The 65,490-nt window shown below is 37.9% G+C and overlaps 4 protein-coding genes across 6 annotated transcripts; all 4 read right to left on the reverse strand.

Annotated features, from left to right (window-relative positions):
- Positions 1-8,101: 8,101 nt before the first annotated feature.
- Positions 8,102-27,005, reverse strand: LOC126824043 (probable cytochrome P450 12a5, mitochondrial). The gene is made up of 10 exons (XM_050553198.2): positions 26,764-27,005; positions 24,367-24,567; positions 19,530-19,746; positions 18,800-18,975; positions 16,853-17,048; positions 14,694-14,868; positions 13,571-13,737; positions 11,961-12,042; positions 10,736-10,948; positions 8,102-9,525 (listed from the first exon to the last, which is right to left on the reverse strand). Exons 2-10 carry the CDS (start codon positions 24,560-24,562, stop codon positions 9,403-9,405), a joined length of 1,545 nt encoding a protein of 514 aa, XP_050409155.1. The 5' UTR covers positions 24,563-24,567; positions 26,764-27,005; the 3' UTR covers positions 8,102-9,402.
- Positions 27,006-34,228: 7,223 nt separating this feature from the next.
- On the reverse strand, positions 34,229-41,632 carry LOC126824092 (zinc finger protein 235). Of its 3 annotated transcripts, XR_007681450.2 has the most exons (4): positions 41,149-41,622; positions 37,680-37,781; positions 36,308-36,382; positions 34,229-34,762 (listed from the first exon to the last, which is right to left on the reverse strand). XR_007681450.2 is itself a non-coding variant. In XM_056102062.1 (3 exons), the coding sequence occupies exon 3, from the start codon at positions 36,354-36,356 to the stop codon at positions 35,406-35,408; it is 951 nt and encodes a 316-aa protein (XP_055958037.1). In that variant the 5' UTR covers positions 36,357-36,382; positions 37,680-37,781; positions 41,149-41,632; the 3' UTR covers positions 34,229-35,405. The 3 variants fall into 3 exon arrangements, 2 of the variants coding, with proteins under 2 accessions (XP_055958037.1, XP_055958038.1); XM_056102062.1 differs by having other exon boundaries at positions 34,229-36,382; positions 41,149-41,632; XM_056102063.1 differs by lacking the exon at positions 41,149-41,622 and adding an exon at positions 38,391-38,779 and having other exon boundaries at positions 34,229-36,382.
- Positions 41,633-48,652: 7,020 nt separating this feature from the next.
- Positions 48,653-54,354, reverse strand: LOC126824053 (oocyte zinc finger protein XlCOF6). Its single transcript, XM_050553214.2, has 2 exons — positions 53,739-54,354; positions 48,653-50,495 (listed from the first exon to the last, which is right to left on the reverse strand). The coding sequence occupies exons 1-2, from the start codon at positions 54,262-54,264 to the stop codon at positions 48,928-48,930; spliced, it is 2,094 nt and encodes a 697-aa protein (XP_050409171.2). The 5' UTR covers positions 54,265-54,354; the 3' UTR covers positions 48,653-48,927.
- Positions 54,355-57,423: 3,069 nt separating this feature from the next.
- LOC126824059 (zinc finger protein OZF) lies at positions 57,424-59,967 on the reverse strand. The gene is made up of 2 exons (XM_050553222.2): positions 59,162-59,967; positions 57,424-58,567 (listed from the first exon to the last, which is right to left on the reverse strand). The coding sequence occupies exons 1-2, from the start codon at positions 59,685-59,687 to the stop codon at positions 57,837-57,839; spliced, it is 1,257 nt and encodes a 418-aa protein (XP_050409179.1). The 5' UTR covers positions 59,688-59,967; the 3' UTR covers positions 57,424-57,836.
- Between the last annotated feature and the right edge of the window lie 5,523 nt (positions 59,968-65,490).

Raw genomic sequence — 65,490 nt, forward strand, 5'->3', positions numbered from 1 at the left:
ATGCGGATGAAACCTATATCTCAAATACGAAAATATTTGAGTGACAACATTTGCGCAGACGTAGTGTCAACCTTAGAGTAATCTAAACTGGATTATGCAAATGGGCTGCTAGCGGGAGCTCCAAAATCTCGTTTAAAACGTCTCCAAGTTTCTCAAAATACCGCAGCTCGTTTAATTTCCTTTACATAATAAGTTAATTTTTAGAAGCCCCCCGAAAAATATTTTAAAATCGAAAGTTGATATAAATTTGTTTTAATTTTAGAGTAAAGTAAACTGAAGAATTCTATAATATAGTTTTCTAGATGCTTCCAAAAATGTTTTCCCCGGTTGTACGTGACAAGGAGTAGGGTCGCCTGTCCAACCACGTGGGTTTTCTCCGGGTCCTCCGGTTTCCTCCCACTGCTAAAGACCCTACGCGCAAGCGAATTATTGAAATAAAATTGAACTAAGTGTTAGTCCCGAAATGACATAGTTTGTGTCGAGTGGACGTTAAACCATCTCTCTCTCTCTCTCTCTCTCTCCCTCCCTCCAAAAATGTTCAGTGTATTTTATAGTAGTTTTAATATACCTCGTCATTCAATCTTTCAGCGACAACAACAACCTCCATTCAAAATACGACGATTGCATGAAGAGAAATGGAATCCTACAAGGTAGAGTAGAGAAAACTGATAAAGAAACTGAATTCTTCAGGAAACTCTTAGAATGTTCCAAATATAAAGGAGAAAATGGATTCATAACAGTTCAAGACCGAGAAAAGAGTTAAATTTTGTTATGGGAAGAAGGTACATGATGGTAGTCCATTATTAGATCCTGCTGTAAAGGCGCAGGTAGACAAGCGACTTGAGGCCATAATAGGACCCCGCTCTGATGATCAAAATGATAAAAGCGGAACCTAGACAGGAAGGCCCTGGATTAACGCTGATCGCAAAACCAAAGAACTGGAGAAGCGTGAAAGTTGTAAAGATCTGGATAGAAATATAAAACGGAACACCAATGATGCGAACAAGGAAGAGGGCTGTAACATCAACAAGAATAAGGGGCCAATATTCTACACTATGGACGTTCATAAAAGATATTTGACAGAGTGTTCGGTCGTTAAAACGGACAAACCAAGTATCAAATTAAATGAAGGCAAAGGTATATTAGATAACACCAATGGGAAAAATAACGAGTGTAAAACACAGGACGTGGTAGATAACGGCAAAGATAACGGGCCTGAAGAATTGAACATTGTCAAAAAGAATAAAACCAAAACTAAATGGCGAGCCAGTAACAAGGAAACAAATTCTTTATCTAATGTGACAGACAGCAACTGGCATTCATACAACATCACAGATAGATATTTGACTTGTCAAATCTTAAAACCAGGTTATATAAAACAAAAAAGGAATTCAGATGTCTCCAAAGACAATACTGTTGAAAAAGCGAAGGAAAGTATGCTAGAGTTACTAACTGGCAACACATCGCCATCTTCACATGAAGCTCGTCCACCTAGAGAACTTCGAGCTGTTCCATCAGCGGGATCTCCTGCCATGACCAAACACAAGATTGGAAAAGAAACTCAGAGCACCTATGAAGTAATGACGTCTGACAGCGATGTTACGTCTGACAGCGATGTTTCGTCTGGCAGCGATGAGAACACCTTCCTTGACGTCGATGCACTAGGTATAGATGATGTTAAAAGAATTTTATATGAGATTGAAAAACTAGAGAACCTTATGGAAGATTCAGCAGAAGATGCCTCCGTCTTTGAACTAAAAAATACCATTAATAATATTCCATATATAAAGGAAAATACAAAATACAATCTAGGAAAATACAAAACACATCCACCAATAGGCAGAATTGGACCCACTCACCAGAACCCAGACAGTAAAAACCCAAAACAAAGATCTTCTTCAAATCATGGCACGTCTAAAATAAACAGTCATGCTTCCACTAAACTACCGATCAAATCCATCGGATCTTACGCTGCCGATACACAAAAATTGTCTTCCAAAGAAAACAAGAATAAATCTAGATTAGTTAAATTGCTTCCTCAGCCAGAACTACAAACAGCTACTGGAAACAACTGTTCTAACTGTCCAAACATCAAGTCATCATCTAAAAACAATAACCAGACCCTGCCAAAGATCAAATCCATTAAAACTAACGACACTGCTAAAGGGAGTACTAAGTTAACTAAGAACATAAAACTACCCGTTTTACCAAGTATTATGAAAGCAACACAAGTTTTACCAAGAATGTATGAACCACGTCCTCCAATAACTAAACAATCAAAACGACCTTATACTGGTAAATACAACCACAAGTTACCTTCTACATCACATTTAAATAGTAGGTTACAAAACAAAGATGGTTTTAACGGGTTTTAAACTTTATATACGTCTATGTATGTTTGTTCGAATATATTAAATTAGAAACGGGATAATGTGATCTTTTTACAAGAGATATTGGATAAGGAAAACTGGGCTCTGTTTATCGAATCCAATTTAAGTAGATACTTCAATTTTGATTGGCTAAGCACTAAAATCAGTCTAATATTATCCAATCAAATTAGAAAAATTTGGATTTTATCTTAGTTAACATTTCGTGAAACAGGCCCCTGGGCACAATAATCACACAGGGACTTGAAGGATTCCAATTTCTTCCATTATTTTGATTATAGAGGGAAACTATTGTAGCATTCTAGACAAGATAATGTAAGAAATTTTAATCCCTTCAAGAGCCTGTGAATTATGTATAAAATATAGCGAAGATATTAAAAAAGGAAAACCAGGCACAATTATCATGATACAAATCTATACTACGGTCAAACCAATTCCAACTTGTGTTCTTCGGTAACACCTGTTAAAACTGTGCTTCTTATTTCTTCGGGTAAAAAACTAATTCAAAATGAAAAAGTATTTCATTGCACAGCTTTTATTTCTAAATTTTTAAATATACATTATGCAAGAGCTAAATCTGTCAATTGCAGGTCTTTCTTCAGGCCTGAAATGTTATCTAAATTATTAATTAGACATTAATTAACTTGTCCAGGCCCTAATCAACTATCGATGGCATCAGCCATATTTTGATTTAAGCTAAAAATGGAGGAACGAGACTTAGCTTCGAACAACCAGTACGGTGGTTGAAATTATTCCACGCGTCTTATCAAACCTTCAAAGGCTAATATCTTCGCTCGCAATAGAATAATGTGAATGAAATTTTCACATTATTCACGTTACATTATCTATGTTCGAACTATTAAGGCAACAATGGCTAGATCTTTATTTAAATCTTACATAATGTATCTTTAAGTTTTGAAATTTATTTATCAAGTCTACAGAAAATTAAATTATTTTGATATGATTAAAATCTATAGTAATTGATTTGGGACCTTATTCAAGGAAACTTAAACAAAAATATTCTAAGAATGCAGCATTTTCATTTGCCAAGAGCTAACATTTGAGCTATGATTTAGTGCTAAGCCAATGAACTACCGGTATTCTTAGTGCTAAGCCAATGAACCGCTGGTATTCTTAGTGCTAAGCCAATGAACCATCGGTATTTTCAAAATATTTTAGTTTAAAGGAGCTAAACCGCTAACATTTGGGATCTATAAATTAACACAAGTGGGTCGCAACTCATATAATATTGTAATATGAATGTATATAAACTGATATACATTCAATGGTTTCCGTTTTTACTCTTATTTCAAATCAGTTATGTTCCGCGAAATAAGTCAGCAGTCTCAATCGAATGCAAATGACCTAGTTTGTGTCGAGTGAACGTTAAACCCCATTTCTCTCTCTCTCTTGATAGGAAATTTATGACTTATTCTGGAAATATATCGGGTTTTATTTTAAAGATACATTATGGGAGATTCGGTAACGAGTTAACAGTTCTCACTATAATAGTTACAAACTAGATAATGTAAAGGAAATTTGCTGAAAATATCAGTCAAATTGTTCCACTCTGAACCGAGAATTTAGCGACTGAGTTTTCGGCCTAGCCTCGATCATCATTACTAAAGTCGGTACGATAAAAAAAACATCGTCTCGATTATTCATTTCATGATTAAATCATGAATGAAAGTTGAGCAGCAAATTGGATCCTAATCCAGTAAATATCAGAGGCTAACGATGACATCTAGAGTTGATATTGGTCTGAATAAGTTAATTAATGCCTAAAGAACAACCTGCAATAGGCAAATTTAGCTCTTGCATAATGTATGTTTAACTATTCTGTTTACGTGTACACTTTTTGAAACCTGATTTTGTATATTATCAATATAACCATTATATTATTTGTCACTTTATACGCATATTAGTTTAGTGATATTGAAATAAATTTATTTCTTAAGACTTCTGACAAGGACAGCTGTCTAGTCGTTCGGATGGGACGAAAAACCGATTCCCGTGTACACATTGGCGTGCACGTAAAAGATCTCTTGGCAGTTGGAATTCTATATAAGAGTAGGCCGTAGCGCCGCTGCCCGGGCAAAACTTCCCTCATAGCACACTGTATGGCGTATGCCCATCTTCATTAGCCCAGGTTAGGAGCAGATCAGTAGGACTTTAAACCCCATTTCATTCCATTTTTATTTTTCTGATATTTCCGTTTTGATTATCGTAAGAGATACACCCGACCCCGACCCTGATACGTTTACGTGGGATTAAGTCATCAAAAGAGTCTAACCTCGTTCTGGACGTTACATAAGGGTCAAGAAGCTTTGTTTCTGGAAAGAAATAAGCATACAGCACAAGGGGGCCTAAAATTACCGATCATGCTGACTCTGGCAAAATATTCCACTAGTAATTCATCTTAAGCTGACTCCGGTGTCCAAATTGAGGTGACTTTGCTGGTGGCCATTGATCCAATTTTTCGAGAGCGTCATCCTATAACATCGAATTCCTATCATGCAGATGACACTGGAAACAATCTATACCATCTATACATCAGTATAGTTGACACTGACAACAAGAATATTTTAAAACAGGGTTAAAGTTGTCTGACCACAGGATACACGACTCGTGTACTGATCATACAATGTTAATTGTGTCTTGAATATTGGATATTAGGACCCAGTGATAGTTTCACGGCAAGATAACAACATCAATATTGATTGAAATTGATCAATATTAAATTCTTATTCGTGTTTTTAATTTCTAATACTATGGCAACTATTGAGTTAAGAGATTTAGTTTCTTTAAAACCTCTTTTTCGAAGAAACGTTATTATTAATATTCATATTTACAAGCAGTTTCTTGTGGATATCTGAGCAGACACCAACGTCAATTAACAAATGAATTTCGTTTTCGACAAATAACGAACATAAAGGACACATTTATGCGATTATTTAGGGGAATATAGTTAGAATTCGATCTGTTTCAACTGATTAAGGACTTATTTATGCGATTATTTAAGGGAATAGAGTTTAGAATACGACTTGTTTCAACTGATAAAGGGAGAATATCAGTCCCGCATCAATCTGGTCATAACAAAATAACATAAAGTTCGACTTTTAAATCTTTATCAAAATAATCTATATGTTCTTAATCTATTTCCATGTGTACATGTGTACTATGATCTCACAGCATAGCGCTATGGTTGAATTAATTGTGGTGTTGATTAGCAGCTTGGGGTAGAGGTTAAATGATGAAAAGACCTGATTGAGATTTCATTATAAGAAGATCGTGGTCACTAGGGGCGCCAGAACGGCGCGAGGGCCAGGGTACCAAATGATAGGGCGGGGGGGGGGGCTCTCCCCCCGGCCTCTAGAAAATTTTGAAATTTGTCCATTCCGAGAACGCTGTTTAGAGCGCCTCTATCATTCTAAATTCCAACATAAAACCCTTTAAAATACATGATAATTAAAGAGACACAATTTTCGTATCATGAGCAATTCTATCATTTAAAAATGAATAGACTAGTAAAAAGGTTGAAAACTTCCATCATTAGGGCATCAGTACACATGTATATCCCAGAAAAGGGCAGGGTACCATTTGTATACCCTGGTACCCGGGTTCCGGCGCCACTGATGGTCACAAATATTGAGGGGAACGGTTGTTGGTAAGTATCGTGGTTTTCTTGGTTAGTTACAGGTGGTTCAGTTTGTAATGAAGATACTGATTGGTGTGGGCAGGTTTCCTATAAACTGAAGATTGTGGCGATTTGTTGTTTATTCGGACAATGACATCTAGAAAGGGGCGTCAGTTGTCTCTTTCTGTTTTCACGGTGAACTTAATTTCATTATGCAGTGTGTCAATGTGGTCTAGTAAGGAGTGGGGACCGTGACCAAGTCGCAAACATCGTAGGAGACGAGCTTACATTACAAACGTCTTTGTGGTCAAGAATGAATGGGTCAGTGGATTTAGTTAGCGGTGATAATAAGTTCGAAAGGTATTGGGCTCTTTTGTAACCTGACTTTGGATGGATTTTGACGATGGCTCTTGCATACGGAATAAAATTTGGGTTGTTTTAAGCGTTCGGTTTGATGAACAAAAATGGCGCCTATCCTTAATAAAATATTCGTTCCGAGATGTTTTTAGCGGGTGCTTGGCTGTTGAATTTTTGTAGGTTGATCTTCATGGACAGCTCCCAGGTCTGTTTTCCTGACGAAACGTCGTGAACACATCGGAAACAATTACAATGCAAGCATTGAAATATTTCGCAGTTGTCCTGAGGTCTCCCAATGCTTCCACATGGCTCACGACGCTCCCGAGGCTTCCCCGAGAAACTGTTCACGACGCCCATCAATTTCCATCGGTAGTACATCGCCGAGGCAAAAACTGCAATTCTCACGAAGTCTCCCAGTAGTTCCACATGACTCTTGACGCTCCCGGAGCTTCCTCGGAACCTATTAATTTCCATCGACAGTACATCGCCGAGGCAAAATCCCAGTGGGACCTAGGCAATTGTGATGCACAAATATATTCTCAGCTTCTCGAAAAATGTGAAGAAAAATGAGCAATCTTTTGAGAAGCCGGATGGGTACCAAAATCAGAACACCTGTAACTTTTGTACCCCAATAGACCTTTCATAAAAGATAATGGGATCTCTATAGTAATCTGTGATCATTTAGACGAGGATTAGTAGTTGTCTCCCTTCATTTCATGTAGTTCTTTCTTTCCGAAGTCAGTGGGGATACTTGATTGAACGTTCCGGAATTAAATTCTTTCAATTCCGAAAATAGTGTGAATCGACTGAAAAGGAGAATTTCGGAGTACAACGCATGTGCCGACTGCATAAAAAATATCTCAACCAATTATGGCAGCTGAAACATATTTGTTACTTAAAATACTTCACGATTCTACTCACACCACCTCAGCTGTCGGGGGACTGGCAGAACTGTGACAGGGCTGAATTCCGTATCACTTGATTGCAATTCTATCACAACCTCGTGGGTTTTCTCCGGGTCCTCCGGTTTCCTCCCACTGCTAAAGACCCCTACGCGCAAGCGAATTAATTAAATAAAATTAAACCATATGTTAGTCCCGAAATGACCTAGTTTGTGTCGAGTGGACGTTAAACCCCATTTCTCTCTCTCTCTCTCGCAATTCTATCAATTCCGGGCTGACAATCGAGCACCCCCATAGAGTAACACGGTTGTCCCACTCGGCAAGCCTCGGCAGATTCCGGTACCCTACATCTAGTCTCGGCTGTATGACGTTAAGTGATATGCACCTATGCCTATACAATTGCGATGCGGCACCGGTTTACTTATTAGGAAAATTTGCCGCTTTTAGAAAGAAGATCTCACAATTGCTTCAGACTTTGAAATCTTTGTATGATAAACATTTTTCAAAGGCGTCGTCATGGGCATCGCCGTTGGTAATCCGGGAAGTTGAAAGTAGTTTCAATGGCGGACTTTGTCATACAGCCGAGGCTTGATGTAGGGTACTGGAATCTGCTGAGGTTTGCCGAGTGACGCTGGTCCCTAGTCTGGGTGTCTTGGGTTCGCTGCCGGTGTTGGTCTTACGCCCCCACCTCCCCCTGCCCCTTTTTACATGTCGTTTTTGAGTGAATTTTGGGACTAGAATCGATGCAAGGTTTCTCAATTTATATTTATGGCATGTTCTTGTGAATAAAAGATGAATGTATTAAAGTTATAGATCTGTTTTATTTATTTTCATTTGTTCGCTTGGCTTACAACCTGCATATGATAATCAAATTTTATAAGCATGGTTAATTAAGTTACCAGGAAACAGAATGGAACAATAAAATATATTTAAGTTATGTACATGTTTAAATTCATTGATTTATTCACATAGCTGCCATCTTGCATTATGGTGATCAAATTTTATACATATGTGACAATAAAGTTGATCAAAGTTATGTATAAGTTTAAATTTATTGATTTATTCGCATGGCTGCCATCTTGCACGTGATAATTAATTTAATAAATATCGTGGATTACGTTACCAGGAAACAAAATGGAACAATAAAATTTCAAGGCAAAAAAGAAAAATTAGTCCATCCCTTATATTACCTTCATAATGCACAATAAAAGTACAAACTTAGAATGGTTGTTTTGTAGACAATTGCGCATCGGTTGATGGAGTTTGTATTTTACATGACGTCACAATTCGTACAATCTTCCTGTCACATATAGTGCGTTCATCTTTAAGTCACCTTCTAAGATCAGCAGCTCTTGTTCCATTATACCCACGTCTCACATACGCCTCGACCTCGTCACGAATTCAAAACTAAGCCAGATCGCGCGGTTAGCCACAACCTCATCAGGGTAGCAAGTCGTGGTTGTATAAAGCGTGGCGACTGTGTACTGACCACTCTCCTATTTTTTTTACCATCAATTCTACAGATATACAGATATAATACCATCAACACTACAGGACTATTATATATAATACCATCAACCCCACAGGAACGGCGCGTTAAGGTAGATCGTTGTTCGTTATTCGGTAATTTGTTGTTTGTTATTCACCAGATATGGCATTAATAATATAATAAAAGCACTTGTATAGGGAATACGCTGGGGTGGGTTTTTATGAGACTAATAGTTTTTTAACACTTCGAAGGCTTGGTAAATAGATTCTAGCAAGATGTCCTTCTACATGAATAACGAGCTGTTTCATTTTGGCCAATAACGAACAACGAGCCCGTTTTTTGTTCTGTTTTCGTGAATAACGAACAACGAGCTAGTTCGTTGTTCGTTATGCGCCAGATATGGAAGTAATAAAATAATAAAGGCAGTTTTATTATACGGAATACGCCTGGAGTGAGGTTTTGTGAGCTTAGTTGTTTTTTTAACACTTCAAAGTCCTGGGAAATTGATTCTAACAAGCAGTACCCGAACAAGCTGTTTCATATTGGTGAATAACGAACAACGAGTCAGTTTGCTGTTATGTATTCACGAATAACAAACAACGAGCTATTTTTTTTCTTTCTTTTCGTTAGCTAAGTTCTCTCTTGAAAATTGATCATTGGCTGGTCAATTAGGGTACAAAAGGGCGTGTAAGTCACCTTACGTTCAGCTGCAGCCGTGGTGTCTTTATTACTAAGCTTGAAATTCTGGATAATCTGAAACACATTAACAGTTGTCCTAAATCAATTTAATTAATTAACACACTACACTTAATTTATTAATTTTGGGGTAATGTCCACTCGACACAAACTAGGTCATTTCGGGACCAACATATGGTTCAATTTTATTTCAATAAATCGGTTGTACGTAAGGTTCAGTAGCCGTGGGAGAAACCAAAGGACCAGAAGAAAATCCACAAGGTTGGACAGGCGACCTTACTCCATGTCACGTACAACCGGGAAATCGAACCACGCCAGTTGGTTCGATGACAGACCTATGATACAGCGCGCACCTGCTAATCATTCGCCCCCTACCCCACCCCTGAATTTTGAACGAAGTCTGTATCTCTACACATCTGGGACAGTACTGTGCAGTATACGCTTACCCCTGATCAACGGATCCATTCATTTGGGAATCCCCGGTTGTATGTGACAAGGAGTAGGGGCGCATGTCCAACCTCATGGGTTTTCTCCGGGTGCTCCGGTTTCCTCCAAATGCTAAAGACCCCTATGCGCAAGCGAATATTTGAAATAAAATTAAACCATATGTTAGTCCCGAAATGACCTAGTCTGTGTCGAGTGGACGTTAAATCCCATTTCTCTCTCTCTCATTCATTTGGGCATGTTGTCGATTCCACGATTTTTAGCGACCAGAAGTAGTGTCGCATGTCCACCTTGTGGTTTTTTCCCAGGTCCTTCGCTCTTCTCCCACTTCTAAAGACCCCTACGCGCAAGTTAAGACCCTTTTCTCTCTCTCTCTCCTCAAGATTGTCCGGCGGGGTTTACCCTTGTCAGTGGTGCAGGGTGGGGGCTTGACAAGGAACAGTGTCTTGCTGTGCGTGTTGGACGCAAAAACCGAGGTCTCATGTATACACTGGCGTTCACCTAAAAGAACCCATGACAGTTTGAAATCGAAATAAAAGTAGCCCGTTGAACCGCTACCCGGGCAGATTTACCTTCATAGCACACTGTATAACGTATGCCCGTTTTCATATCCCCAGTCGGGAGCAGAACAGTAGGATGTTTAATCCCACTGCAATTCTAACCTTGTTCAGCGAATGGTCTATCAATATTGTTTATAGCCCCTATTGGTTTCAGCGTCTATAAATGTTAAACCGAATTCCCCCCTTACAACAACTTTACCGGTTGGCGTAGCTTTCCATGTCTATAGGCCTAGAAATTTATGAGAATTCTAACTTGTCCTTACTTTAGCAACTGCTAGGTAAATTTCTTGTTCAGCGAATCGTCTACCAACACAGTTTCTAACTCCTATACCAAATGGTATTAAACCAATACCAGGTATCTGTTCTCTTCTAACTCCGTTCTCATCTCGTAACCATCTTTCTGGTCTGTAAACTGTTGGATCTTTTATATATGCCGGGTCCTTCACCAATCGTCGGTTATGTAAACCTATCATGGTCTGAAAGTAGATTTAATAATAAATGCAGGATGGGGGGGGGGGGGGGCTACACACAAGGCAACACTGCGAACAAGACAAACTACACAGACATTGATAGAAATAAACAACAAATATCCAATCGTGTGAATGGATCTGAAGGCCAGCGGTAAGCGACAAAACCAGGTCATTTCGGGACTAACACATGGTTTAATTTTATTTCAATAATTCGCCGGCGCGTAGGGGTCTTTAGCAGTGGGAGGATATCGGAGGACCCGGAGAAAACCGACGAAATTGGACGGGCGACCCTACTCCTTGTCACGTACAACCGAGGCATCGAAACCACGCCAGACCTTATGATATAGCGCGCACGTGCTTACCATTCGGCCATCCAACCTCTTTAGATACAGTATAGCATCAGTAACTTACCCCTTTAGATACAGTATAGCATCAGTAACTTACCACTTTGGTACAGTCGCCTGTCCAACCTCGTGGGTTTTCTCATGGTCCTCCGGTTTTACCCCCACTGGTAAAGACCCCTACGCGCAAGCGAATTATGGAAATAAAATTGAACCATATGTTAGTCCCGAAATTACCTAGTTTGTGTCGAGTGGACGTTGAACCACATTTCTCTCTTTCTCTCCCTTTAGATACAGTATAGCATCAGTAACTTACCCCTTTAGATACAGTATATCATCAGTAACTAACCCCTTTATGTACAGTGTAACACTATAACGTCAGTAACTTGCCCCTTTAGGTACAGTATAACACTATAACGTCAGTAACTTACCCCTTTAGGTACAGTATAACACTATAACGTCAGTAACTTACCCCTTTAGGTACAGTATAACACTATAACGCCAGTAACTTACCCCTTTAGGTACAGTATAACACTATAACGTCAGTAACTTACCCCTTTAGGTACAGTATAACACTATAACGTCAGTAACTTACCCCTTTAGGTACAGTATAACACTATAACGTCAGTAACTTACCCCTTTAGGTACAGTATAACACTATAAAGCCAGTAACTTACCCCTTTAGGTACAGTATAACCACTTAACACTATATCATTAGGAAGGATTCTTGAATTCCCTACCGCAACTGGATAATTTATCCTGAAAGCAAAGATGATTTTGATCCCTTCGGCTCGTTTAAAAAGTCATAAAGCAGGCGCGCGTCGAGGGGGCTGGGGACAGAATCCGAAATAGTCGGAAATGGCATCTGCAGATTTGCATTTTTCCAAACTATTTCCGGAACCCAGCCAACCCCCACACCGTTGTGTTATTATCGCGCTATTATCGATCGCGAGTTGTCACTACAACGCCTTAAAGGACAATATTGGTGCCAGTCATTATCACATATGTGATAGAGCTGGTTAAACACATTCCAAATATAATTTTACCACAGAGATCATTGCTACGATAGCTGAGTAATACAGGTTTCCTGAATCGGAAGTGACGAACGCCAAAGGAAAACACAAGTCATACCTCTATATAACTGACTGATGTGACTAGTGATAACAGATACACGGCCGAATTTCTGCTCACTAATAATTCATTCTATTTGTGTTTTTATTGATATTATTCATAAATGTCCGGCACTAAGTTGAAAATGTCAGGTACTCTTTTATTAATGCCTGACATTTTGCCAGGTACATCTAAAACAGTTATTTCCAGGCCTGACTATAGGATCAATTGAATTTAAAGAAAAACAAAAATCGATAGTAATACGTTATCAGACGAATAATCAATCCTTTTTAGCCAACAGATTAAACGTTAAATAGTTGTGAATGCATATTCCGACGGGTATCTACTAGCTGCCTATCAAAAGACAAATTTGCATCTAATGGCAATCTATTCAGATAATTCTGACAGTGAACGTTGAACGTTGACCGACTGTGTTAAGTGGACCGTCCCCAAAATACTTTACAAAGGAACTCTTGGGCTATAAGTCTTGGAGTGTATGGAAACATAATCGAAATGTTAACGAAAAGAAAATTTTAAAAGATATCTTAGACATTGATAACAGATCTAAATATGCCGATAAGTACGCCGTCTGTTTCGGTGCTGAATGCTACAATCTGTACTTTTAATTGTCAAAAGAATAAAAATTGATTTCTGTGTTCTTTGTATTATTTCGATCATCAACTTTATCAGCGGTTGATATCAACCGGATACAGCAACCTGGGATGACGTCATGACAGGTTGCTATGAAGAGGTTGATATAAACCGAATATTAACCCATGATTACGTCATGACAGTTTGATATGAGATATAACTTCTATGCATATCAAAGAAAACACTACCGCCAGTTGTATATTGTAATGATAGTAACAGGTATTGTAATAATAGTAACAGGTATTGTAATGATAATAATAGTAAGAGGTATGGTAATTATAATAACAGGTATTGTAATGTTAATAACAGGTATTGTAATGATAATAACAGGTATTGTAATGATAATAACAGGTATTGTAATGACAATAACATGTATTGTAATGCTAACAGGTATTGTAATGATAATAACAGGTATTGTAATGATAATAACAGGTATTGTAATGATAATAACAGGTATGGTAATGATAATAACAGGTATTGTAATGATATTAACAGGTATTGTAATTATAATAACAGGTATTTTTACCTAAACGATTCCTTTAAACAAGCTGCAAGATATTTCATTTTGGGTAAATTATCTGCTGTCAAATCACCATGACGACCCATATGTTCTAATATCTCCTGGAACAGAGTTTCCTGAACGTCTGGATGACGTGACAAACAATCCAAAAATAGTTCAAGGGTCTTGGCCGTCTGAAATAAAGGTAATTACTTTTGTTAGGGTGACCCACCATAAATAAATATCTCCAAATATCTCGACAATTACACCACAATATTTATATATACACCAAGCCTTAAATCAGTTTCACACAATTATAGTCACTAAATAAACGATCATGTTGTACCTAATAAGTTATGACCATTTAATCATCTATAAATAATAGACTGAAACTGGTTCCAAGTTTCGTCCATAACATCCAGACACTTTTGAGTAAAATACAGGTTACGCACCCTTGTTTTGAAATTAGTCTCGCTTAACCAGTGTGCCGACCATTCTACTTTTGTCTGAACGTTCTTTATGGAAGCCATACAATGTGTTATGGGACAATTTTTTACCCGGACAGCAGCGCTAAGGCCTATTCGTAATTAGAATTCCAACTGCCAAGGATTCCTTTATCTACACGCCAATTATATGTACACGGGACCATCTGGGCTACTACACATTGTGCCTTGCCACGCACTCCGCCCTGCATCACATACAAGAGGGGACCACAGTGGAAACCCCCTAGTTGGTATCGAGCACGGTAGGGCCTCCAGGTTAGCAAGTCAGCGCTTCGTTCATACTGAGCGACGGCGACTCCCCAACTATTCAGTGATCTTTGTAAAATCACTCAACTAACTGAAAAAGTCATATTCCGACACTCCGACAGTCATATTCCGACACTCTGTGTAATCCGACATATTGTAACGATCCCGTACGATGTCGGATGTGACAGAGTGCACTGTATTTGGAATTCTTAGCAGATAGGTTTTCATATAATAGTTATAAATTATAATTTTATATAAATGTTGTATAATTTATAATAGTTATTCATGTTGTATAATAGTTATTAATGTTGCATAATAGTTATTAATGTTGTATAATAGTTATTAATGTTGTGTAATAGTTATTTATAACAGTTATTAATGTTGTATAATTCTAAGCTTACCGAATCTGTGCCAGCAACCAGCAAATCAAGAACCATACTACTAATTTGGTTAACAGAAAGTCTGTCGTCTGCTAACATCGTCATCAATAAATTTGAGTCGTCTGGATTCCAAGTACCATCTTTCTTCATTTGAAGTGCTTTTTCAAGTGATTCTTCGATCTGAACTTTACCGAATCTAAAATGCACTACAAACTATTTATGGAATGTTTTATTAAAGATACATTATGAGAGATTAGATAAAGAGCTGGTAGTTCCCACTGTAATAGTTAACCAGCGGCTGCCAGGCAGGATACGCCCACATTTTCAAGAGATGGATAGAAAACAAGCTAAAACGAAAGTGATTTTTCCTACAATCAAGGGCCATAATTCAGGAAATTACAATTCGATATGCGCAAATATCGAAAGAAACCAAGATCTTTGAGTTATAAACTTACATTTCAAGCTTCAACAAAATCGGATAAAAATTGTGACCTCTATAGGGTCCATAACCTTGATATACCATATTTTTACGCTGTTTGAGAACGAACGGCGGCCATTTTGTCTGTCAGTTTTGGACCGATTTTCACGAAATTCGAACTCAACCGTCCTTAGGGTTTAACGGTAATATAATAATACGGTTTTTTAAATCGGATAAAAATTATGACCTCTATAGGGTCCACAAGCCAAAAAACGCGTTTTTACGTACAATCAGGGGCCATAATTCAGAAAGTTACGGTTCGATATGCGCGAATATCGAAAGGAACCGAGATCCTTGGGTTATAAACTTACATTTCAAGTTTCAACAACATTGGATAAAAATTGTGACCTCTACAGTGTTCACAAGCCAAAAACGTGATTTTTCGTACAATCAGGGGACATAATCCATGAAGTTACGGTCCGATAGATGCCAATATCGAAAAGAACCGTGATCTTAGGGTGATAAACCTATATTTCAAGTTTCATTGAAATCGGATAAAAATTGTGGCCTGTAGACTGTTCACAAACAATTGTGGACGGGCGGACGTCCGGACGGACGGACGGACAGGGGCGACGACAATATACGTCCACATGAAAATGTGGGCGTATAAAAACTACATACTGTAAAGGGAATTTGCTGAAAATTTCAGTCAAATTGATCCACTATGAACCGAGATTTTAGCGATTGAATTTTAGGTCTAGCCGCGATCATCATTACTAAAGTCTGTAGGATAAAAAACATAGTCTTAATTATTTATTTCATGATTTAATTAAGAATGGTAGTCGAACAGCAAATCGGAATCTAATCCAATAAACATCGCAGACTAGGGATGTCAATGAGAGTTGATTATGGTCTGGATAAGTTAATTAATGTCTAATAAATAATTATGTTAACATTGCAGGCCTAAAGAAAGAGCTGCAACAGGCAGATTTAGCTCTTGCATAATGTATGTTTAATATGATTAATACAATGACGTCATTATTAATATGACGTCATAATGTATGTTTAATAATATGCAACAGGACTGTCTCGTCTTTAAAGAATCTAAAATGGACAACTGATGTCAAAATATCCCATTTACTAACCTTAAATATTATGCCTATAGTCTCTCGCGTTTATATTTATGCAAACGCATTTTGCCTGGTCGTCTCGCGGAAACACACAGTATTACAATACTTAATATCAGCTCTTAATATTTTTGTGAATGTAGTTTTCCATTTGAAAAGCGCCCGTGAATAATCTAGAGTCTCCTAGTATAATGCCAACTCATATAACAGGGTATTATTCTTCTTCCCTAGGGGCCATCGGCACCGTGGGTGGAGAGGGGTGGCTGGGTGGTTCAATACGAATTTAATACTTGTTGTTCACTATATATTTATAGGGGGTTGAATGGCCGAATGGTTAGCACGTGCGCGCTAGCTGTATCGTAAGGTCTGTCATTCAGTCAACTGACGTGGTTTCGACTCCTCGGTCGCCTGTCCAACCTCGTGGGTTTCCTCTGGGTCCTCAAGTTTTCTCCCACTGCAAAAGACCCCTACACCCAAGAAAATTATTGAAATAAAATAGAACCATGTTTTAGTCCCGAAATGGCCTAGATTGTGTCGAGTAGACGTTAACCCCCCCTCTCTCTTTCGCTCTCTCTCTCTCTCTCGCTCTCTCTCTCTCTCTCTCCCCATCTTTTTATAATTATGAATTATTTTACCCATAAGCTTTATCTGTTGCATCCCTGAATTTCTTGTATGTTGGTGTCTCAAAATACTTGTAAAATGGAAATCCAATAAGTCCATGATTAGAAAGTTTTAAGAATAATTTGCTATTCTCAAGGTATTCTTTAACTTCCTCGGTCACGTGTTCTCCTAAAATACCAAGTCTCTTGTTAAAACACACCACAGCTATACCTACAAATAAAATAGGGTGTTTACGTCTTACTTGTGTGCACCGACTCGGGTGAGGAAGACAAGCATACACTGTGCACCGCCACGGCTAATGACGACGGGCATACGTAATACAGTGTGCACCACCTGGGCTAATGACGACGGGCATACGTCATACAGTGTGCACCACCGGGGCTAATGAAGACGGGCAAACGCCATACAGTGTGCACCACCTGGGCTAATGACGACGGACATACGTCATGCAGTGTGCACCACCTGGGCTAATGGCGACGGACATACGTCATACAGTGTGAACCACCTGGGCTAATGGCGACGGACATACGCCATACAGTGTGCACCACCTGGACTAATGAAGACGGGCATACGCCATACAGTGTGCAATGAGAAAACGTTTGCACCAACATTGGCCCTATGGGCGAATGCTTACTAGTCCGCGGGTTCATTAGTTCACCGATATTTATTATTAGGGGTTAAGGTTCATTAGTCCACCGATATCTATTATTAGGGGTTAAGGTTCATTAGTCCACCGATATCTATTATTAGGGGTTAAGGTTCATTAGTCCACCGATATCTATTATTAGGATTAGGGTTAGGGTTCGGATTAGGTTTTTTGATACCCATATTTATAGTATTTCTTATAGCGGCGGACTAGTGAACCCCTCTCGTCCTATGAATTCCAACTGTCAGGTATTTTTACGTGCATGCCCATGTCTACACGGGAACTGGGGGTTTCTTTTGGACACTTCCTGAGAAGGGGAAGCCACGCCTGAAAATCCCGAGGAACATGTTGGTTAGCGAGCCAGCGTATTAACCGAGCCATGCGTCTCCACAACAGCAAAGACATTACGAATTAAAATATGTTGGAGAGCGTATTAATATTCATTTAGCTGACACGGGGCCCGCGACATGATAACACCACGTGACCAAATTCAACATAGTAATGTTTTATGCTAGTTCGAGGCTGACACCAGGAACAGGAGATCATGACACCACGTGAACCTAGTGACAGTTAATTTGTCTCTAGGTCGAGGCTAACGCCAGGCCCATGAGATGATAATGCCATGTGACGAACGTCAGTACAGTCAACGGTGCATGATGTCTCTAGGTCGAGGCTGACACAAAGCCCAGGGGATGGTAACACCACGTGACGAACGTATGCACAGACAACGGTGCATGATGTCTCTGGGTCGAGGCTAACGCCAGGCCCATGAGATGATAATACCATGTGACGAACGTCAGTACAGTCAACGGTGCATGATGTCTCTAGGTCGAGGCTGACACAAAGCCCAGGGGATGGTAACACCACGTGACGAACGTATGCACAGCCAACGGTGCATGATGTCTCTAGGTCGAGGCTAACGCCAGGCCCATGAGATGATAATACCACGTGACGAACGTCAGTACAGTCAACGGTGCATGATGCCTCTAGTTCGAGGCAGACACAAAGCCTAGGGGATGGTAACACCACGTGACGAACGACTGCACAGCGATGGGTAATGGTATAGTGATAACTTTTGCCGCGGGAATGCTGTTCTACTACTAAGGGGTAGACTGGGGTCGGACGAAGTTGATTAAATTCAACTGCGGATCCACTACAAAAATATTATGGCCTAAATCGAGGAGAATGGGATGTGGGAAAGATGAATCAAGTTAGTTTCGTTTTCTCGTTAAGTATTCTTCGCGGTGGTGGGAGCCTACAGTAACCAGTTGTTTCGAGGGTCCTACCCAGCCCCCTCCCACTACTACTTACTTACTTTCAGTGGCGTATATAAACAACATTTCTCGCAGATCTTCAGGTTTTATGGATCGCAATTGATGAATCAAATCCTGTGCGACACCTGATTGACTCTCAATGTAATGAAGAGCGGATTTTGGCCGTACTGTTACTTTTTGAATACTGTGACGCAGTTTCGCCCATTTTTCACCATTCCTGTAAATTGAAAGACAATTACCCACCCTTTGAAATATAAGAACTGGATAACAGTTATAATATAACATCCAAATTTATATATCGCAATAAATACTTGTATTAGGAGTCTCGACTATCCAGTTTTACGTTATATTATCGTATTAGAAGTCTCGACTATCCAGTTTTACGTTATATTATCCAACACAAAATGTATTGAAATCCACTAACTATCGCGGGCTAACGATGGCATCGAGAGCTGATTATGGTCTGGATAAGTTAATTAATGTCTTTTTAAAATTTAGATGTAAAGAAAGACCTACAATGGGCAGATTTATACTACACTAGAAGAATGCCCGGCTTCGCTCGGGGGTCATAACCCCGACACCGGAAGTGGTAGACTAACGCCACCTGACCTATGTTACTCCCCGGTCCGAGCTACCCCTATACCCCAAATTTCAGACTCGGGGCAGACCTAGTGTAGCCGCCAACCCCGAACAGACAGACAAACAGACAGACAAACGACAGTCACAAATATTAGTATAAAATAGATAGATAAACAATAAAATACTGCTTACAGCACTCCAAGGCCCTTTTCCTTTTTTGTTCTTTCCAGATAGACTTCCAAAATATCTAATCCTGGTCTCACAGGGTATTTCCCCTCATTTTTATAGACGAATTCTATATCTTTAGGATTACTGGTGAATACCAAGGCATCTCCAAGTCTCATTATAGATCCGTATTTATCACATAAACGGTCCAGTAACTCATGAATATTAAATACATTATATTTAGCTGTAAGAAAATAATAAAGACACACATGAGAGAGGGAGAGGGAGAGAGAGAGAGAGAGGGGCTGACTGTCATTTCGGGACTAACATATGGTTTAATTTTATTTCAATAATTCGCTTGCGCGTAGGAGTCTTTAGCAGTGGAAGGAAACCGGAGGACCCGGAGAAAACCCACGAGGTTGGACAGGCGACCCTACTCCTTGTCACGTACAACCGGGGATTCGAAACCACTCAATGACAGGCCTTGTGATACAGCGCGCACGTGCTAACCATTCGGCCATCCAACCCCGCAACACATATGACACTTCTACTGTTTATTTTGTGTGATGTCTCGACTAGACTTCTCTAGCCTTTATCAACCAGTAGCATGGCAATGGCAGTTTACAATAAGCAATTCATTGTCAAAACTTCAAACACCTATAACATCACTCGGAATAAAAGTAATTTGATTGAATTAGCCAATATAGTATTATCTATTTTTGAACTATTATAGCCTGGACGTGGCTATAAACATTAAAAATACATTATGGGAGATTAGATAAAGAGCTGGCAGTTATCACTATAATAGTTAACGAGAGCATCGCTAACGCTGCAATATACGTCCACATTCCAGCTTTGATTGATATGGTACTTTTTAAAATGAAGAGAATGAAATATGAAATGGCTGTAATATGATCAGAGCCAAATTTAAAGACAAAATACTAACAAAAAATGAGGGTGTGACACTGCCCCAGGAGGTCGGGACAAGCATCAAAATAAACAGTTGCCGTCCTTAGGGTATAAGGAATAAGTATACCGAGTTCCAAGATAATCCATTCAGAATTGTGGCCTTCGGAAGCTAAAGGCAAAAATTGGGCGTGGCTCTGTCCCTGAGGGTCGGGGCATTCACCAAAATCAATAGTTGACGCCCTTAGGCTATAAGGCATACATATACCAAGTACCAAGTTGATCCATTCAGAATTCCGGCCTGTAAACGATAAACACAAAAATTGGGCGTGGCTCTGCCCCTGGGGGTCGGGACATGCAGTTGTCGTCCTTAGGCTATAAGGAATACATATCCCAAGTACAAAGACAATCCATTAAGAATCGTGGCCTGTAGGCAACTCACAGAGACAAAGAAAAAATGGTTGTGGCTCTGCCCCTGGAGGTTGGGCAATCACCAAAAAACAACAGGGGGCATCCTTAGGGTATAAGGAATAGGTATGCAAATTTTCAAAAGGATCTGTTAAGAATTGCAGGCAGTTGGCGACTCAAAAGGCGCAGAAACATTGGGCGTGGCTCTGTCCCAGGGGGCCGGGCATGCACCAAAAATAATAGAGGTCAGCCTTGGGGTATAAGGAATAAGTGTAAAAAGGTTTTCAAGACGATCGATTAAGCATTGCAGGCTGTAAGTGACATACAGACACACAAAAAGAAAATGGGCGTGGCTCTATCCCTGGGGGCTGGGCATTTACCACAAACAATGTTCCTTAGGATAGAAGGAATAAGTATGCAAAGTTTCAAGGTGATAGGTTAAGAAATGCAGTCTGTAGACAACAAACAAATAAATACAAGAAATGGGCGTGGCTCTGCCACTGGGGGGTCAGGCATGCACCAAAACAATAGGGATTGTCCTTAGGGTATAAGGAATTCATATGAAATTTTTTCAAGACGATTGATTAAAAAGTGTGGATCGTAGGCGACACACAAAAATACTGCCCCTGGGGATTGGGCATGCACCCCAAACGATAGAGATGTTCCTTAGGGTACAAATAATAAGTATGCAAAGTTTCGAGATGATATGTTAAGAAATGCGGCCAGTAGACGAAAAACAAACAAATACAAGAAATGGACGTGGCTCTACCCCTGGGGATCGGGCATGCACCAAAACAATAGGGATCATCCTAAGGGTATAAGGAATAAGTATGTAAAGATTCAAGTTGATCACTTAAGAATTGTGGCCTGTAGGCGACACACAAAAAGAAAATAGGCGTGGCTCTGCCCCTGGGGGTTGGGCATGCACCCAAAACGATAGGGATGTTCCTTAGGGTACAAAATATAAGTATGCAAAGATTCAAAATGATACATTAAGAAATGCGGTCTGTAGACGACAAACAAATACAAACAAAAGAAAAGGGACCAACCTCAGGGTATAAGGAATATGTATTTTAAGTTTCAAGATGATCGATTTAGAATTGTGGCCTGTAGGCGACACACAAAAAGAAAATTGGCATGGCTCTGCCCCTGGGGGTTGGGCATGTAGGGCCTACTCCAAATGATAAGGATGTTCCAAATGATAGGAATGTTCCTTAGGGTACAAAGAATAAGTATATAAAGTGTGGCTCTGCCCCTGGGGGTTGGGCATGTACCCCAAACGATAGGGATGTTCCTTAGGGTACAAAGAATGTGTATGCAAGATTATAAGTTAAGAAATGTGGCCTGTAGACGACAAACAAACAAATACTAGAAATGGGCGTGGCTCTGCCCCTGGGGGTCGGGCATGCACCAAAAACAATAGGGATCTTCCTTGGGGTATAAGGAATAAGTATACCAAGTTTGAAGAAAATCCAGTAAGAATTGCGCCCTGTAGGCGACACAAAGACACACGAAAAGAAAATGGGAAATGGGCGTGGCTCTGCCCCTGGGGGTTGGGCATGTACCCCAAACGATAGGGATGTTCCTTAGGGTACAAAGAATGTGTATGCAAGATTATAAGTTAAGAAATGTGGCCTGTAGACGACAAACAAACAAATACTAGAAATGGGCGTGGCTCTGCCCCTGGGGGTCGGGCATGCACCAAAAACAATAGGGATCTTCCTTGGGGTATAAGGAATAAGTATACCAAGTTTGAAGAAAATCCAGTAAGAATTGCGCCCTGTAGGCGACACAAAGACACACGAAAAGAAAATGGGCGTGGCTCTGCCCCTGGGGGTTGGGCATGCACCCCAAACGATAGGGATGTTCCTTAGGGTACAAAGAATGTGTATGCAAAGTTTCAAGATTATTAGTTAAGAAATGTGGCCTGTAGACGACAAACAAACAAATACTAGAAATGGGCGTGGCTCTGCCCCGGGGGGTCGGGCATGCACCAAAAACAATAGGGATCTTCCTTGGGGTATAAGGAATAAGTATACCAAGTTTGAAGAAAATCCATGAAGAATTGCGCCCTGTAGGCGAACCACAGACACACACACACACACACACACACACACACACACACACACATACATACATACACACACACACACACACAGACAGGGGCGACGGCATAATACGTTCACATTATGAATGTGGACGTATAAAAACTAGATAACGTGAGGGTGATTTGCTGAAAATTTTAGTAAAATTGATCCACTCTGAACCGAGAAAATTGCATTTTCCGGGCTAGCCTCGATCATCATAACTAAAGTCTCGATTATCCATTTCATGATTAAATCATGAATGATAGTTGAGCAGCAAATCGGATCCTAATCCAGTAAATATCGCAGGCTAGCGGTTACATCGAGAGTTGATTATGGTCTAGATAAGTTAATTCATGTCTAATTAATAATTTAGAAAACATTTCAGGTCTAAAGAAAGACCTGCAATAGACAGATTTAGCTCTTGCATAATGTATGTTTAATATGATTAATACAATGACGTCATTATTAATGTGACGTCATAATGTATGTTTAACTGTGGCCTGTGTATTTCCAATTCAATTACTAAATGACATTCAAATTAATTAATTATTCAAATAAAGTATCATTACTGCATCCTGAGCTGGATTAAGGCTACAGGTACATCAGTCTCATTAAAATGCGTCAGGGGTCATACCAGCGGCCTTTGACCCTATAACGTTAGACAATTGATTAACCAATCAGCGTCGATGTTTCTAGTGGGTTACCCACAGTTCCATGCAACTCAATCCAAAAACTCGCCGTAACAGACCGTTTTATTGGCTAATCTCTCACATCAATAGGAACGCGGGTCATATAACAACTCTTCCAAATTCTAGTTTCGTATAGACAAGTGAAACGAAATTTTGGACTATAAAAACAAAACGTAATAGGATCAGTGTTTTAATTAGATTGCAGGTACATGGGCCAACAGAAAAACAGTAGTTCATTTGTTTGTTTACTCATACAGCCGCCCCCATGTATACGGTACAACTGTATGTTTACCCATACAGCCGCCCCCACGTATACAGTAGATTTGTATATATACCCATACAGCCGCCCCCTGTATACGGTACATTTGTATTTTTCCCCATACAGCCGCCCCCATGTTTACGGTACGGTGTATTTATCTGAGAAACCTTTCACTTAATCACTGGGGGGTCCATGCAGGGGCGGATCCAGGATTATCAGAAAGTGTGTGGGGGGGGCGTACTGCCCCCACTTAGGAGTGCGAATCCCGGCCCTCGGTGGGCGGACTGACGGGCAATCAACCAAGTCACCAACCGGCTCGTTTCGGAGTAAATTACGACGGGGATCACTACCATTTTTAAGTATTTTTTATTTCTCCTTTCCGCGAGAATATATGGGGCAAAAAAATGTTCGCCCCCCCCCCTCCCCTGGATCCGCGCCTGCCATGTGTATATTTGATGCACATTTATTTCACAACCGTAACGAAAAGACAAAAACTAACTGTAATTTATACTTACAAAATGGTTTAAATAAAAACAAGGGACCAATTTTTGGTATGCTGTATATTCCTGTGGGTGCTGGTATATCTTTAAATGGTTTAGGGTTGGTGGTGTTGATATCAGACAGCTGTGTAGCAGCGGATGTAGAATTATATCTGTACCGCACTAACTTTGACAGGTGTCCATGATGACGTAATAACCGGAAGGTGGGCATGATAGCTGCAGGGTAATATAATTTTCAAAAATATTATTTCTCAAATAATAAATAATTCGCTTGCGGGTAGGGGTCTTTAGTAGTGGGAAGAAACGGAAGGGCACGGAGAAAACCCACGAGGTTGGACAGGCGACCATACTCCTTATTACGTACAACCGGGGAATCGAAACCACGCCAGTTGACTCGATGACAGATCTTGTGATACAACGCGCACGCGCTGTTTTTTTTTTTCTTGTAACCATTCGGCCATCCAACTCCCCAAATGTATTTTAAATATTTGCGCATATCTATAATGCAGATGTTATGGCTAAAATGGATCACCATATTAAACGGCGGGTCAGGATATAGGACATGAATGTTTCAGCCTATACCAATCATCATTTCTACATTTGATTACAAGCAATGTTTACTATTAACGAGTTTGTTTTTGATTAGAGCAGCGTGGTTTCCCCTTGTCAGTAGTCCAAGAGCGAAAGCCTGGCAAGGGCAGAGTGGGGGGTGGGATGGCCTAGTGGTCTAGAGTGCCGCCCTTCGACCTCTAGCTGGCCGGTCACCTCTGGCACTGCGGCTGTGGCTTCGATTCCTGGTGTGAGCCTATGTGGCCTGGAGATAGGGGTGCCTTCTCATCCTCGTGGGTTTACTCCGGGTACTCCGGTTTCCTCCCACAGGAAAGACCGTTGCGCGTGCGCTAAGATAATAAAAAATAATAAGACTTGTCTGCGATATGACCTTCAGTGGAAGCGGACGTTAAACACTAAGAAGAACAAGAAGGACAGCGTCTAGTCATTCGGATGGTATGACAAACCGACGTCATGTATACATATTGGCGTACACGTAAAGAATCATTGATAATAGCACATCGTATGGGTCGTCTTCAATAGCCCAGTCGGTGCAGAAAAGTAGGACGTTAACCCCCTTTCCGTTTTGTTGTTTCGGGACTAACACATGGTTCAATTTTATTTCAATAATTCGCTTGCGCTTAGGAGTCTTTAGCAGTGGGAGGAATCCGGACGACCCGGAGAATACCCACGAGGTTGGACAGGCGACCTTACTCCTTGTCTTAGATATTATAACGGGCACTTTTATATGTAAGGCTTTATAATGACAGGGTGATAATGATGGGTAAATATACGCATGCGTCACTGCCACAGTGACTTTTGCGCCACTTCTTTTGTAATTTTGCACCAGAAATCGAAATCGTGATATTTTTCGTATCGTATCATTGTATTTTCTAATTGGTAAATTGTCAGTTGTCATATATTTCGTATTCATTCCAACTTTCAAATTTCAATTTGTTTAAGCTTATGGTGATTTTTGCGCTGGAATCGAGCTTTTTAGGGGTTTTTTGCGCCACAATGCCCAATTGACTATTACCACGCCTCCGATTCTCCGATATCATAACTGTTATATATACAGATGATTTTAGGAAAATACAGAATTCAAGAGTTTTAGCTATTAAAAAAAATACACAACGTGAAATACAGTCCGGAGAGAGAGAGAGAGAAATGGGGTTTAACGTCCACTCGACACAAACTAGGTGATTTCGGGACTAACACATGGTTCAATTTTATTTCAAATATTCGCTTGCGCGTAGGGGTCTTTAGCAGTGGGAGGAAACCGGAGGACCCGGAGAAAACCCACGAGGTTGGACAGGCAACCCTACTCCTTGTCACCTACAACCGGGGAATCGAAACCCCGCCAGTTGACTCAATGACAGACCGTATGATACAACGCGCGCGTGCTAACCATTCGGCCATCCAACCACCCCCCACCCCCCCTAGTCCGGAGTAAAGACGCAGGATTATGTCTAACAGCAGTGGCGCATGATTTATAATTTAGTGTCACATTCGTTATTCGGAAGCCTATGACGATAGTCCATAGTTCGCAGACATGTTGCAGGATAGTTTGACACCGTAGTGGCACATTTGAGATTTGGTGACGTGACGAAGGATAGTCATCACAAATGAAATTTAATGGGGCTTTCGATAAGGGACATTCCATCTGGCAAGGGTTCTCTGACAGGAGAAAATCACGCCAGAAGATCATCACGGCGAGGAACTTTCTCGGCCAACACATGGACCGAACCCGAGACCTACCCATTGAACCATCGCGGCACTCTCACAAAAGCAGAGGTTTAATGTCAACAAAATAAATATTATAAAATAATCAAAATAAATAAATTCAATATTCATGAAACCAACCTGTTACTCTTATATTCGCCAGACAGATAACGCTTACTCTTTCTGGGTGGTCTGATACCACTTCCCATTCACGGGAAAGATAGTTTCGTTATAATTCTGTGTGATACATTCGCATTCACGGGGAATATAGTTCTGCGTGATACATATACACGATATACACATATAAAATATACCTTTCACATATATAGATATCTCTAGAGTGACCTAAACGCGCTAACTAGGACATATCATTTAGTTATTGCGCAAGAGGTCCATGATAGAGAGGACATTGTGGTAGCAAGATATCCCTTATACGCTATTGCAAAAAAAAGGGGTTTTTATTGCAATGTCAAACTAGGAGATAGCATTTAGTTATTCAAGATATCCCTTATACGCTATTGCAAAATCAGGTTTTATTGCAATGTCAAACTAGTTATTGCGCAAGAGGTCAATAAAAGAAAAGTTTTATTACAATGTCAAAACGAACTTTGATGATTGAAGCGGCCACGTAGTAATTCAATGCATGGACCATGGTGTCAATCAAGTTGTATTCTATGGAGGCCAAACTGTGCCATAATTAATGATACTCATCTACTCTGTATATGAACATAAGCTGAACAGTTTGGGGAGTGAAATAGAATTGGGTTTACCCACAGTTCGGGGGGGGGGGGGGCTGTTAGATGGCAGAATGGTTAGCATGTGCGCGCTGTATCATAAGGCCTGTCATTGAGTCAACTGGCGTGGTTTCGAATCCCCGGTTGTACGTGACAAGGACTTGGTTTTGTCGAGTAGACGTTAAACCCCATTTCTCTCTCTCTTTGCCCACAGTTCCGTGCATCAAACGCCAAAAACTCACCGTAACAGACCGTTTCATTGGCTAATCCCTCACTTCAACCAGAACGCACGTTATATAACAATTCTTCCACATTCTTTGTAGTAAAGACAAGTAAAACGAAATTTTGAACTATAAAAAACGAAACGAAATAGGATCTGTGTTTTAATCAGATTGCATTTATAGTTTATAACTTCACATATCACCATATTGGGAGGGGAGCGAATGGCTAACCCCATTTCACTCCACAAATATATATATGTATCACCATATATGGTATATATGTATCGGGATGTGGTCATAACGGCCCTATGCCATAACGACCAAAAACAGATTTCATCACGTGCATTTTGCATACCGATAGTCCATTGGCCAATCACGCTATTTTATCGAGATTTCGCTTAATAGTTTGGATGCAGCTATGGCGGGTGTGGCGCAGGGCAGGGTAAGCTTACTCTTCCGGACACCTGTTACCACTGTTTGTCGTGTATTTTGTACACGGTGAACAGTCCATATGCTGATTACACTATTTGCCTTATTACACTTTATTGCCTATACCGTTTTTTTAGGACTTCGAATTTTGTCTAATGGTTTGTATTGCTCGTACTTGGTTTTATTTTATTTCGTCAAAACGGCCAATAAATTTAGTCATAGTGTATCACCATACTTTGATATGCTAACAGTCCGACATTCAAGGTCGGGTTTATGTGTTTGATCCTAGTTATTCACCTTTGGTATATATTTAGTTGTGTATAGTGTACAGTAGGTATATGTATACATACTGTATGTATACACAGTAGGCTATCGGTATATACATACAGTAGGTATGTATTGACAGTGGTGTATGGTGTACAGGAGGCTATCGTTTCATACATGACAATATCGATATGAACCGAGATCTTTCGGATATAAACCTATATTACAAAACCTATGTCAAAATTGTGGGGATCATTGCTAAGTGGGTAAGACGCTGGCTCGCTAGCCTGGAGGTCGGGTGTTCGATCCCTGCATTGGCCGAGAAAGTTCATCCAGATTTTCCGGCGTGGTTTCCTCTTGTCAGTGATGCAGGACGGGGGCCTAACAAGGACAGCTGTCCTATCGTTCGGATGGGACGAAAAACCGAGGTCACGTGTACACATTGGCGTGCATGTAAAAGATCCCTTGACAGTTGGAATTCGATATAAGAGTAGGCCGTAGTGCCGCTGTCCGGGCACAATTTCCCTCATAGCACACTGTATGGCGTATGTCATTAGCTCAGTTCGGAGCAAAACATTTTATTTCATGTGACAGAGTGTCCATAAACAAAACGTGAAGCCACGCCCCAATTCTCATCCTTCCCTGTTCAATATTAAGGATAGCCACACAATGCGTGGAAATACGCCCATATGGCAGTTATAATCGGAAACAAATTGTTGGTGTGGGTGGGGGGGTCACCTTATTTAACAGCTAGATATATGCACAGACCAAGCTAAAAATATTTGACGAGTAGGCTACCGGATGTACCGAAAACAAGAGAAGGCGAGGTCCCAATTCGAAATAATCCAGCCTCCTCAGCTTTAAAAAACACAAATGTACTTGATAACGATAAGAGAATACTTGTTGGGACGTCGTGCTATATGTGTATAAACCAGTGATTGTATTCCATATAAATTGTATTGTGATTTTTAATGTGCACAATCACTAAATGCCACTCAAGGTTTATACTCCTCAGCTTTAACAAAAAGTTGCTGACGGACTAAGACGGACACTCGATCCAAATTCAATGCTTCACACCACAAAAATCAAATGAATCCATAAACAATTTGTGGGTTGGTACACATGATCATATTGGAATGAATAAGTTATATTTATAGCACGGCTTTCATGAGTTAACAGGTTTAAACATCGAGGTCGTAGGCTGAGATGTTAAAGTTGTTAACGAATGAGGCGTGCTATAAATGACTTGTAACATTGACACCTGCTCAACATGCTTGTTGTTATTGCACAGAAAACCCACCCTACTTCTCTATACGTTTTCTACTAAAACTAGTGTACACCAGCAAAAGAGTCAATAACATTGACCATGTCTAATTATTGCACGGTTAAGCTCCACCCATCTACTAGAGGGAAAACAATCTGCTTATTCAACGAAAAGAACAAGGGAAGATTTCCCGTTCATGTTACAAGCTGTGTTTGAGTACATATTTTGGGGTATTTTTATCGGATCTTCGTCATGTTCGATAGAAATCGTCTTCATAATGATATTGACACTCACAATGAAAACTCAAAGTCAGGGTCCCTATTTCTGACAAATGTTATTGGATCGTCAGCAATTGCGATAGTAATTATCTCCACAATAAAAAATATCCATAAAAAATTGTAATTAAAGTGAGCACTAGCCCAAGATGAACTGATCAACAGACGCAAAGGGTGATCATAATACAACAATAAAATGAAATGAAATGAGGTTTAACGTAAGACTGTTCTGCTCCGAACTGGGCTAATGAAGACGGCCCTCCATACTGCGTTACACCAGTAAAACATTTATTGGTGTTCAGAGGAGAAATGCTCTGAGCAAGTTGATGTGGACGTACCGGACAAAAGCACCACTTTAATATTTTTATCAAGGGGCTGAATGGTTAGCACGTGTGCGCTGTATCATAAGGCCTGTCATTGAGTCAACTGGAGTGGTTTCGAATTCCCGGTTGTACGTGGCAAGGAGTAGGCTCGTCTGTCCAACCTCGTGGATTTTCTTCTGGTCCTTCGGTTTCCTCCCACTGCTAAAGACCTCTACGCGCAAGCAAATTATTGAAATAAAATTAAACCATGTTAGTCCCGAAATGACCTAGTTTGTGTCGATTGGACGTTAAAACCCAATTCTCTCTCTCTCACTTTTCAATCATAACAAACTAACTAAACATAGTACAAAATTTATTTTTAATGGACAAACCATATTTGGACATAGATTTATACTCTGGGGTGTAAGTAAATAAATATAATCTTATTAATGTCTTAATTAATGTATTAACATTGTCTCTGATGGACTTCCATACATTTTTAAACATCTCAACTTGATTTACTACACGGATGAAACGAAAAACCGAGGTCCCGTGTATACATTGGAATGCACGTAAAAGATCCCTTGGCAGTTGGAATTCGATATAAGAGTAGGCGATAGTGCTGCTGCCCGGGTAAAATTTCCCTCATAGTACACTGTATGGCGTATGCCCGTCTTCATTAGCCCAGCATAGGAGCAGAACAGTAGGACGTTAAACCCCATTTCATTTCATTTTTTTGATATACTACAAATGTCACAAAAAAAGTTTATTTCTCCAATATCGCTTCTGTTGTAGCACGTTGGCGGTACTTTGTCAAAATGATTTTATACAAATATCACAAAAAAGCGTTTTTCCTCCACTTCTGGTTTGTTCATGTTGGTTTGCTACAAACATCATTTTGGCAAAAGGGGGTTAACTCTGGAACTGAAAGGAGCAAAATGTTGAATATTGATAGGGTTCAATCTACCATGGTCCCAATGCTTAAAATCAGTTAAAAGTCTCTATCATATAAACAAAGTTTTTGGCAAAAGGGACATAACTCTGGAACACAATATGGAAAACGGTGAACATCGATAGATTTTGCCCCCAACTTCCGCTGCATGACCACAATGTTTACCACCAAATTTGAAAAGAATCCATTAAAAACCATCCCCTTTACCCCGTCCACAATTCACGAGTATGATTGTCTTGAATTGATGTAGATGATTTACTACAATCATTACAGGAATAGTTTTTACATGAAATGAAATGGGGTTTGACATCCTTCTGTTTTGTTCTGACAAGGCTAATGAAGATGGGAATATGCCACAGTGTGCTATGAGGGGAATTTTTGACTGGACTGTAGTGCTCTGGCATACTCTTATATCGAAATCAAATTGCCAACGGATCTTTCACCTACACGCCAAGTGTACACAGGACCTTGTTTTTTTTTTTGTCCCATCCGGAAGACTATACGTTGTCCCTTGCCAGGCCCTCTGTCTTGCACCACTGAGAAGGGGGAACTACGCTGAAAAATCCTTTCTCGGCCAATGCAGGGATCGAACACTTGTTTATCCGCCAAGTCACCTAGGCTAAAGGTTTTAATAAGTATGTTATTTTTTATAATGAGTTCTGGTGTGTGCGTGTAGGTTACTTCCATGGGTAAAAGATTTTTTACAAACATCACAAGAAAAGGGTTTTTCACCAGTATGAATTCTTGTGTGTGCCTGGAGATTACCACTGGTGGTAAAAGATTTTCTACAAACATCACAAGAAAAGGGTTTTTCACCAGTATGAATTCTGGTGTGTTGATGTAGATGACTCCTAGTGGTAAAAGTTTTTTTACAAACATCACACGAAAAGGGTTTTTCTCCAGAATGAATTCTCGTGTGTTTCTGTAAACTACCATTTTGTGTAAAGGATTTGCTGCACACATCACAAGAAAAGGGTTTTTCTCCAGAATGGGTTCTGGTGTGTGCATGTAGTTCACCTACGGTGGTAAAAGATTTTTTACAAAGGTCACAAGAAAAGGGTTTTTCACCAGTATGAATTCGTATGTGTACATGTAGATTACAAATTTGTGTAAAAGATTTGCTGCACACATCACAAGAAAAGAGATTTTTTCCAGTATGAATTTTGGCGTGTGAATGTAGACTACAACGTTGTGTAAACGATAGGACATTTTCCTGCGAACATCATCCTACAAATGTTGGATGATGTTCTTGAACAAAAGTAGGATCGTGTAAAATGGCCTTTACCGGAAAAAGATGGGCTTTTGATAAACATTTTACCATTGGTACACGAATCGTGTACCATAATGCGCTTCAGCCCCAGCTGTATCAAGAGCGTATGTAGACTGGAATAACCAGACGCTAGAAATTTGCACTCGCTTGAGACAGCTGGCTTATTTCACCGAACATAACTGAATTGAAATTGGAGTAAAAACGGAAACCATTGAATGTAAATCAGTTTATATACATTCATATTACAGTATTATATGCGTTGCGACCCACTTTTGTCAATTTCTAGGTCCCAGATGTTAGCGATTTAGCTCCTTTAATACTAAATGTAAAACTAGCATCAAAACTGAGATTTAGGATAAAAAATAAAAATTAATTCAGTTTTTGATAATAAAACTACCATTATTGTTGTCCAGGGACAAACTGTCCTTGGGGACGAATTGTCCTAGGGGATGAATTGTCCTAGGGGGCGAATTGTCCATGGCGAATTGTCCATGGGGACGAATAGTCCGGGGACGAATAGTCTTAGGGGACAAATAGTCCTAGGGGACGAAGAGTCCGGGGGCAAATTGTCCGGGGACGAATTATCCTTAGGGACGAATTGTCTGGGGACAAATTGTCCGGGGACGAATTGTTCGGGGACGAATTGTTCGGGGACAAATTGTCCTAGAGCCATAAATGACTTGTAACATTGACACCTGCTCAACATGTTTGTTGTTATTGCACAGAAAACCCACACCACTTCTCTCTATGATTTCTACTAAAACTAGTGTAAACCAGCAAAAGTGTGCAATAATATTGAACATGTCTAGTTATTGCACGGTTAAGCTCCACCCAATCTACTAGAGGGAAAACAATCTGCTTATTCAACGAAAAAAACAAAGGAAGATTTCCCATCCATGTTACAAGCTACGTTCGTGTACAAATTTTGGGGTATTTTTATCGGATCTTCGTCATGTTCGATAGAAATCGTCTTCATAATGATATATTGACACTCACAATCAAAACAATCAAAACAGGGTCTCTATTTCCGACAAGTTATTGGATCGTCAACAATTGCGATAGTGATTATCTCCACAATATAAAAAATATCCATAAAAAAATTGTAGCCTGCAATTAAAGTGAGCACGGGCCCAATGTAAACAGATCAACAGACGCAAAGGGTGATCATAATACAACAATAAAATGAAATGAAATGGAGTTTAAGGTCCTACTGTTCTGCTCCGAACTGGGCTAATGAAGACGGGCATACGCCATACAGTGTTCTATGAGGGGAATTTTGCCCGGGCCGCAGCACTATCGCCCACTCTTATATCGAATTCCAACTGCCAAGGGATCTTTTACGTGCATTCCAATGTATACACGGGACCTCGGTTTTTCTTCCCAGCCAAACGACTAGACAACTGTCCTTGTCAGGCCCTCGATCATACTGCATTACAACAGCAAAACCTTTATTGGTGTTCAGAGTTGAAATAATGCTCTCAGCAAGTTGATGTGGACGTACCGGACAAAAGCACCACTTTTTTCCTAAATGGAGTCCTTAAAATTTTTATCAAGGGGGGTTGGATGGCTGAATGGTAAGCACTTGCGTGCTGTATCATAAGGCCTGTCATTGAGTCAACTGCCGTGGTTTCGAATTCCCGTTTGTACGTGACAAGGAGTAGGGTTGCCTGTCCTACCTCGTGGGTTTTCTGCAGGTCCTCCGGTTTCCTCCCACTGCTAAAGATCCCAACGCGCAAGCGAATTATTGAAATAAAATTAAACAATATGTTAGTCCCGAAAGGACCTAGTTTGTGTCGAGTGGACGTTAAACCCCAATTCTCTCTCTATCACCTTTCAATCATAACAAACTAACTAAACATAGTACAAAATTTATTTTTCTAATGTTTAATGGACAAACCATATTTGGACATAGATTTATACTCTGGGGTGTAAGTAAATAAATATAATCTTATTAATGTCTTAATTAATGTATTAACATTGTCTCTGATGGACTTCCGTACATTTTTAAACATCTCAACTTGATTTACTACACGGATGAAACGAAAAACCGAGGTCCCGTGTATACATTGGAATGCACGTAAAAGATCCCTTGACAGTTGAAATTCGATATAACAGTAGGCTGTAGTGCCACTGTCCGGGCAAAATTTCCCTCATAGCACACTGTATGGCGTATGGCCATCTTCATTAGCCCAGCATAGGAGCAGAACAGTAGGACGTTAAACCCCATTTCATTTCATTTTTTTGAATTACTACAAATGTCACAAAAAAAGTTTATTTCTCCAATATCGCTTCTGTTGTAGCACGTTGGCGGTACTTTGTCAAAATGATTTTATACAAATATCACAAAAAAGCGTTTTTCCTCCACTTCTGGTTTGTTCATGTTGGTTTGCTACAAACATCATTTTGGCAAAAGGGGGTTAACTCTGGAACTGAAAGGAGCAAAGTGTTGAATATTGATAGGGTTCAATCTACCATGGTCCCAATGCTTAAAATCAGTTAAAAGTCTCTATCATATAAACAAAGTTTTTGGCAAAAGTGACATAACTCTGGAACACAATATGGAAAACGGTAAACATCGATAGATTTTGCCCCCAACTTCCGCTGCATGACCACAATGTTTACCACCAAATTTGAAAAGAATCCATTAAAAACTATCCCCTTTACCCCGTCCACAGCTCACGAGTATGATTGTCTTGAATTGATGTAGATGATTTACTACAATCATTACAGGAATAGTTTTTACATGAAATGAAATCGGGTTTGACATCCTTCTGTTTTGTTCTGACAAGGCTAATGAAGATGGGAATATGCCACAGTGTGCTATGAGGGGAATTTTTGACTGGACTGTAGTGCTCTGGCATACTCTTATATCGAAATCAAATTGCCAACAGATCCTTCACCTACACGCCAAGTGTACACAGGACCTTGTTTTTTTTTGTCCCATCCGGAAGACTATACGTTGTCCCTTGCCAGGCCCTCTGTCTTGCACCACAGACAAGGGGGAACTACGCTGAAAAATCCTTATGAACTTTCTCGGCCAATGCACCTTGGCTCCAGGTTTTAATAAGTATGTTATTTTTTATAATGAGTTCTGGTGTGTGCGTGTAGGTTACTTCCATGGGTAAAAGATTTTTTACAAACATCACAAGAAAAGGATTTTTCACCAGTATGAATTCTTGTGTGTGCCTGGAGATTACCACTGGTGGTAAAAGATTTTCTACAAACATCACAAGAAAAGGGTTTTTCACCAGTATGAATTCTGGTGTGTTGTTTTAGATGACTCCTAGTGGTAAAAGTTTTTTTACAAACATCACACGAAAAGGGTTTTTCACCAGTATGAATTCTTGTGTGTTTCTGTAAACTACCATTTTGTGTAAAGGATTTGCTGCACACATCACAAGAAAAGGGTTTTTCTCCAGAATGGGTTCTGGTGTGTGCATGTAGTTCACCTACGGTGGTAAAAGATTTTTTACAAAGGTCACAAGAAAAGGGTTTTTCACCAGTATGAATTCGTATGTGTACATGTAGATTACAAATTTGTGTAAAGGATTTGCTGCACACATCACAAGAAAAGAGATTTTTTCCAGTATGAATTTTGGCGTGTGAATGTAGACTACAACGTTGTGTAAACGATTTGCCACAAACATCACAAATAAAGGGTTTTTCGCCAGTATGAATTCTGGTGTGTTCCTGTAGAGTACTACTGGTGGTAAAAGATTTTTTACAAACATCACAAGAAAAGGGTTTTTCGCCAGTATGGGTTCTGGTGTGTTTACGTAGACCACTACTAGTGGTAAATGATTTTCTACAATCATCACAAGAAAAGGGTTTTTTACCAGAATGGGTTTTGATGTGTTGCTGTAGATTACTACTAGTGATAAATGATTTTTTACAAACATCACATTTATATGGCCTCTCCCCAGTATGAATCATAATATGATTATTTAAAGCAGTAGAGTCTTTAAATGATTTACCACAAATATCACATTTATAGTTTTTATTGGAGACAGAATGCTTAGACATTTTCAGTTTCTCTTGTAATCTTCTCTCTGTAAAAAAAAATAATATTAATTAATTTCAGAATTTAACTGAATTCAAACACTATTCATAAACACAGGTAAGAAGTCAATAACAGGCCAATCTATTGAAAGCCAACAGAGGACGGACATGAATTCTTGCATTTTCCCAATTTTAACACGTCTTGCTCAAAAGTATGTAGGGGGAGTTGGATGGCCAAATGGTTAGCATGTTCGCGCTGCATCATAAGGTCTGTCACTGAGTCAACTGGCGTGGTTTAGATTCCCCAGTTCTAAGTGACAAGGAGTAGGGTCACCTGTCCAACTTCGTGGGTTTTCTCTGGGTCCTCCGGTTTACTCAGGTGAATACTTTATGTTCAGTAAATTGACTTCAATGAAAATTAAATGGGGTTTAACGTCCTATTGTTCTGTACTGACTGGGATACTGAAGACAGAAGGGTCACCTGTCCAACTTCGTGGGTTTTCTCCGGGTCCTCCGGTTTCCTCAGGTGAATACTTTATGTTCAGTAAATTGACTTAAATGAAAACTGAAGACAGAAATTGAGTTCAAACCACAATACTCACATACAACCTCACATACTTTTGATTATGTGTAAAAATAACCCACGAATAAATACTGCGAAAGGCGGTGATCGAACGCAATGTTACTGTTTAACACAGTGCTCTCAACACAGCCTACGGTATTAAAAACAACTAGTTTCACCCCATCTATTCTTTTTTTTTTCTGTTTGACACTACCATAGTGCATAACATTGCAAATCATAACATTTCTAACTAAAACATTAGACATATATTCCTAAATATGGGGAGTGAGAGAGAAATGGGGTTTAATGTCCACTCGACACAAGCTAGGTCATTTCAAGACTAACATATGGTTCAATTTTATTTCAATAAATCGCTTGCGCGTAGGGTTTTCAGCAGTGGGAGGAAAGAAGAGGACCCAGAGAAAACCCACCAGGTTGGACAGAAGACCCTACTCCTTGTCATGTACAACCAGGGAATCAAAACCATGCCAGTTGACTCAATGACAAACCTTATGATACAACGCACACACCTCCCCCCTCCTAAGTATGGAAAAAAAAGGTGAATTTCATAAACATTTTGATGCCTGAAATACTGAGTTTATTTAGAGAAAATATTGGTTAGAGAGGCATATAAATAATACATATACACATATTTGTTAGAGAGAGTGAGAGAGAAATGGAAACCGGAGGCCCAGGAGGAAAACCCACGAGGTTGGACAGGCGACCCTAATATTTGTTAGAGATTCATTTTGAGGAACAATATGATGTTAATAAAGTTATATTACCTTTAACAGTAATAAATAAATCGAGTTGTAAATTTCATGAGTTGTCAGCTTGTAAACATCTGTTTCAACCTTTACATCACTACTCGACGACAAATACTGAACCTGAATAAATGAAATGAAATGAAATGGGGTTTAACGTCCTATTGTTCTGCCCCGACTGGGCTAATGAAGACGGGCATATGGCATACAGTGTGCTATGAGAGAAATTTTGCCCGGGCAGCGCCATTATGGCCTACTTTTATATCGAATTCCAACTGTCAAGGGATCTTTTACGTGCATGCCAATGTATACATGGGACCTCAGTTTTTCATCACATCCGAACGACTAGAAATTTGTCCTTGTCCTGCACCACTGACAAGGGGATACCATGTCGGAAAATGAACCTGAATACAGTAAATAATTAATATTAATTGATAATGCATGTGGCATAAATAATCAACCATACCACTTTTAGAAATGAAATATAGTTGTTGTGATTTTGCCCTGTATAATACAGGTGTTCGTCAAGATAACCGGGACTACTTCCACCTATCCACGTAGTCCCGTGCTACTAGCAGGATTTAACCTATATATTGCTGTTTTGCCGTAGCTGCGGCTCAGATTATGCTTTAGACTTTAAATAGGTAACAATGTTATTATTGAGGATGCCTTGGAACACCAACTGGGTACTTGTAGAAATACCCTCGATCACTATATAGTTTAACATCCTACTTTACTGGAACAACAAAGTCATAACAATGGAGAAGTCATAAGAATGTTAACAATGTGTTATTTATAACATAACTACAAGTGTCATGGAGATTTTGATTTTGTATTGATTATTTTCTGTCTAGACACATTTTTAATCCCAATGATGAAGTTTGCGATGGCAGTATTACGATTGACCCAAATCCACACAAATTTACCCACATAATGCATCTTTAAGTTATTTGTTATATTTATTCATATTAAAGGGACAATAACACTCTTGCTGGCTTGACAGCTCCAGAAAATAAAAAAATAGCCTTACTCTAAGTACTAGATGTGTTAGTGTCCTACCTGTTGTGTAAATTATCCATTAAATACTATTTTACTTGTCCAAAGTGTTCAAAAATATATTTAAATCCAAGTCACATTTGAAAAGCTTTACGCCAGGCTTTTCAAATCATTTACTGTCTGATTCATCGTAAATTTTAAACGGATTTCTTCGATTATGAACAAACTACTTAACTTTGGTTATTATAAACTTACCTGTGTGTTTGTAATGAACTCCCGTTCGATAAAATCCATTGCACAACTAATTATCACAACGATGAAAACAAGTTTTCTCTTGAAAAATTGAAATATCACAAACTTTTCCCAGAGAAAAATACCAATATGGAAGATGGTTACGTCACTCTGCGGAAGATATCATTTCGTATTAGGGGTGACAGTATAGGAAATTCAAGTACAATTACGACAAGAATCCATGACCACTCGGACCAAAGATCACTCGGTTCAAGACCAGTCGGACCAAGTGATAGACCACTCAGCCCAAACAAATAGACTACTCGGACCATACAAAAAGACTATTCGGACCCAACAGAAAGACGACTCGGACCAATAATAAAATGTTGTTTTAATAAATTGATAATTGCGTTTGTTTTAATATAATTACTCGAACCAATAATAAAGTGTTATTTTAATAAATTGATAATTGTGTTTATTTTAATATGACTACTCGAACCAATAATAAAGTGTTATTTGAATAAATTGATAATTGTGTGTGTTTTAATATGACTACTCGAACTACTAATAACGTGTTGTTTGAATAAATTGATAATTGTATTCCAAATCGCAAAATATCGAGAACCACACTTGTAGTCACGTTTAAAAAGGGGCATATAAACGTCCGGTCTTTGTATTATTATGTGCTGTTTATATTAACGCATCAAGGGCGGATAACTTGAAAACGTGTCTCCACCCCCCCCCCCCCCCCCATATATAGTAACCCAGGGGTTAGTGGGGTAGAACGGAATGAAACCACTGGGGATACCGTGAATGTGGAAAAAGTAAAATTAGGCTATCAGACAAGAACAGTATACCCGTATATGTAGAAACTGTCAAAAGTCTGGAAATACCGAGTCTCATTGCAAGAGTAAAGAAAAATTAGATTGATATTTTTTTTTTTTGCACCATTATTAATTAATTTTAAAACTAATCGTTGATTTATTTACGTACACAAAATTGAACCAAACAACTCTAAATATAAGAATTCCGTATAAGAATTATTTGCTTCTTTGTATTGTGATTTAATAATAAATAAATAGCATATTGTCTAGCCTTATAATATAATTTAATTGGTCCGACTGGTCTTGTTTTGTTCCGACTGGTCTTAGTCCGAGTAGTCTTTGGTCCGAATACCTACGACAATTGGCATTGAGTTTGAGCGTTCGCACACATAACTACCCGCATTCCTGTATTTAGTTACCGTCTTTTACATTCTAGTAAAATCTCTGCAAATTTTATAGCCTTACTTTTTGAAATATTTTGTTCTAATTATTTGATTAGAGACTCGGATGGGATTATTTACTTTTGAACACGCATGCCGCACAAACACAACTATACATTCGTTTTACGGGCTTTATCACACTTCGGTCAAAACTGTCGAATCGAGAATTAATGTTCCGCTTCTTACGGGGTCATACGGGCTTAGTAGCATTATATACCCACCCGGGCACCCAATATGGCAATAGACACGCTGAGGGCTGCCGCAACACGCTTAAAGATGTTACTGAAGCGGTTATTATTCGATCGAAAGAATGCGTATAAAATTAAAAATACACTCAGAGAATTCGGAGTTAAGCTTCATGATCCTTGTTAAATTATTTATAACATAAAGAAGATAGGATATTTATAGTTTATTCATGACTTTATTTTTACGAGTATCCGTGCAATCAGTGATATTTTAATTGTGATGAAAATTTGATAGACTGGCGATCAATGGTTTCCATATAAATCTCCAATGTAATTGCCTTCAATTGATATTTTTCGTCGCCCAAACCCATATACGATCAAAATGATCGCGCTGTCAAACTATCTTTCAATGTTAACCAACCCCCGCAACAGGTATATTGGATTCGACCAATACGTCACGAAGACATTGTTGACATCGCCTCTGTCGAAATTACAAGTAAATTTTCAAATTTTTCAAGAGAGAAATTGTTCTCATTGTTGTGATAATTAGTTGTGCAATGGATTTTATCGAACGGGAGTTCATTACAAACACACAGGTAAGTTTATAATAACCAAAGTTAAGTAGTTTGTTCATAATCGAAGAAATCCGTTTAAAATTTACGATGAATCAGACAGTAGTTGAATTTTTCAAATTTTTTAAATTAGATGTTTTAAGACATATTGGGACATGATTCAGTTACAACAAGAGTGGTATTGAGCCTTTAAATTGAACTTTAAATAATGCACGTTAAACATCTATAATGAAGTTAAATACCGGTACGATATATTAAAATACTACAACGATCTCTTGACTGCTCGATCAGATGGTCGCCATTTTTTTTACATTGGTTGAGTTTAAAATATGACTTGGAACCTCTCCATCCCGAGTAACTCATGTCTGGACATGAAGATTCGTCATTGTTTCAGAGGTTAAATATAATCTATATTTGATGGAGATGTAGAAGAGAAATCCCAATTAATAATTGTCACTGCAACTTATCAACACTAACTTTCAGTTTTTTGCTAATTGTATTCAATCTGATTAAAACACAGATACTATTTCATTTCGTTTTTCATAGTTCAAAATTAGGTTTTACTTGTCTTCACAACACTGGGATCTGGAAGAGTTATTAAATAACAGGCGTTCTAGTTGATATGAACAATTAGCCAATGAAACAGTCTGTTACGGCGAGTTTTTGGCGTTCTCTGCACGGAAGTGTGGGTAAACCCCCTAGAAACGTCAACGCTGATTGATTAATCATGATGCGACTTGCCAGTAAAACTGGTCGGATCTTCATTTAGTGTAGGCCATCGAAAATATAAAAAAACGAAACGAAATATAGATCTGTATTTTAATAATATTGAATTGTATTAAAATTTTATTATCATTTATAATAGTTTTGATATTATTTATATCAGGTGAGTGTAAGTCCAACTAAATTCCATTCTGAGCACTGTACCGATGGGAGTTGGTTTTCTGAATGCAGACTGTTCCATAGTAAATATTCTTTTAGCTGCTAACATCACTGACAAGGATGAATTAAAAACAATTTATTTGTCCATGTTGAAAATGATCTTATATTTTCATGTTCCAATCTAAATCCAATTAAATTGTATGAATTTCATTCTGAATTCAAAGCCAGTTTGGGGGGTTGGATGGCCGAATGGTTAGCACGTGCGTGCTGTATCATAAGACCTGTCATTGAGTCAACTGGCGTGGTTTCGAATCCCCGGTTGTACGTGACAAGGAGTAGGGTCGCCTGTCCAACCTCGTGGGTTTTCTCTGGGTCCTCCGGTTTCCTCCCACTGCTAAAGACCCCCTGCGCGTAAGCGAATTATTGATATAAAATTAAACCATATGTTAGTCCCGAAATGACCTAGTTTGTGTCAAGTGGACGTTAAACCCCATTTCTCACTCTCTCTCTCTCTCTCAAAGCCAGTTTTGATCATTTTATCTGTCCGAAATAAACAAAACAAAATGACTTTGACTGAAAGTTTAAATCTGTTTGGGGGCTGTTATTCAATTTTCTGAAACAAATTTCACCATTTGAAATTAGTATAATCAAAAATGGTTATTTTGAAACAGAGAGAGATGTCATTTTGGTACAATTATTTTTCAATCACTGGAAGGTAGTCAGGGGACAAGATACAAGTCTAGGTGCGAAACCTAGCCACTTGACTCAATGACTGACCTTATACTCAAAGAACACACATCAGACCACTCAATCAGCCAACCCAATAGATGATGAATTTCAGAATCAAGGAAATTTCAGCTTTGTACTACAGAATAGTTATTGACAATGGTAGACCCAGTTATTGACAATGATCGAACCAGTTATTGACAATGAGAGACTCAAGATTGTGATGATTTAACATAATTTAATGATAATAACATTAGTTTGATAACCTTGAATACACTTTGAAATATCACCCAAATAAATAAGTAGCTGTTTTCCTAAGTATGTGTTATAGCTTATTATTCTTCCCAGTTACTAAATGCCACTAAAAAAAATAATTATAATATCTGTATGTGTGTTCAAATGGTCGGCTAGTTAAGGCTGATAAATTAGAATATCCTTCAGTAATAACAAACTAATTAAACTTCTGTACATATTTTATTTTTCTTGTTTATATGTTTATAAAGTTTTATAATAATGTCTATGATTTATTACAAATATCAGAAGACAATGATTTTGATTCCCTATGGGTTATTATATCAGAGCTGGATAGTGAAGGTTGATAAATTAGAATATCCTTCAGTAATAACAAACTACTAATTAAAGGCTCAATACCACTCTTGTTGTAACTGAATAATATATCCCAATCTTAATTCTAGTTAACAAATTGTACTATTTTACAATATTCCAATTAATTGATGATACAAATTTCATCTTAACACACACAGGCCACCCTACTCCTTGTCACGTACAACCGGGGATTCGAAACCACGCCAGTCGACTCAATGACAGACTTTATGATACAGCGCGCGCACGCTAACCATTCAGCCATCCAACCCCCCATTTACACAACATGTAGGACACATAAACATCTAATACTTAGAATAAGGCTATTATTTATTTTCTGGACTGCGAAGCCAGCAAGAGTGTTATTGTCCCTTTAAGACGAGTGAAGGATTTGGATAATTTTATTTGATTTTTTTTACAGTTAAGCCAATATTAATATTTATATACTGTTGATCTGTATTCTGTTACTGCTCTAACAAAAATGTCACTTTAATGTATAATGTTAAACTTTTTCTTGAAATGGTTCAAAGACATAAATTTAGAAATCCCATATTGTGGAGATAAAACAGTCTTTAAAGAAGACCAAGATAATCTGTTCATGTGGATAGGGATGAAGTCTTTATTTCTGACTAATTTTATGGTAGTTTTTTTCCAACAATATTTTATTCAAGTTGCATAAAGCGTTAGGGAATATCATAGATAGGGGTGTTCTTGACGAAATTAAACCAAAATGAAATGGGGTTTAACGTCCTACTTTTCTACTCTAATTTGGATAATGAAAACGAACTAATGCCATACAGTGTGCCAAGGGTGAAATTTAGCCCGGAAAGCAGCGCCACGGTCCACTTTTATTACGAATTACAGCTTTCAAGGGTTTTCGTCCGATTCGAACGACTAGACACTGCCCCTGCCTACAATAATTGCAGCCTCCGCAAATCACAGGGACGGAACTAATAATGTCAGAAATATTATAAAGCTTAGTTTTTCCAGTGTGTATACTAGCTGACTATGTCCATAGATATATATTTCTATGATATAACCGATATCTTCGGCGGGGTTCTCCCTCCCTTGTTATTGATACAGGACGGGGGTCTGGCACGGACAGTGACTAGTCGTTCGGATGGTATATAATATAAAGAGACATTTTTAGAGCAGTAAAGAATAATAGACCAACAGTATATAAAAATAAATCGGCTTAACTGTAAAAAAAAAATCAAATAAAATTATCCATATCCTGTGCTTGTCTTCAAAAAAATGCTGTTTAGCTTATATTTGAAATAGTGTTTGCAAACCCTATCACATTCGATGTTGTTTTCAATTTCAACACTCAGTGAAACCATTCAACTTGACGAAGAGCGAGTCGTTTGTATCAACATAATGGTCCCGATCAGGTGCTCAATCGTCAAACTTAGCACAGTGTGGCAACACCAAACGACGTCATGATGATGATTGCTAGGTAGAAGTATCAAAATTCTAAATTTGTTCGACATTGATGATTAACCTGTAAAGTGACAATGAAGTAGCCATTTTTCATCCAAATAATAGAAATAAGATGAAACAGAATTAAAATTTACACTGAAAAAATACAGAAGTTGGATTATACATTGTCTTAATTTAGAAATTATATGAATAGAAGTTAGAAATTAGACAATAGCATGTTAGAATTTTGAATCTAATATACCGCCATATATTGATTGACCACAAACATCATTTTTCACCAGTGCGTTGTTCTAGTATGAATTGTTTTATGATTATGCAGACTAGCACCGTGTGCAAATGATTTACCAGAAACATCACAAGAAAAGGGTTTTCCTCCAGCATGACTTCTGGTGTGTGAATGTAGATTACTACTACATCTAAAAGATTTACAACAAACGTCACAAGAAAAAGGTTTTTCACCAGTATGAATTCTGGTGTGTTGATGTAGAAGACTACTAGAGGTAAATGATTTATTGCAAACATCACAAGAAAAGGGTTTTCCTCCAGCATGACTTCTGGTGTGTTCCTGTAGAAGACTTCTAGTGGTAAATGATTTATTGCAAACATCACAAGAAAAGGGTTTTTCACCAGTATGAATTCTGGTGTGTGCATATAGGTTAATGCTAATGATAAAAGATCTTTTACACACATCACAAGAAAAGGGTTTTTTCCAGTATGAGTTCTGGTGTCTATCTGTAGACTACCACGTGTGATAAATGATTTATCACAAACATCCCATTTATATTGTTTCGCTTCAGTATGAATCATAATGTGTCTACTTAAACCAGAAGAGTTTCTTAGCAATTTACCACAAATATCACATTTATAGCTTTTATTGGAGACAGAATGCTTTGACATTTTCAGTTTTTCTTTTGATTTTCTCTGTAAAAAAATAATATTAATTGAACATACATTATGCAAGAGCTAAATCTGCCTATTGCAGGTCTTTCCTTAGGCCTGAAATGTTATCTAAATTATAAATTAGACATAATTAACTTATCCAGATCATAATCAACTCTCGATGTCATCGCTAGCCTGCGATATTTACTGGATTAGAACCCGGTCTGCTGCTGATGAGGAAATCAAAAAGTGGATCATTAAGACTATGTTTTTTATCGTAACGACTTTAGTAATGATCAAGGCTAGGCCGAAAATTCAATCGCTAAAATCTCGGTTCAGAGTGGATCAATTTGACTGAAATTTTCAGCAAATTCCCGCTACATTATGTAGTTTTTAACTATTATAGTGAGAACAGCCAGCTCATTTTTTAATCTGCCATATAGTATCTTCAATTTCACAGTTTCACAGTTCATAGACACAGGTATATTTCTTTAACCTCTGATAATTATTCAGTAACGACTCGGTCACCATGGAGACTTGAATTCTTGTCTCTATGCAGCTCTTACATTTTCCGAAATTTTCTTTGGGTTGATCTTTTATTTGGGTTGATCGTTTTCTGAGAGAGAGAACCAGCGGCTGCCAGGCAGGATACGCCCACATTTTGCAAGAGATGGATAGAGAACAAGCTAAAAACGAACAGGATTTTTTGTACAATCTGGGGCAATAATCCAGAATGTTATGGTCTGAATTGTGCAAATGTCACAAGGGACTGAGATCTTTGGGATATAATGCACAGTGTGCTGTGAAGACAATATTGCCTGGAAAGTGGCACTACCGCCTACTCCCATATCAAAATTCCAACTGCCAAGGGATCTTTTATGTGCATTACATAGGAAATATTTTATGTCACAAGGGACTGAGATCTTTGGGATATAAAGTTATTTTTTAAGCTTAATCAAAATCAGATAAAAATTGTGACCTCTAGAGGGTCCACAACCTTCATATTGCATACTTTTACACAATTTGCGTACAAAGAGCGGCCATTTTGTCAGGCTGTTTCATTTCGATTTTCCCGAAATTTGAATTCAACCTTCATTATGGTGGAATGGTGATATATTTAAACGGTTTTTAAAATCAAAAAAAAAATTGTGCAAGCTAAAAATGCGATTTTTCGAACAATCTGGAGTCATAATCCAGGAAGTTACGTTCCAATATGCGTGATTATCAAAAGGAACCAAGATCTTAGTGTGTAATGGTGATATATTCACATGTTTTTTTTTTAATCGGATACAGGGACCACAAGCTAAAAATGTGATTTTTCGTATAATCAGGGGCCATAATTCAGGAAGTTACGACCCAATATGCGCGAATATCAACAGGAACCAAGATCTTTGGGTTATAAACATGTATTTCAAGTTTCATCAAAATCGGATCAAAATTGTGACCTCTAGAGGGTCCACAGCCTTGATATACCAGATGTTATACACTATTTGCATACGAGGGGCGGCCATTTTGTCTGTCATTTTTGGGAGATCACGGTGGCTAAGTGGGTAAGGCACTGGTTCGCTAGCCTGGAGGTCGGGTGTTCGATTCCTGCATTGGCCGAGAAAGTTCATCTAGATTTTCCGGCGTGGTTCCCCCTTGTCAGTGATGCAGGAAGGAGGGCCTGACAAGGACAGCTGTCTAGTTACTCAGACTAGATGAAAAACCGAGGTCCCGTGCTGCTGACTGGGCAAAATTTCCCTCATAGTATGCCCGTCTTCATTAGCCCAGTTCGGAGCAAAACAGTAGGACGTTAAAACCCATTTCATTTCATTTCTGTCATTTTTGGTCCAATTTTTACGAAATAGTGTATAATGGTGATATATTCAAAAAAATTTTTAAATCGGATAAAAATTATGACCTCTATAGGGCCCACAAGCTAAAAACGTGATTTTTCATACAATCAGGGGCCATAATTCAGGAAGTTATGGTCCGATATGCGCGAATATCGAAAGGAACAGAGATCGTTGGGTTATAAACTTACATTTCAAGTTTCAACAAAATCGGATAAAAATTGTGACCTCTATAGGGTCCACAAGCTAAAAACACGATTTTACGTACAATCAGGGGCCATAATCCATGAAGATACGGTCCGATACATGCCAATATCAAAAGGAACCGAGATCTTAGGGAGATAAACCTATATTTCAAGTTTTGCTGAAATCAGATAAAAATTGTGACCTGTAGAGTGTTCACAAACAATAGTGGACGGATGGACAGGGGCGACGACAAAATACATCCACATGAAAATGTGGGCGTATAAAAATATTTCCTATGTAGTGCACATAAAAGATCCCTTGGCAGTTGGAATTTTGATATGGGAGTAGGCGGTAGTGCCACTTTCCAGGCAATATTGTCTTCACAGCACACTGTGCATTGTATGCCCGTCTTCATTAGCCTAGTCGGAGCAGAACAATTAGACATTAAAGATACATTGTCCCAAAATTATTTATTGGGTGGTTATTTCCAATAAAAGTATGGTAAATTTGGTATATAAGGACAGTATACATGTAGATTCCCAATCTTACTAGAAAAATACCAATGGGGCAAGCACTTGGCAAAAATGTCAGGGTATCACTAACTGGCAACCGGACTGTTGTCTGCCAGCTTATTGTGTGCTTCATTGACTAAGGGAGCCATTGTTATTTCTTATTGCAAATGGTTAGGCGGTTTTTGGAACATTGAGGGGTGTCGACATACAAAAGACTGCAATTAAACGACAGAAAAAGAAGTTGATAGAAAATGATTAAGAATTTTTTTAGGCCTCAGTATGTATGGTACATTGTAAATGCACAGCAAGTAATGAAAAATACATTCTGAAAAATGGACCCTCCCTCAATAAAGTTAGGTGACAAACATGTCTTTCTAATAACAGTTTATTTATAGCTTGAGGTATCTCCCAGAGAATACAAAGTTTCCAGAGGGATTAATTAGTTTAAATATGTTTTAGTCCAAATATACATGTATCATCAAATCATACAGTTTTTACGCAGGGAAAGTATCTCTAAACCCCATTTCATTCCATCTGCCTAAACTTGTCACTTTTCAATACAATGAGAATGGAATGGATTGGGCATTTGTTTTCTCCCACTTCTAAACACACCTGTCACCCCTGAATTACAGGAGCTTAATCGCTAATATTTGGGACCTAGAAATTGACACAAATGGGACACAAATGGGTCACAACGCGTATAATGTATTATGAATGTATATAAACTGATTTACATTCAATCATTTCTGTGTTTACTGTAATTTCTAATCAGTTACATGTATGTTCTGCGAAATACGCCAGAAGTGACAACCGAATGGCAATCTCTAGCGTCTGGTTATTCCAATCTACACCGGTAGTATTTATTGTGCATGCTCTCCAGATAAGTATATGACGTCACCGTTGGAATATGTCTACCCTCGATCTTTGAGTCCCTTGTTACAAATGGCGCTGAAACACATTATGTTACACGATGAGTACGAGTTCCCATGTGTCGTCGTAGACTAGCATTAGTTGAAAATGCTTTACTACAAACATCACAAGAAAATGGTTTTTCTCCGGTATGGATTCTAGAGTGTACACGTAGATCACTACGTGCAGTAAATGATTTACCACAAACATCACAAGTAAACGGTTTTACACCAGTATGGATTCTGATGTGTTTATGTAGATTCCCACTAGTGCTAAAAGATTTTCCACAAACATCACAAATACTGGCTTTTTCTACAGTATGAATTCTGGTGTGTTGATGTAGAGCACTATGAGTGATAAATGATTTACTACAAACATCACAAGAAAAGGGGTTATCAACAGTATGAATTTTGGTGTGTCGTTGTAGACTACGACTGGTGATAAATGATTTACTACAAACGTCACAAGAAAGGGAGTTTTCAACAGTATGAATTTTGATGTGTCGTTGTAGACTACTACTGGTGATAAATGATTTATAACAAACATTACAAAAAAAGGGTTTTTTTCCTGTATGTGTTTTGGTGTGTCGTCGTAGATCTTTACTGGTGATAAATGGTTTACTACAAACATCACAAGAAAAGGGTTTTTCTAATGTATGGATTTTGATGTGATAATATAGACTATTACGAGCAGTAAATGATTTTTTACAAACATCACAAGAAAAGGGTTTTTGTCCTGTAAAGGGGTTTTCTCTGGTATGATTTCTGGAGTGTAAATGTAGATTACTAATATCTGAAAACGATTTTTTACAAACATCACAAGAAAAGGGTTTTTCGCCAGTATGAATTCTGGTGTGTCGTTTTAGACTAGCATTAGTTGAAAATGCTTTACTACAAACATCACACGAAAAGGGTTTTTCTCCCGTATGGACTCTCGAATGTACACGTAGATCATGACTTGTGGTAAATGCTTTACTACAAACATGACAAGAAAAACGTTTTTCGCCGGTATGAAATCTAGTGTGTACACGTAGACCACTACTTCTGGTAAATGATTTTCCGCAAACCTCACAAATAAAGGGTTTTTCGCCAGTATGGGTTCGGGTGTGTAAATATAGATGACTACGACGAGCAAATGATTTACTACAAACATCACAGGAAAAGGGTTTTTCGCCAGTATGAATTATGGTGTGTTTTAGTAGTTGACTTCTCGTGGTAAAAGATTTTCCACAAACATCACATTTAGAGAGATTTTCACCAGTATGAATTCTGGTATGTAAACGTAGATGACCTTTAGTGGTATATGATTTACCACAAACATCACAAGAAAAGGATTTTTCTACAGTATGAGTACGGGTGTGTAAATATAGTTGACGACGACGAGCAAATGAATTACTACAAACATCACAAGAAAAGGGTTTTTCGCCAGTATGAGTTCTGGTGTGGGATTCCAACTGACTACTAGTGGTAAATGTTTTACCACAAATATCACATTTATAGGTTTTATTGGAGACGGAATGCTTTGATATTTTCATTTTTTTTTTTGATGTTTTCAATTTTTCTTTTGATGTTTTCAAGTTTTCTTTTGAAGTTTTCAAGTTTTCATTTGATGTTCTCTCTGTAAAAAAAATAAAAATAATATTAATTAATTCCACAAGTTAATTGATATCAAAAGATATCCATAAACACAGGTATATTTTTTTAGCCTAAGATGAAATATCAGTAACGACTAGGGTTGTCACCATTAATCGGTTTAGTCCTAGTCGATTCGGTTTCTAGCTCAAACTGATTCACATTTTGAAAGATCAGTAGTCGTTTCATCCAATTTATATTTATACAATTACATATGTTTGACTTTTGCTGAATTGCTGCCTATTAAAACCGTATGGAAAGTACGTCTTTTGAGAGGCTATACAGAAATTCTCTTTTACAGAGGCACGATCTCAATGTCGCACGGAATTATTAGCCTACCATATTAGGCATGGCTTACTAATGTGTAAAATGGTTGATTTTTGCGCGAAATAGCTCTCAACAACAGACATGATAATAACATGAGCATTATAATACATGGATTGAATGCATGCCGCAAGAGACAGGGGAGTTGGCTACGCCTTTTTATGAGTGATAAACTGCCAATGTATTTTTTAATAAAATACTGTTTTATAAAGAAGAAAACAATGCTCCAACAACATAATGGAAAGATTCCGTCAGAAATTCCTCCAGTATAAATTAATTCCAGTTATAATTTATTATTTAATTCACAATCAGAATGTGCAGTTACTGTGTATGAGACAACGAATCAACGAGTTCCTGACATTACCAGTCAGGAGGATCTTCTATTCGCCCCCCCCTCTCCGCATACATGTACATGTATGTTGCCGCCTTTCAAATGACATGTGTTCTTTTCTATTTGTACCGGTTTCCACGGCTTCTCGTGTGTTTTTCGTCAATATGATTATCGCTATATATGTTAAAATATTATGTACGGGAATTGTTGTACTAGTGAATTGTAATTTATTGCCAGTATCTGATTTTTAATTAGCAGTTAAAGCTGTAGCCGGGGTAAGTCAGAATACAGGAATGTCTTACTCAGCTCAACCGCGTAACTAAATATCAAAACTAATAACCTTGTAAATGTTGTTTATTGCCAATTTAAACGATTTATTCCAACATCTCTTTAGCACAAACTCAACGAAATGTACTACAATAATATACAATCAGCTATTCAGTGTTCACGCGTCATTTTATAATTTAATTATTAACAAAAAAACACAAGAAAAAAACCTTGGAACGCAGTACAGACATTGCCATTATAGAATTTATACGGTATCTGGTTAATCGGCACCGATACAATTTTTGGCTTGAAGATTAACCGATTCAAGAATTTTGTAATCGTGACAACACTAGTAACAACTCAATCGCCATTAGTAACGGCGCTATTGCCATTGAAAGGCCATTGCAATTTTCTTTGGGATGAACATTTTTTAAGCACAAATGGAGCAACATGTGGCAAGGTCTTGTTAAAAGTATGCATGAAGTTAACAAGGCAAGTCTTGAGGTACATGTACATGTACACTTAGTGTAACTTAAAGGGGAAGCTATCCTCATTTATGATGCATTTTAATAATTAATAGTTTTGTGAAACTTTTTAAGGAATTCATTGAGGGCTCGAAATGTTCACCTGTCTACTGGTCACCAACAGCAATAGGTGATTTTTATACCTGACAGGTACAATGTAAGATAGATTTCCATACAACGAAACATACGCCCACATCAACTAAATCATCTTAGCAGAAATTCAATAGGCTTCTTTTCTGTGCTAATTTAAAGAAGTTAATTATTAATCTTTTGTACCTAGATATGGACACAAATAGTGCCGATATCAAGTAAAATTTTACGCATCGATGCATCGGACGCAAACATCGATTCTCGCATCGATGCATCAGGAATTTTTTGCCGCCATTTTGTTAATCAAAAATTACAGAAATAACATTAGTATTTCTGATAGAAACATAAATTTCCCGAACATTATCATTAGGCCTATTATAGAAATGTTGATTTATTTGAATAAATTTATTTCAACAATATTCTTCTGTTATTTATTACCGGTATGACATTAATATCGTCCGATTTACTTCAATTAACACCCGTTAGCCATTGTTCAAATTTGTTGTGAATGTGTGAGGGGTGTGTGAGGTGATGATTACAAGACATAAATGGGTTGCAACACATATAATAATATAATATGAATGTATATAAACTGATTTACAATAATGTAATTACACTGATATAATAATGTAATATGAATGTATATAAACTGATTTACAATAATTTAATTACACTGATATAATAATGTAATATGATTGTATATAAACTGATTTACATTCAACCATTTCTGTTTTTACAGTAAATTCTAATCAGTTAAGTTCGGCGAAATACGCGAAGATTCTCAATTGAGAGGCATTCTTTGGCATCTGGTTATTCCCGTATACACTGGTAGTATTCTCCCCTGGAATATGTTTAACATCGTTCATTGAGTCGTGTCATTGCAAATTGTGCTCAAAAACATTCTGGGACGCAATTTATGTGCCAACAAGTACATCTTTTCATGGTAAGATCTTTTCATTTCAAGCAGGCTTATGTGGTTTGACATTAGAATACATTGTAATACAACCATAATATTAAATCTTTTATGTTTTATAGAATTAAGACTAACATTATTGTTGTATTCAACGATTATTATGATTACAACATGTATTTAGAATGTGTTGATAGGTATAATGTCGGGTTGATAATTAAATCTACATCAATATTATTAGTTCCACTAATCTAAAACACATAAACGTAAAACAAAGAAGGTAAGTGAGTGGTGTGTCAAAACAATAATTTCATACATTGTCGTACTACGTAACAACATGACTATCCTATTGTGAAAGGTGCTAAAAAATTCACACAATAGACCCAGGACTAGTAATTAAATGTATTTAGGCACGAAAGGGTATAAATATTGATGTATTTGATAGAGGGGTATCACAAATCTTATTTGTATTGCTAAAGTCAAGTCTGTCTTAGTACTAGTATATATGTAATTTATTATCACAGTAATATTGATACCAGTAAGAGTATGATGACATACTGAGATAAATATATGTGTGCAGCTAAACGATGTTTGTTTATTTATTTAGCATATTGACTGTGTAACTACTTGGTAAGATTGGTTGCAGCAATGCATGAAATATAACCTCTCCTTCAAGTCTCCCTACGTCTCCCTATTCTGTCTGTAGGGAGAAGTCACTTCTCCCTAAAATTTGTCCCTAGTTTGAGCCCTCCTTTAAATGCTATATCATGAAATTTATAATACCTTTTGTAACAGTTTCCTTTTCTTGTGCTGGAACTGTCATTACAAAAATAGGCACAGGTACAGTTTGTTGAGGAAGTTTCGCTAAAACATGTGGCACTAAAGTTATTTGGAGTTCCATTGGAGGCTTGGATGAAGGCGACCCGGGCAATCTTTCGATACTTTCTTGTTGGGGTTGTAATAATAACTGTTTAGCATTTTCTCTGGATTTTGTCAGGTCGAGTTTTAGTTGTATAATGTCATTTTCATATTTAAGAATAGTCTCCACTTTATTTAAACAGGTAGAACATACATGTATACCACTGTCATATAGGTCTTCCACAGTTGTGTCACTTTCAAAGTTATGTAAATTGATTTTCTTTATTTTTTCAAGTCTTTCGCAAGTAACAGGCAATCGATTTTCATACTGTTTTCTTTCTTTAAATTCGTCATATGAGGTAACTTCTCGGAGAACGAAAGAAAATCCACACAAAATACAAACATCATTCTTTAACACCTTTTCGGGTGTAACTGCAACTGGGGATGCCATTTTTTTTCACAAATTAAAACGTGTTATGAGTCGCTCACGACCACCATGTTTTTTGATCTACTTTATCTGCATATTAAAAAGTGACAGGTTAATAACTGAAATGACAAGTATGAAAAATGTGATTTTTTAAAAACATTTTTCAGAAAATATTTGTTAGAGATTCAATTTGAGGACATATGAGATTAATATTACCTTTAAGAGAGAGAGAGAAATTGGATTTAACGTCCACTCGACACAAACTAGGTCACTTAAGGACTAACACATATGGTTCAATTTTATTTCAATAATTCACTTGCGCATAGGGGTCTTTAGCAGTGGGAGGAAACCAGGGTTCTTGTCATGTAAAACTAGGGAATTGAAACCCCGCCAGTTGACTCAATGACATGCCTTATGATACAGCGCGCTCATGCTAACCATTCAGCATCCAATCCCCCTATATAACCTTTAACAATAATGAATAAAACTATAAAGTCACTTCAAATTTTAGCTTATATATAGATAATGAGTGTTAGGTTTAAATACAACTGTATAGTTTCTCAAAAGGTGTTGAGTAATTAATTGGTCTGTTGAACTATATTTCAAGTTCAGTCAAAATCAGATAAAAAATGTGACTTGTAGAGGGTCCACAAACAAAATGTGAACAAACACACACATGAACAGACACAATGCTATATAAGTCCACACGAAATAATTAAACTGTTAAGTACCGTTGCTCCTATAATAAACAATGTACGCGAAATCTTGTCAAAACTTCCAACATATATAACTTTACTCAGAACAATTATACTAACTGAACATTATATAATGCATCTTAAGCAGGTATCTTATATCAATTAATGAAACTCTTGACTGCTGGAATCAGTTAACCGCCATTTTTTAGTTTTAACATTGGGTGAGTTTCAAATATGACTTGGATCTTCTCCAACCCGAGTAACTCATGTCTGGACTTTTGGATTCGTCATTATTGTGTTCGAATTGTGGTATTATTTATAATAATATTGTATTCAAATTATAATATCAATTATAATAGTATTGCATCAAAAAGATAGATCATATGAGATCAAATCAACTAAATTTCATTCTGAACACTGTACAGATAGGAGTTGGGTTTCTGAATACAATGTGATCCACACTCAGTAGCCTAAATATTTTGTTTGGCTGTTACTATCGTTTATTATGTCTTAATTGGTTGTTACTCTTGATCAGTTTTTAGAGCTTTTAAATGCTTCAATTACCTACAAAACAATAACTATGCGACAACTCTTAATGACTGACTAAAATGTTTCGTTGGCATGGCAACCTGTCTTTCAAAATATTAAGAAAAAAGTTGTTTGAAGTATATCTTGATAAAAAGTATTTTTATATTTAGTATGAATGGGTATATAAAATAGTAATGCTCCCATTAAAATATGTGACAACTCTGGGTGTATGTCTTGTTGTCTGAGACAACCTATCTCTTAAATTATCAAGAGAAATTTTTGAAGTTTTTTAAGTATATATGGATAAAAAATATTTTTTATTTAGTGTACATGGGTATATAAAGTAGTAGAAAGTGCAAAATGAGTAAAAGGTGGCAATTGGGCCCAGTTTGTATTACTACATCCTATGTTAACGATCAACATGATGGCCTTAAGTCTTTGTTACATTCAAGTTGGCAATCTGTTTCACAGAGGTACTGTATTCCGTTTAAGATGACTGACCTTTATAAAGTTCATATGCATTCCTTGTGTGACGTCTATGACATGGCATTGATATTTTGGCTCGATAATTATTCCAGTGTTTACTGCTGATTAATTTGTTTACTCTCGACCTGCTCGTTCTTGCTTGAAAACATCACAAATATCCCAAAATGGTTTAGTGTTGAATTGACTATAAACCCCTTTTGAGTTTTAAATACATCTCCATTTTGCAAATTTTATTCTGAACCCTATCCCGATGGACTTGTACCAGACAAGTTTCTTTTGTCATCTGCCTACCTGAGAGCAACAATAACTCATGATCAGTGAGTAAGACATTGGCTCGCTAACCTGTAGGTACCATGTTCAATCCTTTTGTTGACCGTAAAAGTTCATAGGGATTTTCCAAAGAAGGTGGGGATCACGTGGCTAAGTGGGTAAGACGCTGGCTCGCTAGCCTGGAGGTCGGGTGTTCGATCCCTGCATTGGCCGAGACAGTTCATCCAGATTTTCAGGCGTGGTTCCCCCTTGTCAGTGATGGGACAAAAAACTGAGGTCCCGTGTACACATTGGCGTGCACGTAAAGATCCCTTGACAGTTGTAATTCGATATAAGAGGGGTGTTATTGTCCAATAGACATGTCCTGAGATCATTAGGACCCAAGATGCGTATGGTACAATATGTATGGTACAATATGTATGGTACATTGTAAATGCACAGCAAGTAATGAAAAATACATTCTGAAAAATGGACCCTCCCTCAATAAAGTTAGGTGACAAACATGTCTTTCTAATAACAGTTTATTTATAGCTTGAGGTATCTCCCAGCGAATACAAAGTTTCCAGAGGGATTAATTAGTTTGAATATGTTTTAGTCCAAATATACATGTATCATCAAATCATACAGTTTTTACACAGGCAGTCATAAACTTGCATGTTGTAGAGCATTTCCGACAGTCTATTTTTCAAAATTTTCTTGGCAAGGTCCCCAATGGACTCGCTACTTTGGTGCTCACAAGGGGAATTCGTTGAGGTTCGCAAGTCCGTTCGTTTGACATTCTGTTCTCTAGTCAGATAAACTAGTGATCAGGCGACGGACGGTATCTGGTCAGATCTATTTATCTCGACGATCGGTGCCTGACAGAATACTGTAAGACAGCATTTCCGGCAGTCTATTTTTCAAACTTTTCTGGGGGATGACTCCTTACTTTGACGCTCTTGAGTGGGCTTCGTCATGATTCACAAGTCCGTTCGTTTGACACTTTACCTCTCGATCAGTGCCTGAAATACTGCCAGGCTGCATTTCCGGCAACCTGTTTTTCAAAATTTTCTGGGGGAGGCCCCCTTCCCCTAGTTGAAGCTCGTGCCTTTGTCCCCTTAACCTTGGACTTTGCCCCAGCTTCGCCCCTCCAATCACCGACGGCTGGCGCCGCCACTGTACACAGGGAAAGTATCTCTAAACCCCATTTCATTCCATCTGTCATTTTTCTCTACAATGAGAATGGAATGGATTGGGCATTTGTTTTCTCCCACTTCTAAACACACCTGTCACCGCTAATATTTGGGACCTAGAAATTGACACAAATGGGTAACAACGCATATAATAATGTATTATGAATGTATATAAACTGATTTACATTCAATCATTTCTGTGTTTACTGTAATTTCTAATCAGTTACATGTATGTTCTGCGAAATACGCCAGAAGTCACAACCGAATGGCAATCTCTAGCGTTTGGTTATTCCAATCTACACCAGTAGTATTTATCGCGCATGCTATTATAAGAATATGAGGTCACCATCTGACATGACATGTGGAATATGTCTAGCCTAGATAAGAATATTGCGTCACCTAGCCTCGGTCTTTGGGTCCTTGTTACAGATGGCGCTGAAAAACATTATGTTACACGATGAGTATGAGTTCGGGTGTGTCGTTGTAGACTAGCATTAGTTGAAAATGCTTTACTACAAACATCACAAGTAAAGGGGTTTTTTCCGGTATGATTTCTGGAGTGTAAATGTAGATTACTAATATCTGAAAACGATTTTTTACAAACATCACAAGAAAAGGGTTTTTCGCCAGTATGAAGTCTGGTGTGTCGTTTTAGACTAGCATTAGTTGTAAATGATTTACTACAAACATCACAAGTAAAGGGTTTCTGACCAGTATGAGTTCTGGTGTGTTCATGTAGATTACTACTAGTGGTAAATGATTTACTACAAACATCACAAGAAAAGGGTTTTTCTCCGCTATGAGTTCTGATGTGTCGCTGTAGGTGACTACTACTGGTAAATGATTTTCCACAAACATCACAAATAAAGGGTTTTTCACCAGTATGAATTCTGGTGTGTGAATCTAGTTGACTTCTAGTGGTAAATGATTTACTACAAACATCACAAGAAAAGCGTTTTTCTACAGTATGTGTTCTGGTGTGTCGTCGTAGATCTTTACTGGTGATAAAAGATTTTCCACAAACATCACAAGTAAAGGCCTTTTCTCTGGGATGGGTTCTGGTGTGTCTTTGTAGATTACTACTATTGGCAAATGATTTACCACAAACATCACATTTATAGGTTTTATTGGAGACAGAATGCTTTGACATTTTCAATTTTTCTTTTGATGTTCTCTCTGTAAAAAAAAATAAAAATAATATTAATTAATTTCACAAGTTAATTGATATCAAACGATATCCATAAACACAGGTATATTTTTTAGCCTAAGATGAAATATCAGTAACGACCCAATCACCCAATCGTCTGTAGTAACAGTCCTATTGCCATTGAAAGGCTATTACAATTTTCTCTGGGATGAATGTTTTTCTTAGCACAAATGGAGCAACATGTGGCAAGGTCTTGTTCAAAAGTATGCATGAAGTTAACAAGGTAAGTCTTGAGGTACATGAGCTATCCTCATTTATGATGCATTTTAATAATTAATAGTTTTGTGGAACTTTTTAAGGACCTCCATGTGCCAATTTTAAAATGTTCATTGTGTCTTAAATATTGGGTATCAGAGAAGTCCATCTTTTCATGATAAGATCTTTTCATTTCGCGCAGGCTTATGTGGTTTGACATTAGAATACATTGTAAAACAACCATAATATTAAATGTTTTATGTTTTATAGAATTAAGACTTACATTATTGTTGTATTCTACGATTATTATTCTATGGTTAAACTTCTTTGGCTCAGCTTTAAATGCTGTATCATAAAATTTATAATACCTTTTATAACAGTTTCCTTTTCTTGTGCTGGAACTGTCAATACAAAAATAGGCACAGGTACAGTTTGTTGAGGAGGAAGTTTCGCTAAAACATGTGGCACTGACGTTATTTGAAGTTCCATTGGAGGCTTGGATGATGGCGACCCTGGCAATCTTTCGACACTTTCTTGTTGGGGTTGTAATAATAACAGTTTGGCATTTTCTCTGGATTGTGTCAAGTCGAGTTTTAGTTGTATAATGTCATTTTCATATTTAAGAATAGTCTCCACTTTATTTAAACAGGTAGAACATAATCCACTGTCATATAGGTCTTCCACAGTAGTGACACTTTCAAAATTATGTAAATTGATTTTCTTTATTTTTTCAAGTCTTTCGCAAGTAACAGGCAATCGATTTTCGTACTGTTTTCTTTCTTTAAATTCGTCATATGAGGCAACTTCTCGGAGAACGAAAGAAAATCCACACAAAATACATACATCATTCTTTAAATACATCTTTTTGGGTGTAACTGCCACTGGGGATGCCATTCTTTTCACACAAAAAACGTGTTCATGAGGTGGTTTTTTTTTATCTATTTTTGTTTTGTTTTCTATCGCTGTTAATGTCTACCCACAGTACTGTGTGCGAGACGACAAGAACTGGATTCAACAGACCATTTGATTGGCTAATCCCTCACATCAACCATAATGCAGTTTATATAACAAGTCTTCCAGGCAACTAAAACGAAATTTTGTACTATAAAAAACGAAATTGGACCTGTGTTTTAATCAGATTGGGCGCAGATGGTCTTGTATTTAAGAGTAACAGGTTAATTACTGAAATGACAAGTAAGAAAAAAAGGTGATTTTTTAAAAAAAACTTTTTGATGCAGGAAATACAGAGATTTTTTTTTCAGAAAATATTTGTTAGAGATTCAATTTGAGACAATACATGAGGTTAACATGCATTATGCTAAATTGCCTATTGCAAGTCTTTCTTGAGGTCGGAAATGTTATCTAAATTATTAATTAGACATTAATTGACTTATCCAAACCATAATCATCTCTTGATGTAATTGTTAGCCTGCGATATTTAGTGGATTTGAATTCATTTTGTGATTGATAATGTAAAGTAGCTTAGTCTCGAATTCAATATCATGCGAAGTCTTCGACATTGAAAACACAAATTATTTGTCAATTTAAATCAACATTAATGATGTTATCTTGCTGAGGAAAGATGGGTTTCTGATATCCAATATTTAAGACAAAATAAACATTTTACCATTGGTACACGAATCGTGTACCAGAATGCGTTTCAGTTCCATTTGTAACAAGGGACTCGAAGAACGAAGTTAGACATATTCTACTAGTCATGTTAAACGGTGACGTCATATTCTTATCTGGAAAGCATGCGCAATAAATAATATCGGTGTAGACTGGAATAACCAGACGCTCGAGATTGCCATTCGCTGAAGATTACTGATTTGAAATTACAGTAAAAACGGAAACGATTGAATGTAAATCAGTTTATATACATTCATATTACATTATTCATTGCGATCCATTTGTGTCAATTTCTAGGTTCTATATATTAGCGATTTAGCTCCTTTATTGTAAAAACCAAAAGGGATAACCGAGACTTGGTTTATTATCGCAATAAAATTAGTAATGAGGGAGAGAGAGAAATGGGGCTTAATGTCCACTCGACACAAACCAGGTCATTTCGGGACTAATAGATGGTTCAAATTTATTTCAATAATTCGCTTGTGCGTAGGGGTCTTTAGCAGTGGGAGGAAACCTCAGGACCTGGAGAAAACCCACGAGGTTGGACAGGCGACCCTACTCCTTGTCACATACAACCGGGGAATCAAAACCATGCCAGTTGACTCAACAACAGACATTATGATACAACATGCACACGCTAACCACCCCCACCCACCCCCCAAAGTTAGTAATGACATTCGAGGCTAGCCTAAAATTGAATCGCTAATATCTTGGTTCAGGGTGAAGCAATTTGACTGAAATGTACAGCATATTCTGTATTCATTATCTATTTTTTAACTATATAATAGCCAGAATTGTCGGCTTTTCATCTAATCTAACCTATTGCCCTTTTAATAAAGTTATATTACCTTTAAGTTTAACAGTAATGAATCCATCTATCAAGTCACTTCAAGTTTCTTGAGTTTTTAGCTTATATACATCTGTTTCATCCTTTACATCACTATTAGACGACCAATACAGAACCTGAATAAAGTAAATTGTTGATGTAAGTTGAATATGTTCATAAATAATCAGGGAATTTTGATATTGTAATTGTTGTATTTATAACTATTTGCAGTAAAAGAGAGAGAGAGAGAGAAATGGGGTTTAACGTCCACTCGACACAATCTAGGTCATTTCGGGACTAACATATGGTTTAATTTTATTTACATAATTCGCTTGCACGTAGGGGTCTTTAGCAGTGGGAGGAAACCGGAGGACCCGGAGAAAACCCACGAGGTTGGACAGACGACCCTACTCCTTGTCACGTACAACCGGGGATTCGAAACCACGCCAGTCGACTCAATGACAGACTTTATGATAAAGCACGTGCACGTTAACCATTCAGTCATCCAACCCTCCTATTGGCAGTAAAAACTCATTTTGATGTTTCTAATGGTACTCCATACAAAAACTTTTACAATAGTGGCTCAGTGTCTCGTAGTTTGGATGGTCAATTTCTATTCATGCAAAACTTCCCTCTTAGTACATGCAGAGTCATCCTCACTATCTCAAGTGGTCTCATTCCGTTTACCTACGATTCAGTGGTTCATCCATGGGGGAAACACTTTTTTAAAGTATATTTACTCAGATGGACAAGATTTGAAAATTTAGCAATAAAATGGATAATCAAGATTTAGTCAAAAGTCTTCCTCCCCTCATGACCTTAAACATTGTGATTATCAAGTAGCCAACTTTTGCTATGATAATACATGTAAACGAGCTATGCTACATCTTGCCAACACTTCATAGTTGAAACATATACATGTATTACTTTGCTCAGAATCAAGTAATTTGCTATAGCCAATGAATTAGACAGTGTGATGTGATATCATAACTAGAAGGTACTTGAACTGAGAGAGAGAGAGAGAGAGAGAGAGAGAGAGAGAGAGAGTCTAACATCCACTGGACACAAACTAGGTCATTTCGGGACTAACATATGGTTTAATTTTATTTCAATAATTTGCTTGCGTGTAGGAGTCTTTAGCAGTGGGAGGAAACCAGAGGACCCGAAGAAAACCCACGAGGTTAGACAGGCGACCCTAATCCTTGTCACGTACAACTGGGGATTCGAAACCATGCCAGTTGACTCAATGACAGACCTTATGATACTTGAACTGATAAAGGTCAATCATCTTACTCAAGAGTTATAAAAAGGCTTTTAGAATACCTCAGTGAAACTGATTGTTATATGGGTACACCAAGAACGATAGCAAGGAAAAGGCAAAAACGGCGCTTGTCACTGGAGCTCGTCACTGGAAGTAAATTATTTTCTCATAGAATGACCCATTTCTTGTCATATTGACCCATATTTCAATCACCAACCTATGGAACTAGTGACAGAATGCAGGAAAACAAACCATATGGAAGAAAAGGAAAGATAACTCCACTCGATGTGGGTGCAGACCACAACTGCTTTCTTGTTATTTCTATATTGCTATTAATAGGTTTCTTTTTTATTTTGAAATAAAAAATAAAAATAATTTAATCCCTGTACCTGGCTTTAAGTCCATGACGGTTATATTCCTCATAAACTACTGCCTTCGTTTGTAAGATAGAAAATGAAATACTTGAAATTCATAATGTCTAAACATCGTTTACATTCTTTATAAAAATTATAGTATTTAAAAATTTATTGATAGCTAAAATCACAAGTCAAAAGGCACGGCAATCAACGTATTAACAGGTCTTGTTTGTTATTCTCGCCCGTCTTCATTAGCCCAGGTTAGGAGCAGAACAATAGGACGTTAAACTCCATTTCATTTCATTTGTTATTCACGCCCATATCAAGTTTTTGCGCCAAAATTAACCATTTAAACATTTTACTATTTCCGTAGTATGAAATGTGTATATCAGACCCGTCAACCCCTCAGAGCTGAAATGCAGTAGGGTAGTGTAAAAAATGCAGTAGAAACCATGATTTGGAAGTAGATTTCAAAAAACGCGTAAATTCGCACTTCCAAGGGAAATTAATTTAGAAATGATACACTGAACTGCAGACCCAACAATACAAAAATTGCATTAAATGGGTAATAGATAAAATATACACAAGCAATGGTAACCATATCTAAAATTATTGATGTAATTAAACCAAAATTGAATATGTAGCCTTCAAAAAGAAATAATCAGTAAGTCACAATCGTCGAGACGTAATCCCATCTTGAAATTAAAGTTCCAGGTTGTGTTGTGTTGCATTCAGAGTATTGTATTAGATGCTGTACGTACGTACGCGCGCAAACGAAAATGTCAGCCATTGCTGCCGTAAATTGGTCGCTATTTGTTTAGTTTATCACTACGCACTTTAAGAGTATTAGGAACACGTGCCAATAATTATATCCGCTTTATTAACTCTAAAATAGGTTGAAAAGAATTTGAGAACAAATCTCTTAGCTAAATTAAACCTTACAATATCCCAAATGGTTGTTGATAAACGAAAGTCGCGATCTTTTTTGTTTACATGAAAAGGGTTGCTTCCCTTAGTTCCGTAGTTTTGGCGTGAAAATTAAAAAACTCTTTGTATGAAAATGCGGTAGAAATCTATTACCGCGCAGTAGAGCGGTACATGAGGACTTTTCACGGCACTTTACCGCGTGATGCGTTAGAGTTGACATGTCTGGTGTATATGAAGACCTGTGGTGCCTTATATGGTAATCAAAGCATAGTATTTTCATGCAAAACCGCAGGATAATGTTGCTATCACCGAGAATTTCAAAATGAAGACTTAGCAAATATTGTGCTATATGGATTAGCAGAAAATACGTTATCTGGTGTTTATTAATAGCTAATAATTGGGAGCGCTTTCGGGTGGGTAGCCTATAGTGTTGGACTGTTGGTGTGGGGTTCTTAAATGGGAGAGGGGTTGAAATGCTAGAAAATATTCAGTTTTAATCAGATTCAAAATTTCAAAAAAGCTTTTGCATTGCTAGTTCTGGGCTGTGAATCGAGCGTACCATATACATAACCATCTTCAAGTTATTTGTTCTATATAGTTAATTTTTTGGGTTGTGTTTCTTCATATTTAATTGAATAATAAAAAAAGCATCTTAATCATTTATAATGAAGTTAAATACCTGTACGATATATTAAAATACTTCAATGATCTCTTGACTGAGATGACTGCTCGATCAGATGGCCGCCATTTTCTAGCATTGAGTGAGTTTAAAAAAATGTCTTGGATCTTCTCCGACCCGAGTAACTCATATCTGGACTTTCGGATTCGGCATTTTTACAATCAATTTCACAGAGTATTACGAAAATCTTGTAATATCGCTGTAAAAAAATAACTGCCTTAAACACATGACGCGATATCGCACGCGTCAATCATTGGCTCAATGGCGCGTGCATTGTTTATATAAGACGTTACTGATTCGAGCAGAATGGCGCCTTTTACTCATTTTAATACCCATTTACACTAAAACAGGAAATATTTTTACCTACAATTACTTCAAACGTCTTTATTTTTCTAATACATAAAAAACATGTTTTAGAATTTAATTTGTCGGAGGACAAAAGTTAATATTTGTGGCTCATTAAGTCGCATCGATGTCATCCTTATCATTGATTGTCGCAAATTCCTGAAGCAATGACCCGAGAAATCCCTCTCTGGCCATTGCTGGATTAGCTTCTGATTCTTGCGTTTTTGAGGGAGTGTGTCTATTTTTCCCGTTCAATCAAATCTACCACAAGTACAGCAATATGACAGCCCTTCCTTTAATCTGGGTCTTCCCTAAAACTTTGGACAGTGATTTAAGGCACTAAAAACGTTGAAAGTGTTGTTCGTCTCAAAACTGTATTGTTTACATTATATCCGTTCGGATAGCCTCGTTTGTCACACAATTAGTTTTTCTGCAATATTCTGCTATGCACTGGTTAATTGGGCGTAATAAAATCGTGAGTCGTGACGTAACGTTATGTAAACATATTTGGTCCAATGTGGTGCTATGTTACGCAGTTAGCTATTGGTTGTTAATCGGACTATTGACCAGTCATAATTTGGAACAAGAACTTGCTTTCTTTACAGCAGTGAGTAGTGGGATTAGCTCTATAATCACACGAAACACTGCGAGGAGTATGTGATTGTCGCGGCCTA

This window comes from Patella vulgata, chromosome 6 (assembly GCF_932274485.2).
Source record: "Patella vulgata chromosome 6, xgPatVulg1.2, whole genome shotgun sequence".
NCBI classification, from domain to species: Eukaryota; Metazoa; Mollusca; class Gastropoda; family Patellidae; genus Patella; species Patella vulgata.

What these genes read in the sequence shown, in the direction of transcription:
- LOC126824053 (XM_050553214.2), bottom strand. Translation starts at nt 54,264, where the DNA reads ATGGCATCCCCAGTTGCAGTTACACCCGAAAAGGTGTTAAAGAATGAT. An exon ending in AAAGGAAACTGTTACAAAAG is followed by an intron (nt 50,496 to 53,738) that starts GTATTATAAATT and finishes TTTTTTTTACAG; the next exon opens with AGAGAACATCAAATGAAAAC.
- LOC126824092 (XM_056102062.1), bottom strand. Translation starts at nt 36,356, where the DNA reads ATGTCTAAGCATTCTGTCTCCAATAAAAACTATAAATGTGATATTTGT.
- LOC126824059 (XM_050553222.2), bottom strand. Translation starts at nt 59,687, where the DNA reads ATGGCATCCCCAGTGGCAGTTACACCCAAAAAGATGTATTTAAAGAAT. An exon ending in AAAGGAAACTGTTATAAAAG is followed by an intron (nt 58,568 to 59,161) that starts GTATTATAAATT and finishes TTTTTTTTACAG; the next exon opens with AGAGAACATCAAAAGAAAAA.
- LOC126824043 (XM_050553198.2), bottom strand. Translation starts at nt 24,562, where the DNA reads ATGCCCACCTTCCGGTTATTACGTCATCATGGACACCTGTCAAAGTTA. An exon ending in GTTTATATACGCCACTGAAA is followed by an intron (nt 17,049 to 18,799) that starts GTAAGTAAGTAG and finishes TTTTATTTGTAG; the next exon opens with GTATAGCTGTGGTGTGTTTT. An exon ending in TTTACCTAGCAGTTGCTAAA is followed by an intron (nt 9,526 to 10,735) that starts GTAAGGACAAGT and finishes AATGTGTTTCAG; the next exon opens with ATTATCCAGAATTTCAAGCT.